This window comes from Octopus sinensis, linkage group LG5 (assembly GCF_006345805.1).
Source record: "Octopus sinensis linkage group LG5, ASM634580v1, whole genome shotgun sequence".
NCBI lineage: Eukaryota > Metazoa > Mollusca > Cephalopoda > Octopoda > Octopodidae > Octopus > Octopus sinensis.
The window spans coordinates 127,775,186-127,847,274 of NC_043001.1; the positions used below are offsets into that span (position 1 = coordinate 127,775,186).

The 72,089-nt window shown below is 38.1% G+C and overlaps 1 protein-coding gene and 2 long non-coding RNA genes across 3 annotated transcripts; all 3 read right to left on the reverse strand.

Annotated features, from left to right (window-relative positions):
• Window positions 1-7,900: 7,900 nt before the first annotated feature.
• Window positions 7,901-10,443, reverse strand: LOC115212307. Its single transcript, XR_003881706.2, has 2 exons — window positions 9,851-10,443; window positions 7,901-9,599 (listed from the first exon to the last, which is right to left on the reverse strand). It is a non-coding gene; the product is annotated as an uncharacterized LOC115212307 (long non-coding RNA).
• A 73-nt stretch (window positions 10,444-10,516) lies between these two features.
• LOC118763436 lies at window positions 10,517-13,261 on the reverse strand. Its single transcript, XR_004999198.1, has 3 exons — window positions 13,227-13,261; window positions 11,637-11,834; window positions 10,517-11,238 (listed from the first exon to the last, which is right to left on the reverse strand). It is a non-coding gene; the product is annotated as an uncharacterized LOC118763436 (long non-coding RNA).
• A 2,851-nt stretch (window positions 13,262-16,112) lies between these two features.
• Window positions 16,113-48,547, reverse strand: LOC115211973 (transmembrane protein 115). Its single transcript, XM_029780746.2, has 3 exons — window positions 47,216-48,547; window positions 21,059-21,232; window positions 16,113-17,454 (listed from the first exon to the last, which is right to left on the reverse strand). Exons 1-3 carry the CDS (start codon window positions 47,917-47,919, stop codon window positions 17,214-17,216), a joined length of 1,119 nt encoding a protein of 372 aa, XP_029636606.1. The 5' UTR covers window positions 47,920-48,547; the 3' UTR covers window positions 16,113-17,213.
• Window positions 48,548-72,089: the final 23,542 nt, after the last annotated feature.

Here is a 72,089-nt window from a genome sequence, read left to right on the forward strand (position 1 = left end):
GACTGCTATCCACTTGAATCAATAAACCGGAGATTACAAATTTTTTCTATGACCTACTCTCCCAGGAAATATTGGATTAATTTTTACTCCCCCTCCAATATTTGAAAATGAAAAGGCCAATTTTCTAACAAAGCCTTTTTTTTTTGCCTAGATTTAACATACAATACTACTTACTTGTACTTGTGGCAACATCCACCCTGGGTGGGTTGATTCGGCTTCTTCTACCACCCTCGAGGCAGACCGAACCATGGCAGTGGAAGAAGTTTCATGGGAATATGAATTTCACAAGCGGTTGCCAAAAATCCTGCATGTAGAGACATCCTGTTTGCCGCAGATTGTCCGCAGACGCAGGGACAGAATGACCGAGGAGCCACCGGTTGCCGAAACAGACACTCCGAGGATTTTCACCAGAGCTCCGTCTGCCGGGTTGTGGCCCTAATACCACTCGGTGTCAGACCAATCCGCCTTGGGTGGCCCTACCAGGAACCAAAGTTCCCGACGGCATAGCTCTGACACTACCCGTTGCCAGCGTCCCCACCATGGTGAGGAGGGGATGCACTTTCGGGACATACAATACTGTGAAATAATACAGTTGTTGGTGTGCTTGATAGAAAATATAATGCAAAAACATTTCTGATTATTGAATAGTCCATCCCATAAAAGACTAGGGAAATTGGGATCTTGGAAATGAATAAGGGTTGGCAATAGGGTCATCAACATAAGAATACTGTGACAAGCTATATCTCAAGTTACTCTTTTACTTGCTTCAGTCATTTGACTGCGGCCATGCTGGAGCACCGCCTTTAATCAAGCAACTCGACCCCGGAACTTATTCTTTTGTAAGCCCAGTACTTATTCTATCGGTCTCTTTTGCCGAACTGCTAAGTGACGGGGACATAAACGCACCAGCATCGGTTATCAAGCAATGCTAGGGGAACAAACACAGACACACACACGCATATACATATACAACGGGCTTCTTTCAGTTTCCATCTACCAAATCCACTCACGAGGCTTTGGTCGGCCTGAGGCTATAGTAGAAGACACTTGCCCAAGGTGCCATGCAGTGGGACTGAACCCGGAACCATGTGGTTGGTAAACAAGCTACTTACCACACAGCCACTCCTGTTAGTTAAGAATTTTATTTTCAAAAGTGATTTTAATAAACTATTTACTTTCCTTTGTTGTCACAACCCTGAAAGGCTATCTTGCACCCTCGGTGCATTAAGCCAATAAGTGAACCTCTATGTAGTCACTAAACCTGCTAGAAATAGCAGTTAAATTTCATCCCAATTGAATCTTACCACCTTATAAAAAATCCATTAGATACTGTACCCCAAAGTACAATATGCCCAATAAGACAGATTAGTCACAGCTAGAAAGTTTTTAATCTTAAGTCAACTAAATCAGAGCTGAGCTAGAAACCACACGCATCACCAACACCACTGTCTGGTTAAAAACAATCATAAAACCATTTATTCATTCACATAATATCCTTTTTTTTTGTATTCTATCACAGATTCAATCAATAAATATTATTGAGGCTTTACAGCTAAATACCATTCCTGTCTTTAACTCTTACCTGTTGTTTTAAGTAAAGAATTTTTTTTATTCTACACATCTTTGCTGTGTATGTCATCAGATAATGGTTTTTTTTTCTAGCTCAACTCTTTGTTTGTTTGTTTGTTTGTTTGTTTGTTTGTTTGTTTGTTTGTATGTATGTATGTATGTATGTATGTATGTATGTATGTATGTATGTATGTATGTATGTATGTCAGGTCACTTTCGAGTGCTACTGGTAACATGTAACCCAGTACAACCTGTTGCATGGTCGGGTCGTTGGCTTGCTTGGTGAGTAGGGTGTTTATTGGACACCCTGTGGGATGAAAAACAAAACCCGTCAAGGGGCGGAGGAACTCTTGAGAGTCAACGGCCATCCAATGAATGCCTTAAGGCTGTATCATGCGCGGGGACACAGAAATAATCGGACTGAATACCCAATTGCGCGGTTAAACCATTGGGAGTGAAGGACTCCTAGCCTTTGTAAGGGAATCCTTCTAGGAGAAGGTAACTCAGATAACTGGGATAAATCCGACATAAAACCTGCGGCTCAGTGGTTACCGATGATGTTGACTTGTTCTTCTTTTCGGATTATGGTTGCTGTTGCTTAGTGAGTGGGATTGACTCAGTGCTCAGCCTTTCCTCACTTTTCAAAAAAAAATCTTGCACAGGCATTGCACGATAACAACATTGATTAAGCTTCGTGTAATGGCCATACTCGATAACGATGGGGCAGCCACCATGCATGCATGTATGTATGTATGTATGTATGTATGTATGTATGTATGTATGTAGTATGTATGTATGTATGTAGTATGTATGTATGTATGTATGTATGTATGTATGTGTATGTATGTATGTATGTATGTATGTATGTATGCATGTATGTATGTATGTATGTATGTATGTATGTATGTATGTATGTATGTATGTATGTATGTATGTATGCATGTGTATGCACACATATATGCACAATAGACTTCCATATGGTTTTTGCCTACCAACCTTACACTCTAGGCACTGGTTAACCTGAGGATGCAGTAGAAGACATTTGCACAAGGTGCCATGCAAAGAAATAGAAATCAAGACCATGCAATAACAAAAGGAACTCCATATACACACAGTCATGTCTATGCCTATAATAATAATGATAATGAAATTATTGTATACAGTGCTCAGGTGCATCGCAACTTGTCAAAAGTGCATATAAAGCATATGTAGTAATGTACAAATGTCTGGAAAGTGAACAATGTATGAGTCAGATACATGCTTGTGTGTGTATGGAGGGGAGGAAATCAGGTGTAGTGTTGGCGAATCTCAGGAAGCATGGAAGTTTTGAAGGATGCAGTGCTCCGACAACTAACAACTGATGCCGGCAGTCTGTTCCATGCTTCAGCAACTCTTAACGTGAAAAAATGTTTCCGAAAGTCATGGGAGCTGTGCTGTTTTCTGACTTTATTATATCTTATTCAAAATGATAAACTCAATTTAACAATTACTACTTTCATTCAAATAATTTCAAACACTAGACAGTAGATTCATATTAATTCTCATATCAAGAGAAATGTTTAGCAACAGCTAGCAACTAAACTAGTCATTGTTGTCTCAGCTAAAGTAATTATAACAATTATGTCATGCTTTGACATACACAGCAAATTAATTATGCCTTTCACCAAGTGTAATATAATCATATGTAATCTGTTGTGTATATGTAAACATAGTCTTCTGTTGGGTGAGTATCAAGGTTAAGGAGATCATATGGTTGATCAAAAGCAAGACCTGAATTTCCTGATTTCATGTTGCATTACATATGTAGACTCCCTGAAAGCATTTTCAAACATATAGGACGAGGTGGTAGTTTAACAACCATTGAAAGAAATTATATTTATTACCACACAACATGTGATGTGATGTTGATTAGACATGGATCAGCTAAGATCTTGAAAACATGATCGAGTATTTTTTTATAGGCATAACAAATCAGAAATTACTTAATCTAATGCATCCCACTTTCTGTTTCTAAACAATAATCAGTGGTAATTGAGATATTTCGCTGCCATTTCTAGGTTGCAGAGTGACAACATAAAGGCTCCCTCCTTTGATTCATATGATATAATGTTTTACATTTTGGACACATACTTAGTCTTGCTGTGAATATCTTTTTGAAGATGGATTTATAACCAGTGTTAATGAGAACAACTAAATCATGAATTAGAACTCCTATTCATTAACTTACTGTAAGTACTCAAAAATGTCAGGGAGCAGGCTAATTACCATAATTAATAAAATTAACATGGTTTCCATTTCTTAAGCTTATCAAATAACATACATGCAAAAGTCTATTGCTTTCTCATTTATAAAGAAGGGAGGGTGGCAAAGAATTTCACAGAAACTTTCTTTTTTGATCTGGAGGAGGATGGACATCTGCCTTAACCCTTTAGCATTTAAACCGGCCACATCTGGCCAAAAGTATTCTGCCTGTTTTATGTTCAAACTGGCCAGATCTGGTCTCTCACACCAACCCTACAATATCATTTTAAAAATTAACAGCTACCTCATCAAAATCTCATAGCTACAAGATAATGCCTGATTAGTTCAAAACAATGTGGACGAAGAAGCATTAATTATGGCAGAATAATGCGAACACTAAAGGGTTAAACTTACAGGCTCAGGAAATTAGAATTCATTCTGGTTTTCAAGTTGTTAAGGCTGACAGAACATAATTCTCCACTTAATCAGACATCACTCTGTAAAAGGGTTTGATCCTGGGTGCCACTAGTACTGATTTTCAGCAGAGTGAACTTGAACAACATGAAATACAGTGCATTCCTTCAGGTCACAATGTGTTGCTCAGTTTGAGAATTGAACCCAAAACCTAATGATTGGGAGTCCAACACCATAAGCAATACACCACACACCTTTACTATTTTTTAGGTGGGGGACTGGTATTTGCCAGTTTGAGAACCATTGCATTAATTTGTATTCTAATTTAAAACTATCTTCACAATAATGATTAAATATTACCATAAATTGTGAACCAATTACCATAAATTGTGAACCTAATTATCACAATGCCCCTACTCCCTCTCTCAGCTGAGGTCTTGGTCTTGCAAGTACCAGAGTCATGTAAAATGCACTTATGCTGGTGCCATGGAAGATGTACTCATGCTGGTGCCATGTAAAATGCTCTCATGCTGGTGCCACTTACAATGCACCCAGCACACTCTGTAAAGTGTTTGTGTTAGGAAGGGCATCCAGCTGCAGAAACCATGACAATTGGAGTCTGAACAGCTCTCTGGCTGGTCAGTTCCTGTCAAATTGTCCAACCCATGCCAGCATGAAAAACAGACATTAAATGATAATGTGCCAGTGACACATAAAAAGCACTGTCCGAACGTGGCCGATACCAGTGCCACCCCGACTGGCTTCTGTGCCGGTGGCACATAAAAAGCACCGTCCGAACGTGGCCGATGCCAGCACCGCCCCGACTGGCTTCTGTGCTGGTGGCACATAAAAAGCACCATCCGAATGTTGCCAGCGCTGCCATGGCTAGCTTCCATGCCGCTGGCACATTAAAAGCTCCAACCGATCATGGCCGATGCCGGACCCCCCTGGCACCTGTTCAGGTGGCACATAAAAAGCACCCACTACACTCGCGGAGTGGTTGGCGTTAGGAAGGGCATCCAGCCGTAGAAACTCTGCCAGATCAGACTGGAGCCTGGAGCAGCCCCTGGCTTCCCAGACCCCGGTCGAACCATCCAACCTGTGCTAGCGCAGAAAACGGACATTAAACGATGATGATATTAACTTTAAATCAGTTGAACTGATCACTTAAACTGCCAGCTGAAAACACACATAATCATTATCATCATTTTTACATCCACATTTTCCATGTCATTAGATAAAATTTGAAGCAATATTCTCTGGCTACATGACCTTCTTGCCACAGTATTCTTATGCTGATGACCTTGTTGCCAACTCTTATTTGTTTCCAAGTAAGATGCCTATTCCCCTAGTCTCTTATGTGATGGACTGTTCAATAGCCAGACATCTTTTTACATGGTATAAACAATGATGCTGCTGAATAAATGGTGACATTGTTTTATATGTTCAAGGGTGGGCTGAAAAGTTTATAGGCTGACCACAATGTAATGGTTGAATTTGACCAAATGCATTTTATTTTTCAACATAGTCTCATTATCTCAATATATAGCAGAAATATTTTCATGTAAGGACCACTATCAACATTTCATGTTAGAGTTATTTATCAATCAATGCCATTCTAATTTTATAAAGTTTATTCTTTCTATTTTTTTAACTTGTTTCAGTCATTAACTGTGGCCATGCTGGAGCACAGCCTTTAGTCGAGCAAATTGACCCCGGGACTTATTCTTTGTAAGCCCAGTACTTATTCTATCGGTCTCTTTTGCCAGACCACTAAGTGACAGGGACGTAAACACACCAGCATCAGTTGTCAAGCGATGTTGGGGGGACAGACACAGACACACACATATATATATACGACAGGCTTCTTTCAGTTTCCGCCTACCAAATCCACTCACAAGGCCTTGGTCAGCCCGAGGCTATAGCAGAAGACACTTGCCGAAGATGCCACGCAGTGGGACTGAACCCGGAACTATGTGAAATAACATCTCAACACAGCTGACATCTCTCACTTGCAATAACTTATACCAGGAAACAGAGCAAAGTAGAGCTCTGCTTTTATACTATGAGGCTTAATTACAGTTAAAAGGCAGCATGAATGAAGAATTAATAGATGTTACTACATTACTGCCAGCAATGTGAATCCCAAAACAAAATCTTTGATGATGATAATTACTTCTAACATAGGAATAAGGCCAGAAACTAGGAGAGAGTAGGTTGCTTAAATCAATCTTTGTACCAGTACTTTATTTTATCAATACCGAAACAATGAAAGGCAAAGTTGACCATAGCAGAATTTGAACTCAGAACACAAAGAGCTGGAATAAATATTATGCTGCCAATCCACTACCCTAGTAATCAGAATAATCTTTCTATAAGATTATTTTATCCTACCAAGACACTGTAGCCTTTCAATTTAACATCTCCAGCACTGCCAAGAAATGCTCCTTCTTCACTTAGCTTTTACTGTTTTACCAATTAAATGAATGATGGCATCACTCACACTCAAACATGAATATTGGATTGACCAATGAGATCTTTTTCATTAGTATACTAGTGGCTCTAGACTTTTCAACTTTTCTGATTGTCCCATCTTCTAGCCTGCTTAGATCAAGATGCATTGCTTTGTGAGACTGTACCAAGTAGATCTTACAGCACAAAGCTCTACCATGATTGGTTATTATTGCAATCTTTTAGAGAGGCTTAGAGAGTTTCTTTGCAGTATTTGCCAGCATGTTAACTGACCAGATATTACCCACCAATCGATTCACTGTAGAAAAGAAATTTAAGAAAATCTTCATTCATTCTGGCAGTATGACCAGATCACTGCAGCTGGACTCCACACAAAAGAGTACAGATACTAAGTAACACTGCGTGATTGAGGACCTCAGTATCTAGGACCTTGCCCTGCAAATGAATACTCAGCATTTTGCACAGATAGACTTGTGAAAAGTCCATGTCACATTGGCATACAGCAAAGTTGGTAGAATAATGAAACTGTAGACCTTCATCTTGGTTTGGAAGCTGGGACTTTTCCTCACTCAGATAATCTTACAAAGGTGATGCTGGCCTTGGAAATTCTGCTGTTAATTTTATCATCAATGCAGAGGACTCTTAAGAGAATGCAACCAAGGAATGTAAATCTGTCAATGGTCTTATCTTTGACTAAGATTGCAGGCACTATGTACTATTTGTGAGGAACAGCCTGGTACATGACTTTGGGGGTTTTCTGTGCTGATGGTTGAAGGACAAAGTCACCACAAACAGAGAAGAAACATTTTTTGTATTTCCAACTTTCAAACACTGAGCTTCCATTGACAGCAGTTGCCTACAAACAACTCACATAGAGTCCTCCTTCATCTTGGTTTCCGCCTTGAGCCTTCTCAGGTTAAAGAGCCATCAGTACAATAGTGTATGGTAAAACAAACTTCCCCGACCAAAATACACCAGTTATTATGGCTGAAAACAAGCTGAAGAGAATGGGTGCCAGTACAGAATATTGCTTAACATCATTTGTAACTTGGAATATCACCATGGCTCTCCATCACCATTTACACTATAAATGCATGCATCTATGCACATTATATACATAAAGACACGCAATAATATATACATAAATGTACAATTTATACATACACACAAACACATACATGCATACAAGAGAGTGAGAAAGAGAGCTATGAACTAGCTTATTTATATACACCAATTTATACATGTTTATGATACAGAATTAAAGATTTAACTTTTTTTTTTTCAATAATAATAATGATTTCATACATTGGCACAAGGCCACAAATTGTAGGAGTACAATAGTCAATTGAATTGAACCCCTGTACAAAGCTGGTACCCATTTTTATTGAGTCCAGAAGGATGAAAAGCGATGTCAAACCCAGCAGGATTTGAATTCAAAACATGAAGGAACATAACTAAATACCACAGGGCATTTGGTCCGGCACTGTACCATCTCTGCCAGCTCAACAATAAATGATGATGATTATTTTCCAAATGTGTGTGAAGCCTCAGAATTATTAGAGGAGAACTGTGATAATGTGCTGTAAATGGTTTTCACAAAAATGCTAGTGAGCAAAGAGAAATGGTCCTATAACAGAATTGAAATCAAGTCGAAGACTTGGATTACTTGGCACTCTGCCACTGACCACAATAATGAGGATGTAATTTGTTTAATTAGCCATTAATGTAAGAATTATTCGAGAGTAGAAATAGTAAATTATTGATCATGTTCACCATCACAAATAGAATTAAGATAATAAAAATTGTTTCTAATTTAGGTACAAGGCCAGCAATTTTGATTATATTAACCCCATTTCTTGACTGGTACTTCACTTTTTGACTTCTAAAAGGATGAAAGGCAAAGTTGACATTGACAGGATTTGAACCCAGAATGCCAGCTAGAAAAAATGCCATGGAGCATTTTCTTAACACTCTAACAAGTTTGCTCAAATAATAATGAATGTTTCTTACATTGGCACAAATTAGTAATTTTCAGAGGAAAGTTGTGGTTGTGTTGTCAATCAACAAAAAGGCAACTGACCTTCGCCTACTATATATCACATAATTTTTTTACTGAACCCTGATAGATGATGGGGCTAAAATGATCTCAATGTATTGAACACAATAATAATAATCCTTTCTACTATATGCACAAGGCCTAAAATTTTGGGGGAAGGGATTAGTCGATTACATCCACCCCCAGTACTTGACTGGTACTTTATTTTATTGACCCTGAAAAAATGAAAGGTAAAGTCAACTTTAGTGGCATTAGAACTCAGAAAATAAAGCTAGAAGAAATGCCACTAAACATTTTGTCTGATGTGCTAATGACTTTGCCAATCCATTACCCTTAATAGATTTCTTTTAGGTACAAAACCAGTTTTTGTAGGATAGAATTAATGGCTACTTGAGTTGATCACAAACTGTTACTGGTATTTATTTTGCTGATTCACAAAACTAAAAGAAAAGAGGGTGTAATCAATTGAATCAATGCCAGTAAATACCTGTTTCTTATTTTATCAACCTTCCACCCTTCTACACATCATTACATTTGGCCCCCTAATTTTAATTGAAAACATTTAGAACTGTAACTAAATACATCAAGGTATTTAGAGTGAGACACAACTGTTTCTGATAATTCACCGGAATCATAACAATCATTTCTAACATAAATACAGAAATTTTGAGGAAGTAGGTTAGTCAATTAAATTGACCCCAAGTAAATGGTTGGTATTTTTATTTCATTGACTTCAGAAAGATGAAAGGCAAAGTTGACTTTGATAGGATTTGAACTCAGAACATAAAGAGCCAAAACAAACACTGCAAGACATTTTGCCCAATATTGTAATGATTTGCCAATCAACCTATTTCTTTACTACCCACAAGGGGCTAAACATAGAGGGGACAAACAAGGACAGACATAAGTATTATGTCGATTACATTGACCCCAGTGCGTAACTGGTACTTAATTTATCGACCCCGAAAGGATGAAAGGCAAAGTCGACCTCGGCGGAATTTGAACTCACAACGTAACGGCAGACGAAGTACCGTAAATCATTTTGCCTGGTGTGCTGACGCTTCTGCTAGCTCGCCGCCTTTTGATTTGCCAATCAACCACTACCCTAATAAAGCCTGCACAAGGCCAGCACTTTTGAGGGTAGGAAGTTGAGATATTGCTGCCAGTACTTGACTGGCACTTTATTTTATCGATCCTGTATGAATGAAAGGCAAAGCTGACCTTGGTAGGATCTGGATTTAAATCATAGAGCCAGAACAAATACTGCAAGGCTTGTTTTTTTTAACTATGCTAGTAATTATGCTATTATCATTGGCACAAAACCAGAAATTGAAGGGGATAGGTCAGTAGTCAGTTTAAATGGCCCCCAGTACTTGGCTGGTATTGCTTTTATCAACTGAGAACAGTGAAAGGCAAAAGTCGGCTCTGGCAGGGGTTGTAATAAAAAAAAAATGTAAAAGAACATAACTATATTCACTCATACACTGGAATTTCACCAACACAATGATAATAATGATGGCTTCAAATTTTGGCACAAGGCCAGCTGTTTTTGAAGGGAGGGAGAAAATGAGTTGATTACACTGACCCTAGTACATGAGTGTTGCTTATTTTATCAGTCACCAAAGAAATGAAAGGTAAAGTTGAGCTTGGCAGAATTTGAGCTCAGAATGTAAAGACGGACAAAATGTTGCTAAACATTTTGCCCGGTGTGCTAATGATTCTGCCAACGCACTGCCTTAATCAGCAACAACAACATAATAATGATGATGATTAATATTATTATTATTATTTCAAATTTTGGCACATGGCCAGCAAGTTTAGGAGAGGAGGCTAGTCGATTACAACAATCCCAGTATTCAACTAATACTTATTTTATCAACTCCAAACGGGTGAAAGGTTAAGTCAGGCCTGGCAACATTTGAACTTCAAAGTCAGAAGAAATTCCACTTAGAGTTTTCTCAGCATGGTAATGATCCTGCCAGCTCACTGCCTTAATAATAATAATAATAATAATAAAGGTGCTAATTTCTAGTTTAGGTACAAGGTCAGCAATTTTGAGGGGAGTGGGTTAGTCAATATCATCAACCCCAGTACTTAACTAGCACTTTATTTCATTGATCCCAGAGGGATAAACATCAAAGAAGATTTCAGCTGCATTTGAACCAGAATGAAAAGAGCTGGAAAAAATAGTGCAAAACATTTTCCCAATGTTCCAATGATTTTGTCAGCTCAAGGATGAAAGACAAAGTTGACCATAGCAGGATTTGAAACAAGAAATGTAAAGAGCCAAAAGAAATATCCAAACGTATTTCTTCTGATATTCTAAGAATTTTGTCAGCTCGCCACCTTGAATCAATCCCATAGTAACAATAGTGTGCATCATACACACAAGTCAACAAATTTTGGGAGAGGACTAATACTCAGTCAAGTAGTTGACTGATATGTATTTACACAACAGAGGCTAGACCATCAAAATACAAAGTCAACTGGAGGCGCAATGGCCCAGTGGTTAGGGCAGCGGACTCGCTGTCGTAGGATCGCGGTTTCGATTCCCAGACCGGGCGTTGTGAGTGTTTATTGAGCAAAAACACCTAAAGCTCCACGAGGCTCCGGCAGGGGATGGTGGTGATCCCTGCTGTACTCTTTCACCACAACTTTCTCTCATTCTTACTTCCTGTTTCTGTTGTACCTGTATTTCAAAGGGCCGGCCTTGTCACTCTCTGTGTCACGCTGAATATCCCCGAGAACTACGTTAAGGGTACACGTGTCTGTGGAGTGCTCAGCCACTTACACGTTAATTTCACGAGCAGGCTGTTCCGTTGATCGGATCAACCGGAACCCTCATCGTCGTAACCGACGGAGTGCTTCCATCCACAAAGTCAACTGCAGCGTGATTTGAACTCAAAATATAACAAGATGTACGAGAACGGCAGACACCATCAGGCATGGACTCCTAACCATTTCCATTACATTATTCTCACAATAATATTCATAGTTTTAATAATTTCCTTTGAATATTATATGAAAAATTTTGTAGTGGAGGAGTATAGACATATCACTCACCTCCAGAATATTACTGATACTTTTAAATTGTTGTAATAACCAAAACAATAATAGTAAGTACTACTGCACTAAATTACCTTGTAGTATTTAGTTAGATCTCTTTTACATTTTGAGTTCATCCAAATCTTGATGGGGGGTTATTTTGCATTTCAACCTTCCAGGGTCAACAAAACAAAAATGAGAAATAAACTGAAAATTTTTATCTGTGTCTAGTTGAACAATAAATCAGTAAAATTGGTTTCAAATTTCAACACAAGGCCAGTAAGTTCCGGGGATGGGATAAGTTGATTACATCAAACCCCAGTGTTCAACTGGTACTCATTTTATCAACCCCAAAAGATGAAAGGCAAAGTCAATCGCAGCAGAATTTGAACTCAGAACATAATGACAGATGAAATGCCACTAAGCATTCTACTAACTCACTGCCTTATAAATCAGTAATATTACTAGTAATAACAATGATAATTTCTACCATAGGAATAAGGCTACTAATATGTGAGATGGGCACAGTCAATAAAACCAACCCTAGTACTTGACTGGTACTTTTTTTATTGATCCCCAAAGGTATCAAAGTCAGAGTCAACTAGGATTTATGTTCAGAACATAAAGGAGTGTTAACTAAATCCTGAGTCACATTCCATCTACTTCACTACAAATTCTGCCATCCACCATAATGATAACAACAACAATGGCTTTTAATTTAGGCTTAGGTACAAGGTTAGCAATTTTGATGGGAAGGTTGTTTGATTACATCAACCCCAGCATTTGACTGGTACTTTATTTTATCAACTCCAAAGAGATGAAAAGCCAAGTTGATCTCAGTGGAATTTGCCCAATGCCCTAACAACTCTGTCAACCCAGCATGTCGATGATAATAATGTTGATGATAATAATAATAATTCTTTCTACTAAAGGTGCATGGTCTGAAATTTTGAGGGAGGGGACTAGTTGATCACATCAACCCCTCAAGGATAAAAGGCAAAGTCAATCTCAGCAGAATTTGAACTTAGACCATAAGGACAGACAAAATGCTGCTGAGCATTTTGCCCAATATGCTAACAATTCTGCCAGCTTGCCCGGCCTTAATAATAACCCTTTCTACTGGAGGCACAAGGCTTCAAATTTGTGAGGAGGGGACTAGTCAATTACAGCAACCCCAGTGTTTCACTGGTACTTAATTTATCAACCCTGAAAGGATGAAAGGCAAAGTCGACCTTGGCAGAATTTGAACTCAGATCAAAAAGATAGATGAAATCCTGCTAAACATTCTGCCAGGCATGCTAACGATTCTGCCATTTTAATTGATAATAAATAATAATAATTATTATTATTATTGTTAATTTAATCATAAGGTTAGTCATTTTGTGGAAAGGTGGTTAGTTGACTACTTTGGTTAGTAATTGACTGATACGTTATTTTATTGACTCCAAAAGGATGAAAAGCAAAGTTAACCTCAGCAGGATTTCAACTCAAAACATAAAGAGCCAAAAGAAATATTGGTTTCAAATTTTGACACAAGGTCAGCAATTTCTGGGGAGGAAGAAAGTCAATTACATCAATCCCAGGTACTTATTTTATTGACTCTGAAAGGATGAAAGGCAAAGTCAACCTTGGTGAAATTTGAACTCAGAACGTAAGGATGCCAACTTACTGCCTTAGAGCCAGAAGAAATATTGCAAAATATTTTTTGAAAGGTCTAATGTTTCTGTCATTCCACTGCCCTTGGATGGTAAACTTATCTTGCACCCATGCAAGATAGATTTAGTCTATCAAATGATTTAATACCACTAGCTTGGCATCCTGGATACAGAGATGGAGTCCATTCTGTTTTGAGGACACTTTTCTCCTCTGCCTCTCTTGCTTAAAAGATAACCACTCCAGCCACCAAAAATGCTTTTAATTTAGACATACAGCCAGCAATTTTCAAGGAAGGAAGTTAGTCAATACTATTAACCCCAGTAAATGACCGATACTTTGTCATTGCACAAAAGGGCCGAAAGACAAATTGATGCTAGCAGGATTTTAACTCAAATCATAAAGAACATTAACTAAATGTTAAAAGGCTGATGCTTTAATAATTCTACCTACCCAGCAAACTTTATATTAATAATAATAATAACGATGATGATTTCAATTTTTGGCACAAGGTCAGCCATTTTGGGGAAGGGGATAAGTTAATCACACCGATCCCAGTGTTCAACTGGTACTTATTTTATCAACCCCAAAAGGATGGAAGGCAAAAATCAACCCCAGCAGAATTTGAACTCAAAGCATAAAGACAGACAAAATGTCACTAAGCATCTTGCTTGGCAAGCTAACGATTCTGACAGCTTACTGCCAAGATAATAATAATAATAATAATAATAATAATAATAATAATAATAATAATAATGGTGATGAGTTTCAATTTTGGCACAAGGCCAGCAATTTCAGGGGAAGGGATAAGTTAATTACATCAACCCTAATGTTCAACTGATACTTATTTTATTGACCCCGAAAGGATGAAAGACAATGTCAACCCCATCAAAATTTGAATTTGAAACATAAAGAGCCAGAACAAAACAAATACTGCAAGGTTTTTTGCCCGACACTTCTACCAACCCAACATGCCCTATGATGTTAATTATAATAACAGCAATAATAATAATAATAATAATAATAATAATAATAATAATAATGGTTTCAAAATTTGCCACAAGGACAGCTATTTTTGGGGAGGGGATGTTTCAATTACATTAACCCCAGTGTTTTACTGGTACTTAATTTATCGACCCCGAAAAAGATGAAAGGCAAAGCTGACCTTTGTGGAATTTAAACTCAGAACAAAGCGACGGGCAAAATATCGCTAAGCATTTAGCACGATATGCTAATGAGTCTGCCAGCTCATTGCTTCAATAATAATAATAATAATAATAATAATAATACCCCACAATCTTCGTGTATTGCAAAATTGGCTTTACTTTGCACTTCACACATACTGCATAAAGTACTGTCCATCTGGGGTCCTTGTTGTGACTTGACGGACAGTACAAATCCCTGGTGCACATATTTTCAATCTACATCACAATGTTGGATACTGTGTCATGTCTTCAATAATAATAATAATAATAATAATAATAATCCTTTCTACTAAAGGCACAAGGCCTGAAATTTTGGCAGAGGGGACTAGTTGATTACATCGACACCAGTGTTTCCCTGGTACTTAATTTATTGACCCTGAAAGGATGAACGGCAAAGTCGGCCTCAGCAGATTTTGAACTCAGATTGTAAAGACAGATGAAATGTTGGTAAGCATTTTGCCTGGCATGTTTAATGATTCTGCCAGCTCACCACCTTAATAATAATCCTTTCTACTATAGGCACAAGGCCTGAAATTTTGTGGGGAGCAAATAAGTTGATTACATCAACCCTAGTGTTTAGTTGGTACTTAATTTATCGACCCCAAAAGGATGAAAGGCAAAGCTGACCCCGGAGGAATTTGAACTCAGAACATAGACAGGCGAAATACTGCTAAGCATTTTGCCTGGTGTGCCAACAGTTCTGCCAGCTTGCCACCTTACAACTACTAATAATAATAACAATAATAATAATGATAATCCTTTCTATTAACAGAAATTTTGTGGGAGTGGACTAGTTGATTATATCAACCTCAGTGCTATACTGGTACTCATTTCACTAACCTGAAAAGGATGAAAAGCAATGTCGACCTCAATGGAATTTGAACTCAAAATGTAAAGAGCCAGGACAAATACCACATGTTATTTTGCCTGACACTCTAACGATTTAAGAACTCTATGATCCCAGCCTGCCCTGTGATGTTAATTATGATAATAACAGCAATAATAACAGCAAGAGTTAAATTTTGGCACAACGCCAGCAAGTTCCAGGGAGAGGGTAAGTTGATTACATCGACCCCAGTGTTCAACTGGTACTTATTTTATCGACCCTGAAAGGATGAAAGGCAGAGTCGACCTCAGTGGAATTTGAACTCAAAACATAAGGACAAACAAAAATGCTGCAAAAACACTTTGCCCAGTGTGCCAACAATTCTGCTCACCACCTTAATAATAATGATTATGAATAATGATGATGATGATGATGATGATGACGACGATGATGATGGTGGTGGTGGTGGTGGTGGTGGTGGTGGTGGTGGTGCTAATGATAAACCAAAGAAAGCATAGAAGGAAGGAAGGAGGGAGTGGGGGATTAAAAAAAATGAAAAACCACTTAAGTAAATAGTTCTTACATAAAAACTAACAAATCACTTTAGTTTATTATCTTTCCAGCTTGTCCACTTCTTTTTTTCTTTTTATCATCTCTTGCAACAATGTCTTTTTTTGCATTTTTGGCTTTTTTTTTTTTTTTTGTTTTGTTTTACACATGCATGTGTACGTGTGCATCTGAGTCTGTGTGTATCTCAATTTCATTTTCAACTGGACTTTATGTCACTGAAGGATTAGTTATTATTATTATTTTTTTTGTATTTTTATTTTCTTTATTATTGTTTATTTTTCATTATATATATATATTTTGGATGGCATTGGGGGGAGAGAAACTTTGCATCTTCTTGTAATAAGATGCCAAAGGAAAAACTTAGGGTTTCCAAAAACAGACAAAAAAAAAAAAACCCATGCGTCCAGTAAGTTATTATTTATAGCTCTGTTCCGGAGGAAAAGATACCTCTTTTTTTTTTTTTGTTTTGTTTTACACATGCATGTGTACGTGTGCATCTGAGTCTGTGTGTATCTCAATTTCATTTTCAACTGGACTTTATGTCACTGAAGGATTAGTTATTATTATTATTTTTTTTGTATTTTTATTTTCTTTATTATTGTTTATTTTTCATTATATATATATATTTTGGATGGCATTGGGGGGAGAGAAACTTTGCATCTTCTTGTAATAAAGATGCCAAAGGAAAAACTTAGGGTTTCCAAAAACAGACAAAAAAAAAAAAACCCATGCGTCCAGTAAGTTATTATTTATAGCTCTGTTCCGGAGGAAAAGATACCTCTTTTTTTTTTTTTGTATGTGTGTTTTTTTTTATTTTCAAAGCAATAAACAAAAAAAAAAAACAAAAAATAAATAATTAGAACAACAGTAATAATAAAAATAATAAAAATAAAGATAATAATAATGATAATAATATATACAAAATGTCAGCGTTATTTTGTTCCTTTGTCTTTTGGCATCTTTCATTTCACATTCTTTTTGTCATTCATTTCATTTCATTAATTATGATTTGTGCAAATGAAAGATTGAAATCGTATTTCACATCATAACAATTAAAATAATAGAGATGATAATAATAATAATAATAATAATAATAATAATAATAATAATAATAATAATAATAATAATAAATTAAAAAAAGAAAGACTGAAAGAAAGAAAAACTATGACAAAGAATCAGTTGAATTCTTCATGTTTTCTTTGAAGTCTGGCACAGGTAGCTTTGTTGGAACGAACTGTGATTTTTCTTTTGCTGCCCCTGCATCTGGTTTTGTTTCTTCTTTTGTTGGTAAGTGACTAGTTAAAGAAGATTTGGGAAGGTCTCCTTCTTCAACAAGGGATGGCCATTTGGGTTGTTGGTCAACTTTACTAAGTCTCTCGTTCAATGCTTTTAGAGCCAATTGTCTGAGGATTGCAAAAGAAGAAAAAGAAAAGAATTAAGACAAAATAAAACAATCAGTATATCAACAACAAAAAAATGTAAGTGTGGCTGTGTGGTAAGAAGCTTGCTTCCCAACCACATGGTTCCGAGTTCAGTTCCACTCTGTGGCACCTTGGGTAAGTGTCTTCTACTATTGCCTCGGGCTAACCAAGGCTTTATGAGTTGATTTAGTAAATGAAAACTGAAAGAAGCCTGTCATATATATTTGTGTCTGTTTGCCCCTGTAACACTAGCAGTTCAGCAAAAGAGACTGACAGAATAAATACTAGACTTAAAGGTCAAGTCCTGGGGTCGATTTGTTCAACTAAAATCCTTCAAGGCAGTGCTCCAACATGGCCACAATAAAATGGCTGAAAAAAGAATAAAAGAATAACAATGGTTTCTAACATAGGTCCATAGCCACAAAATAAGGAGTGGGAGAAAAATAAATTTAATTAAATTCTAACAAAGAAATCTTACTGGAAATACCAAAGATTTTATAATATATTTCTTTACTGCCCACAAGGGGCTAAACATAGAGGGGACAAACAAGGACAGACAAAGGGATTAAGTCGATTACATCGACCCCAGTGCGTAACTGGTACTTAATTTATCGACCCCGAAAGGATGAAAGGCAAAGTCAACCTTGGCGGAATTTGAACTCAGAACGTAACGGCAGACGAAATACGGTTACGCATTTAAAGATTTTATAATAAGAAATGAGCACAGTCTATGTCTGAAAAGCAAGGCACCCCAGAAACTCATTTAGAAAATAAAATAAATTTGTTTCCCACGTTCTTTTGAAGTAAAGAAAGTAACATGATTTTTAACTTGATGATATGGATGAAACCTGTTTTTCATCTCCCAGGAAACTGTGCTGTTGACATCAAAGGAGGAAAAGCTATTCTTGAGAGGACAACAGAACATGAAAGGACACACTTTATTGTGTGTTAAGATTTTTCACTGTTTCTTTTCAAAGACTATTTTTTTTTACCTGTTCTTAATTACCTTTATCTTCTTTTAACTTCTTTTAATGTTATTCAGTTACAGTATTTCATCCTCCTCTACCATCCCATCAATGCTCTGGGCCCCATTCCTTCTGAGTATACACTGGCACCTCACCATCATCTTTCTCCTGCTCTCTCTTGAACTCTTGCTGACTCCCACCATCTCTCTCTCTCTCTCTCACACTCTTTCTCTCTCTCCCTCTCTCTCTCTCTCTCTCTTTGCCTTACTCTTCCCTCTGGCTGTTTCTGCCCTCATTCTTGATCACTCCCTCTCTCCTCCTCTCACTCTTCCCTCTGGCTAGGTAACCAAATCTCTCTTTTATAGCAGCACACCTGTTTCTGTCCTCTTTCTTGTTACCTCTGTCTCCCTCTTCCTCTCTTTCGTTTTCCCTCTGTTTTCCTGTCTCTCTCTTGGCTGGGTAACCATGCACCTCCTCTATAACAGGACACCTGTTTCTGCCTCTGTCTCTCTGTCACACTGTAATATTTCCTCATTTAGCATAAGATCACCTCCTCCAATTCCCCCTTCTCTCTCGAAATTCTTTGTCTTGCAAGTTACTTGGTGACCCTGCCAGCACTAGTGCCCCATAAAAAGCATCCAGTCCAAACAGTGAAGTGGTTGACATTTGGAAGGGCATCCAGCTGTAAACACCATGCCAAAACTGACCTTGCCTATGCTGGTGCCATATAAGAAGCACTCAGTCTACTCTACAGGGTGGTTGGTGTTAGGAAGGGCATCCAGGCATTTGTGTGTATGGCAGATGGAACTAAGCTTAAGTCAATGGTGATATTTAAGAGAAAAGGATAACCAAAGAGAGAGAGAGAGAGAGAGAGAGAGAGAGAGAGAGAGAGAAACTGCCATATAGAATTTTGGTTCACTGTTATCCCAAGGATGTAACGGACAAAAAACGATGATGACATTAAAAATTGTGGCTATACAAGAGTTGGATAAGAAACCATGGGCCCTCCTAGTATGGTATTAGTTCTATGCACATCATCATCAACATTTAACATCTGCTTTCCATGCTGGCATAGGTTGGAGGGTTTGACTGAGGACTGGCAAGCCAGAAGCCTACACCAGGCTCCAATCTGATCTGACAAGGTTTTTACAGATGGATGTCCTTCCTAACACCAACCACTCCAAGAGTGTAGTAGGTGCTTTTTATGTGCCACCAGCATGAGGGCCAGTCAGGCAGCACTGGCATTGACCACGCTCAAATGGCGGTTTTTACATGCCACTAGCACAGGAGCCAGTCAGGTGGCACTGGCAACGACCATGCTTGAATGGTGCTTTTTATGTGCTACAGGCAAGGGACCAGTCAGGTGGCACTGGCATCAACCATGTTCGTATGATGCATTTTAAGGGGGAACCAGCACTGGAGTCAGTCCGGTGGGACTGGCATCAACCACACTCAAATGGTGCTTGTTACATGCCACTGGCACGAGAGCCAATCAGGCGGTACTGGCATCAGCCACGACAATGACTTCACTTGACTTACAGGTCTTCTTAAGCACAGTTTATTGCCCAATGATTGAAGGGTACTCTTAAATGGGCTAGTTATGCAGCACTGGCATAGGCCACAGTTACAGTTTCACTTGGCATGTCGGGATTTCTCAAGCACAGAATATCTCCAAAGGTCTCGGTTACTTGTCATTGCCTCCATGAGGCCTAACATTCGAAGGTTCTGCTTCACCACCTCATACCAGGTTTTCCTGGATCTGCCTCTTTCACAGGTTCCCTCCACTGTTAGGGTGTGACACATTTTCACACAGCTGTCCTCATCCATACGCAACATATGACCATACCATACCACAAGGCAGAAAGAGTAGAACAAGCTGCTGAATACAACTCAAACTGTGATACCATGCGACCACTCACTTCTGCTGCAACATTCCAATGTGGTGCTGAACAAATCAAACTTGTCTCTTGTAAAATCATGGATAAAAAAAGGGGATATTTCAATTGGGATGGGCAATGACAACGTTTTTAAAGACAAGAATATCAAATAACATAAATGGGACTAAAGATCACCATTTGAGGACTGTTGAACAAGATGATGAAGAAGATAGATCAAAGAAAGAACCAACAACATGAGGTGTTAATGGAAATTAGAACAGCAAGACTGGGAGGACTTTGGAGACAATGGTGATTGTGAAGAATCTTTGATGGTTTTCAATTGATTTTTAAGTTTTATTTCTTTTAAGCAGTAATTAATCTTTTGTTATCAATTGATAATTTCATAATTGTGCTTAACTTTAGATGTGCTTTGATGAATTTCTTTTATTTAATACTTTAGCATTTCAACCAGTTATATCCAGCCCAAATATTCTATTTGTTATTTTGGTCAGTATTAATTTAAAATCTAGATTATGAGTAGTAGAAAACATGATGAATTAATGAGAATCCTAAAGGAAAATACCCAATATATTATTTACTAAGGAAGATATTTTATTTCAAAAAGTATTTTCCTTAAAGAATGAATATTGAAAATTAAAGTAAGTATAAATGATTTAAAATACATTAAGAAAAAAAAATGAAGTAAAAAATAAAAAATTAAATTAAAAAGCAATTAAAACTTACCGTCTGCGTTCTGCATCCTGAGGGTCTGTGCCAGGTAATGTGACTGTGATGGTTGTTGGTGAACTGACATCATACTTCCGTTGGGGTTTCTTACAAATCCTCATCTTTACCAACGTGCTGAATATAGTATTTGCCAATATGCCCACAACTGGTTGTAACCGGCTTGGGAAAAAGCTACGGAATAAATAAATGAATAAAAAAAAGAACAATGTATAAAATACAAAGATCTCACACAGATTTTTATTGCAAAATACTGTAACAATGATGCCTTTCCCAAGGACACTTAATGAAGACACTTAATGAAGTGGAGTGAAATGGCCGTAACTGGGAATTAAAATCAGGTCATCAAAAATAACAAGGAACCTCGAATTCATTATTGTACTTGTCATAATAATAATAGTAATAATAATAATAACAATACTGTAAGCACAAGGTCTGAAATATTGATGGAACTGGAAGGTTGATTACATCAAACCTAATGCTCAATTTGTACTTATTTCACTGACCTCCAAAAGGATGAAAAGAAAAACTGACCATGGCAGAATTTGAACTCTTGTCCAGCATGCTAACTCACATAATAATAATAATAATAATAATAATAATAATAATAATAACAATCTCTCGTGGCTTCTGGGCATAACTGATTGGAAGTGTTATGCACGTTTTGTCTTGGTATAAAAGATGGGCTCTAGCAAACATTTTGTACAGTATCACAGATTTGCTTGTCAGTTACTTGTACTTTACTAGGTGATCATGTCTCTTAGTGGCTGACGATATGTGCATCTCTGAACACGAGCAGGAGTAGTTGGGGAGCATCATAGCCATGTGTTGAGAGGATTTCCTTGGGGCTTGAAGTATTCACCTCTGGAAACATGGGTGTTTCATTCATCATCCTTAAACAAACCTTATTCAGAGACCTTTTGAGTGGAATGAGCTACTTGCCTTGAAGAAAATTCTAACTGGGCCTCACCTGCAAGATCATGTACTATTTATCTTGATATGAGATCAGCATGTTGTGCACATATGGTTGTGATGCATGTGCCTGGTGTATCTTTATCAGATGGGTAGTCATGCTGGGAATATTGGGTTTTGTATATTTGTACCCCAGTGTCACTTTGATGACATGCATTGCTTTCTTACTCAATAATAATAATAATAATTGTTTCTTTATTGGCCACAAGGACTAAACACAAATCAGAAAGGGACAATACAAAACTGGAGACATGTGGGGTTTAACACAAAAATCGAGTAAACAAAATAGCAATGACAATTAACAATTAAGCAATAAAATCCCCAAAAAGTGGGGAATTCCTCACAGGGACAACTGAGGAACCCCACACATTCTGGTTATCCCAACCGCCAGATGCACCTTCTCAACTCCTCCAGTTTACAAATGAAAGCTCAGAGTAGGCCCACTCACATGGGCCACCCTTACCACATGCACCCACCTTTCAACAAATTAACTGGAGGGCAGAACTTCCCTCTCTACACTCACTTTATTTTTCAAGTGGAACCTGAAAAAGTCGATGAGGGTTTGGCCGAAGAGGAAAGTATCTGTCTTCAGTCCTTTCAATCTCATCTACCACACTACTTCCTTCACCATAACCACCAGACAGAGGAAAACTGCATTTCCTTCCCTGCCAAAGGACTTGGCTGATAACTGGATCCGTCTTACATGTGATAACAGCTGTTCGACAATGCTCCACAAGCCAGTAATGCATGAACACTAGACAGGTGTATGCAGGACGGTTTCATTACCCTGCGCACACCTTGGACATATCTGTCTGAGAGCACTTCTGTGTCTGTAGAGCTTGTCTCAAACTGGTAGCGCTCTCTGGTAGCACTGCCAGGCCAAGGATTTCTGAGAGTTATCCATAAGCCCCGGCCTGAAAGTCCTCCAGAAAAGACTAGTTAATTGATCTCTCCTGACACTCAGAGTTTCCCCACACTAATCTCCTACAGAACTCCATGGTGGAACTTCCAGTGACCATATTACCAGACAGCTGTGAGCACTTGCCAACACTGCAGATGCCAAGTGCCCTTTCTTGGTCAATGCTTGATTCAGGACTGTAGCTCTGTTAATGAGACAAGCTGCAGAAAATCCTGCTTGACAAACAGCAACCACTAATCTCTGGCATTTCTAGCTTAAGGGTGCAGATTTTTAGGGAAAGGGTATGATTTATGGAACTGACCTCAATCTATTACTGACACTCGTTTTATTGACCCTAGAAGAATGAAAAGCAAGTCCAACTCAAACAGGATTTGAACTTAGAATGGGGGCTTGAAATGCCATGTAGCATTTATTCCAGAAGCTACTGTTTCTATTAATACATTGCTTTCAAAAAAAAAAAAAATACTCATTTCTAACATAGGATACACGAGGCCATACATTTTGGGGAAGAGTATAGTTGATAATATCATCAAACCCAGTCCTTGGTAGGAGTTGAGCTAAACAAGAAAATGATTCCTTAGAAAGGTACAAGACTTCAAACATTTGAGGAGAGCAGAGTCAATTAAATTGACCTCAGTACTCAATGAATGATTGCATAAGCCAGATGGAATTCATTGAGGCAGATTTCCTACAATCAGATGCCCTTCCTCTCATCAAACCTTACCTATTTGCAAGCAAAGCATTATTTCCTTATGGCCTGACATGTTTCAGGCCTCATTTATATCTATTTCACAATATCAAGACAAGGAGACACATACATGCATACATACAATATATATTTCTTTACTACCCACAAGGGGCTAAACACAGAGGGGACAAACAAGGACAGACAAACAAGGACAGACAAAGGGATTAAGTCGATTACATTGACCCCAGTGCGTAACTGGTACTTAATTTATCGACCCCGAAAGGATGAAAGGCAAAGTCGACCCCGGCGGAATTTGAACTCAGAAGGTAACGACAGATGAAATACGGCTACGCATTTCGCCCGGCGTGCGAAAAAGCTTCTTTTAGTTTCCATCCACCATATTTAGGGGAAAGGGATAGTCGATTACATCAACCCCAGTGCTTGACTGGTATTTATTTTATCAACACCTGAAAGGTTGAAAGGCAAAGTCAACCTTGGTGGCATTTGAGCTCAGAATGTTAAGTCAGAAGAAATGCTGCTAAGCATTTTGTCTGGTGAGGTAACGATTCTACCAGCTCACCACCTTAATAATAATAATGGTTTCAGATTTTGCCAAAAGGGCAGCAATTTGGGGGAGGAAATGAGTTGATTACATAGACCCCAGTGTTCAACTGGTACTAATTTTATATACCCCGAAAGGCTGAAAGGTAAAGTCAACCTCGGCAGAATTTGAACTCAGAATGTAGCAACAGGGGAAATACCACTAAGCATATTCTCCAGCACACTAATAATAAGCCTTTTTACTATAAGTACAAGGCCTGAAATTTTGGGAATGGGGATAAGTCAATTACATTGAGCCCAAACAATAATAATAATAGTAATAATAATAACAATAACAATACAGACATAAAGTCAGGAGTTTGTAAGAAGGGAACACCTGATTAAGCCACCCCCAATACTTGACTTTATTCTGTCAACCACAGAAGAATGAAAGGTAGAGTTGACCTCTGTGGAATTTGAACTCAGGATGTACAATGCTTTAACTAAATATCATAATGCATTTTTGCCCATTAGCCTAACAATTCTGCTATACAACCACCAGATACAAGACCTACAATTCTGAAATGATTGAACACTTGACCATACAAACCCCAGTATTTGACTAGCAGTTATTTTATTGACCTTTAGAATGATGAAAGGCAAAGAAGGTCTTACACACAAATACTCTAATACATACATGTAACATCAACATTTTTATCATTTTAACATTTACTTTTTCATGCTTCCATAGGTCAGATAAGAGTATGCAAGGGCAGTTTCCTATGGCCAGATGCCCTTCTTGACACCAACCCCCACTTGCTTCCTTGTGAGGTAATTCCAGACTGTCAAGCAACAAACATTCTAGACATGTAAACGTGGAAAACCAGAAAAAAATTATACTGGAATGAGTATTTAGTTTACAAACACTAGGTGACTTGTCAAGAAGTCTAGACACATATTTCATTTGAGAAATACAAACTCACTCACACAAACACACACAATTATTATTACTAGAATTTTGTCTGCCACTACATTCTGAGTTCAAATTCCACTGAGGTTGACTTTGTCTTTCCTCCTTTCAGGGTTGATAAATTAAATACCAGTGAAACACTGGGGTTAATGTAATCAACTAGTCCCCTCCCCCAAAATTTCAGGCCTTGTGCCTATAGTAGAAAGGATTATTATTATTATTATTTATTTCTTTACTACCCACAAGGGGCTAAACACAGAGGGGACAAACAAGGGCAGACAAAGGGATTAAGTCAATTACATTGACTCCAGTGCGTAACTGGTACTTAATTTATCGACCCCGAAAGTATGAAAGGCAAAGTTGACCTCGGCGGAATTTGAACCCAGAAATACGGCTCCGCATTTCGCCCAGCATGCTAACGTTTCTGCCAGCTCGCCTCCTTGTTATTATTATTATTATTATTATCATCATCATTAAGGTGGTGAGTTGGCAGAATCATTACCATGCTGGGTAAAGTGCTTAGTGGCATTTCATCCGTCTTCACATTCTGGGTTCAAATTCTGCCGAGGTTGATTTTGCCTTTCATCCTTTCGGGGTCGATAAATTAAGTACCAGTTAAGTACTGGAGTCATTGTGATGAAACTATCCCCCTCCTCCAAATTTCAGGCCTTGTGCCTTTAGTAGACAGGATTATTATAATTATTATTATTAACATCGTTTTAGCATCCACTTTCCCACACTTGCATGGGTTGTAAGACATTTGCTGAAGTAGATTTTCTCTGGTCAGACACCCTACCTTTCAACAAACCTCACCTGTTTCCAAGTAAGGTAATATTTCCATGAACAGCATACTTGTACAGTCTCAGCAGTAAGTTTGAAATATCAAGGACTTGACTAGGCTAAAACTTTCTTGATTCAGTTTGCCCTGACTTAAGTAATATTAATATCCTTAATCTTTTAACATTCAGATTACTGTCAAATGTAATGCTTTTTTAATTCGGATTGTTTTGAATTAATCAGGCATTACCTTGTAGCTTCAAGGTTTCAATGATGTGATAGTTTATTTTTAGAATGACATTGTAGGGTAGGTGTGAGAGGCCTGTCTTGGCTGGTTTGAACATAAAACAGTATAATATTTGGGCTGGATGTGGCCAGTTTAAATGCTAAAGGGTTAAGATGTCTGTCACATATGTTGGAGCAAAATGGTCAAGTGGAAAATATTGAAACCCCAACTCATGAGTCATGAGTTCAAATCCACCTTTGGCATTTTCCTGTGCTTGTGAGCAGCAGGACACCTTTTACTGCATGGTGGTTTCCCTAAAATGTTAAACATGGGTAACAGGCTTTAGGAGGTGGGGAAGTCACTTGTGATAAACTAGCACTTTATGCAAGATGGGTCAGAGAGATTTACCTCTCATCCACTCAAGGTCACAAAAACTGGAATTAAGTACCAAGCAAGTTTGCCCTTATTAATTACAACTGTTTACACTTTATTGTTTGCTATTTAGACAAGTTTCAACAGGTGTTTTGTCAATGACTGCTAACAGAGACTCCTAGTAACCTACAAGGCTTCTGTAATTTATCAGTTAAGAAGACTGTTACGTCTGATTGTCAAATATTCCAGGAATTTCTCTAGTTTATTTTGATACATTACTTATCTTTTGTTGGGGTAGAAATAATTTCATATATATATATATATATATATATATATATATATTTTTTTTTTGTGAGAGAAACAAGTTCAGATGCATGATAAAGCCAGTAGTTCACATATACAGGGTGCAATGGGTAAATTGTTGCTATTTTATATTTTTAATTTCGCACATGTGCATTGTTTGTTTTTGATTTTGTTGACTACACAGTATAGTAGGGTCAGTTGGGCACCGTCAGTGAGAAAAACAGCACCATGATGCAATTCATTCTGCCAGAAATTTGGAAACAACATGCTGTACTGCTTGGCATTTGCACCAAAAGCTCCAATATGAACATTTCAGAGTGTATGGGTGACAATCTGAGGATAGTGTTGAGGATTCGGAAAGAGTTGGATGAGTCTAGTGGTGATTGCGAAGGTACAGCAGCTCGGAAAATGCCCTCTGATCATTCTGATATAAAAAGAACTCCTGAATTTGTTGGTGAGATCCAAGTCATGCTTGACAACGAGCCCTCCAAGTCAATCAGGTCTATTGCCAGGGACATGAGAGTGTCTGAGTTTCTTACCAGGCAGGTAGTGCATGAGGACGTTCAGTATTCCTCATACAAGATGTGAAAGGGCTAATTTTTATCCCAAGCCATCAACAACAAGAGGAAAGACAGCACTATGAAGTTTTTGAAGAAACTCAAGCATCCTCTCCAACCAAACATACTTTGGTTTTTCTCAGTTGAAAAAAATTTCTGCCAGGATCAGATGGTGAACATATAGAACAACCGTTGGCTTGCTGTGTCCCCAAAATATGTACCGAGAGTGATAAAAATTAAACATCCAGTCAACATCATGACGCTTGGAGTGATCACTAGTGGGGACGACGTTATGCCTCCATTCATCTCCCTACATCAAGTGTCTGGAGGAGGCAGTGCTGCCCTGGGTCAAGAGGGTGGCTGCTGGAAGACCCTATGTCTTGCAAGAAGACTTTGTACCATGCCACACAAGCAAGAGAATCTAGTCATGGCTGTCACACAACCACCCCAAGAGTGTAGTGGGTAGTGGGTGCTTGTTATGTGTCACTGGCATGGGTGGCTTTTATGTGAAACTGAGATAAACTCCATCTTAAATGGCCTGTACGCTTGATACAAACTTTAACTAACTTGAGAGAGAGAACGAACAGAAAAGGATCCAATGGAAAGCCAGTCTGGACAGAATTCTGAAGGTGACATCCTGAAGATCACACGCTACCTCTATTTCTACTATATATATATATATAATATATATATATATATATATATATATATATACACATGTGTGTGTGTGTATGTGTATAGATCACCGTGATCACCGTGACTGACCAGGCTATCAGATGTTGTTACACATCGCTGGTCACAATGCGCTTTGCATTGTTTTAGCCTTCAAATGACGCCATCCCGCTGGCTAAGCAAGCAGGCCAACAGAAACAGAAAAAGTGAGAGAAAGTTGTGGCGAAAGAGTACAGCAGGGATCGCCACCCTCCCCTACCAGAGCCTCGTGGAGTTTTAGGTGTTTACGCTCAATAAACACTCACAACACCCAGTCTAGGAATCGAAACCGCGATCCTACGACTGCGAGTCCGCTGCCCTAACCACTGGGCCATTGCACCTCCTCATGTGTGTGTATATATTATATATATATATACAAGATAAGAAAATGGAGAAATACATCTAAATCAAATATCAATGTATTGGATATATATTATCCCATGGAGGGTTGCATTTACAACCCCTATCTCAATTTGTATATTATATATATATATATATAAATATATATATATATATATATTATATATATATATATATATATATATATATATGTCTGTCTGTCTGTTTATCTATCTATCTATCTATATTATGCTGAGTCTGTTCATAACAAAACAACACGAGCCTCCTCAAGCTGGTTCCCTAAAACAAAATGATCAACAACTGGCAACCTACTTGGTGCAGAAAGGGAAAGTCATTTATTTCTCATCCTCCATTCTCCACATAATGACATGCCACTGCAGCTAGGAAATAGTCCCAATATGGGTCTCTTTGGGGGTAAAGAATTAAAACTTACGCTCTGAACAGTTTTAGTCAGCAGCCCCCGTTCTGATTTGAGGTTGCAGCTTTGTCACTTCACTTACATCACAGTGCATTATGAGAAAAGAAAACATGTTCCTGAATGTCATTAACTCCCATATCCTCCACCTACTCTAAATATCTTATGCTGCATGTCTGCTTGGAGATAGCAACATCTGATTCCAGTACTCTCTCTCTTTGAAATGCTTTAACAACAGAATTCTATCAAAGTAGGTTTCAGAAATAAATATGCTTTACAAAGAAACCCAAGTAATTTAATAAAATATTAACAAAGAGTGGGGGAACTATATCTTAACTATATCTTAAAAGCTTACTGAAGTTAGTGGAGTGGCAGAAATGAAAGTATTCGGCTAATTGTCCTTTAATATTTAGTTTCATCCTTCAGCATTTTAGTTTCAGAGTCAATAAAACAAAAACCACGCATGTACAGGGATTTGTTCAATCAAGTATATCAGCTACATTCTGCTCCTCCAAATTCAAGGCCTTGTGAAAAATTATAATAGTATAGTTTTTTTTACCAAAGACATGATGAAAATGTGCTGAGGTGAACTAAAATTTATCTCTCTATTCCAGTGCTTTTCAATCTTTTTGCTGGAGCGGAACCCCAAGGAAACATTCCACTGGCTCGAGGAACCCCTGTGCAATAATTTAATAGTCTTATGCACACGTATCTGCACAGGAGAATTAAAAATTACTGCCGATTTTAGCAGTTTTGTAACTTCTTGTGGAACCCCTAGACTGTACTGGCAGAACCCTAAGGTTCCACGGAACCCTGGTTGAAAACCACTGCTCTATTCATATCAAGTGGCTAAGGATGCCATAGAAATCTGATCCCAATACAACAAGCCTATCAAACACAAATCCTGTTTCTTCATTACAAGATTTCTTTTTTGAATCATTTAGTCAAAGGAGGAAAGCAGTGTCTATGATTCTCTATAGAGCCTTTTGACACTGAAGAAAGAGAGGGAAGAAGGTATCTTCAAACTGGCCTGAATGTTTGCAACTGGGTGGACTCTGTTAAAGGCACCCAAGGTGGTGTGTTAAACTGAATAATGGTTTAAGTCAAGCACCCATGTAGGACACAGCAGGATTTGAACTCAGAAGAGTAAATACAAATATCACAAGGCATCTCCTCCAACATTCTAATATTTCCACCAGTCCACCACTTTACAGTATTTCTTTTTTGTACAGTAGGTATGGTCTACCTGGAGCACTGGCTCAAATCTATTAAATCAACTGGCTAAATATGAACCAAGAGAGCTTCGATGTGGTCATGTTACATGTTTCCTTCTTGAGTCATGCCGATTCATAAGGGCTGGTTTCCCAGTTTCTATGGCGTATATATTCCCCACCTGGATGGGACACCAGTCCATCACAGGAATTACTCATTCTTGCCAGTTGGATGGACTAGAGCAAGATGAAATGAAGTGTTTTGCTCAAAAACACAACACGTCACCTGGTCCAGGAATCGAAACCACTGCCTTAAGATCAAAAACTCAACATCCTAACCACTAAGCCACGTGCCTCCACTCATGTTGCATGCTAGAAACAGGACCCAAATCTCCCTCAAACAATATCCTTTAACCCTTTAGCATTCAGATTACTCTGTCGAATATAATGCTTATTCATTTATATTCTTTTGAATTCATCATGCATTATCTTGCAGCTTTAAAATTACGATGTGATAATATGTTTTTAGAATGATATCATAGGGTAGATGTAAGAAGCTGGATCTGGATAGTTTGAACATAAAGTAGAATAGTTGGGTGGATGTGACCAGTTTAAATAGTAAAGGGTTAGAAAGGAAAGAAAAGGCAGAAACGTTAGCACGCCAGGCGAAATGCTTAGCCGTATTTCGTCTGCCGCTACGTTGTGAGTTCAAATTCCGCCGAGGTCGACTTTGCCTTTCATCCTTTCAGGGTCGATAAATTAAGTACCAGTTACGCACTGGGGTCGATGTAATCGACTTAATACCTATGTCTGTCCTTGTTTGTCCCCCCTCTGTGTTTAGCCCCTTGTGGGTAGTAAAGAAATAGGTTAGAAAGGAAAGAAAAGGCAGACTAAAATTGAATACACTTTATGAAGACACTTCATGAATAGATGGAGTGTCCATGGTTGGAGTGCTTTTAATCAATAGTTTGTGTAATCAGGACTGAGCTGGATCTAATAACATTGAAGACATATTTTGGTTGAGTTTGTCATATGGACAAAAGAACACAGGCTAAAGAAAGATTCAAAATATATCCTAAGCTCTCATGAATATTTAAAGAATAGTGCTTGACAATGGTTTCATGACATTAAGTGAATGAGAGTTATATTTCTCCCTGGACAGGATGCTAGTCAACTATAGGTAACTTTTTGAGCACCAACAGCCTGAGAAGTTCTGCTAAAGATTCTGATTACTGTGTTTCCTCTTTAACTAAATAATGCAATTTCAAATAAATTGGTGTGTAATCCCAACAGCCAGGTGATTTGAGGAGTGCAGTTTTTAATGTGTTCTAAGTACAAAAGAAATGTGTAGTGAAACTGATCTCAAGACTTTAATGCTATAGTGTCCACTTAGCTATTCTATATACAGAATGAGTGAGGAGAGGTTATTTGAGATATCATAGCAGATCAGCTTAATGGTCTGGCTGGTGAGATTAGAACACTAAAAAGCCAGGGATTCTCAAAGTAAGTTGTGAGGAAAAAAAATCTGGGACTCAGCGAGATGATGTTTCTTTTAATAACAGTTAATAAATATTTATTTTTTAAAACAGTCTGTATAAGAAAAAAAACATTTTTTGAAACAAATACTATTTGTTATTTTCAACGTAAGTTATTGTATGTTGTTTTTGCTCTTTTACATGGATAAATTCTCTCTCAAAAAACAACTTTTGTTTCATTTAATCTTTATATATAAAATTCAAGTTGTGTGTGTGTGAGACTCTGTCTCCTCCGATTTAGATTCCTAACTACTCCCACATTTTGCGGTGCAGTTTAACTAAAAGCGGGTATCTTATAGTCGTCATTCATATCGAGCCCTTCTGGGTATTAGTGTGAGTCTACGATTTAAAAAAAAATTTATTATCATTTTTCTGCATTTTTTATGATTTTTGCTCGGGTTATATAAGGGAAGTAACTCTCTAAAAATGCTTATATAGTTATTTCCCTAACAAACCCGAGCAACACCAGGCGATACTGCTAGTATCTTATAAAAATGAGGGTGGTGAGATTTTGAATACTGTGAACAGACACGTACATGCATGCGTGCATGTGTGTTTGTTTCTTTGCGTTGACATCATGCAATAGTTGTAAACAAGCAGCACTGTCATACAAGTGTTTTTGTTCATTTTCAATCTTTTATGGAAATGTCCAGCTACAGGGAAAATACCTTGTCTGAAAATGGACACAGGTTGGTGACAGGAAGGACATTTGGCCATACAAAATCTGCCTCAACAAATTCCATCTGATCCATGCAAGCATGGAAAAGTGGACGTGTAAAAGGGTAATGGTGAAAATGATGATATCTAATGTGTTTTGCATCAAAATAAATTTGGAAATATCTTTTTTCCAAGAACACAATGCAACAACATGGATCTTTTAGCTTTTATCCTATCATTTCTGATTCAAAAGTTCTTAATATAGATTATAAATTCAGTCTTTTGTAGCCCTTAGTGTAAATTTTATTTTTTTTTAAAGATTAACAGCATTCTTAACTTCCAGTGTCACCTCCCAGTAATATTACAAGCATACATAAAATCTATAACCTCATATTTATGGCAGGGAGGGGAAAATGGTAATTTTGTTACATTTCATGCCTTTTCCAAGGGATATTGGTAATATAAATGAAATGTAGTTACCACACCTGGAATCAGAAACCAGGACTTGACCTCAGCCGACTCACTTAAAAGTTTACTTTCACTTTAATGAAACTACTTGACAGCTGCCTTATCATATTGCCCAACTTGTCTTCAACACCAGCTGCTCACATGAGATTGTCTTCACATAAAGAAAGATATATATATATATATATAATAATAAATATTAGGGAATAAATCCAAATTTACAAGGAAAAAATCAGATTTAGGATTAAATCCAATTTTATAGTAAAATATTATAAAATATTATTAGAGACAAAACCACTATTTTGCAAAACAAACAAGGAAAGACTTAATCAATACATAAAATTTTAATAAATAGTCAAAAAAACCGCCACTACAATTGTTTCTTGTCTTGATCGACAATCTTCAGGTGGACTTCCAATAAGTCAGTTTCATAATTTGAAACTGACTTATTGGAAGTCCACCTGAAGATTGTCGATCAAGACAAGAAACAATTGTAGTGGCGGTTTTTTTTGACTATTTATTAAAATTTTATGTATTGATTAAGTCTTTCCTTGTTTGTTTTGAAAAATAGTGGTTTTGTCTCTAATAATATTTTATATATATATATATATATATACATGGTGGCTGCCCCCTCGTTATCGAGTATGGCCATTGCACGAAGCTTAATCAATGTTGTTATCGTGCAATGCCTGTGCAAGAAGATTTTTTTTTAAAGTGAGGAAAGGCTGTGCACTGAGTCAATCCCACTCACTAAACAGCAACAGCCATAATCCGAAAAGAAGAACAAGTCAACATCATCGGTAACCACTGAGCCACAGGTTTTACGTCAGAGTTATCCCAGTTATCTGAGTTACCTTCTCCTAGAAGGATGCCCTAACAAAGGCTAGGAGTTCTTCACTCCCAATGGTTTAACCACGCAATCGGGTATTCAGTCCGATTATTTCTATGTCCCCGCACATGATACAGCCTTAAGACATTTATTGAATGGACATTGACTCTCAAGAGTTCCTCCACCCTTTGACGGGTTTTGTTTTTCATCCCGCAGGGTGTCCAATAAACACCCTCCTCACCAAGCAAGCTTGGTGGGGTTGCCAGTTTAGTCATCGACGACCCGACCATGCATCAGGTTGTACTGGGTTACATACATACGTACATACATACAAACATACATACATACATAATAATAATAATAATATAATGGAAGTCTGTCGGGGTTCAACAATGATGTCAGTGACGCCGGAGGTGGGAGCAGAACCCAAAGGCGGACGTGCAGATGTGGCCATATGTTGGGCACATAACAGCAGAATTAGGGTTGGGGACCCTCACTTTTTGGGCTTGTCGCTTCTGGTCTAGGCTCTTGAGGCACTTTTCCTCGAACAGCCTAACACCCTTTTGGACAGCTGGATGCCAGGCGCCATGGTCAGAGGTAAGCGATTCTCAGCCATGGGCTCAAATGCCGCAGGCCTCAAGGGAAGTTTACAGGCTGTCCGTGTATCGCCTCAGTGGCCTTCCAGGGTTTCTTGCTCCAGAAGCTAGCTCAGCGAAGATCATCTTTGGTAGGCGCATATCGTCCCTTCGGACAACATGTCCAACCCACCAGAGCTGGGCCTTCATGATGAGGGTTTCGATCCTGGGCATTTTGGCTCTACGAAGCACCTCAGTGTTGGAGAATCTGTCCTCCCAGGAAATTCCCATGATTCGTCGCAAGCAGCGGAGGTGGAACTGGTCAAGTGCTCGCATTTGCCTCCTATACAGCGTCCACGTCCCACAGCCGTAGAGCATGCATACATAAATACATACATATAAGGGGTGCTGAAAAGTTCCTAGCTTTAAGGGGATTGTGAAAGGCCTGGTTGGAGCCCAACCTTCTAGGTTCTTCTACAGGGCTGAGAAAAATTGAAGGGGTACTGCAATAGATACGTGAATCTGAGAGAGAAATATGGTGAATAATATCATAATCAACTGATCCCCTGTATTTTCTTTTAGCCATAACCAGGAACTTTTCAACACCCTTTCATGTGTGTGTGAGTGTGTATGTATATATATATATTTTTATATATCATGTACGTGTCTTTAGATATATATGTATATTATGTGTGTGTGTATATCTGTAGATGGATAGGTAGGCATATATATACATATATACACACACACGCACATGTATACATACACAATATATGCATATGCATGTATCAGTACTCATATTTTCTATTCTTTCACTCCTTTGTCCTGATTCTCTCACTACCATCATCTTCTATTCTATTCACATTATTAGTAATGTTTGCCTTAAACAGAGACAAAAAAGCCTCTTTCATTTTGCAAAGGGACATGCTACTTTTCTGGTGCAGATTCCACAATAATATGCATCCAGTAAAGTGGTTGAAGAATGAAGCAATGAAGTAGGTTGGATAAGACACCACAGTATTGTTCAGGGTTACGACAACATTTTTCAGTGCTGGTACCATGTTGAAATGCATCCAGTATAATTTGTACAGTGTAAAGGGCATCCAGATATAGGAACCATGCCAAAATGGAGTACGTCTGGTCCTCCAACCTCTCTAGGAGGTAATTACAAACAACAAGAGTGTACTTGGGTTATGACAACCTACCCAAACTATGCCAGTGTGGAATGTAGACAGCCGGTGATAATGATGCATGTGTATATTATATAATGTACATACACACATGAAACCTCCTCATATATATATATATATATATATATATGTATATAACTAAAGAATTACACAGTCATGTGTGTGCATGTCTAAAGAGGAAATAGCTAAATGAAATGACACTGTCCCCCCACTTAGTTATACATTGCACTGTTCTATCTGTATTGTTCAATTTCGCTTCCTACAAAACAAAACAAATTTATATATATATATATATGTATGTACGTACACACACACACACATATATATATATATACATACATACACACGCACAATATCATCATTTAACATCCATTTTCAATGCTGGCAGGAGTTGGATGGTTTGATAGGTGCTGGGAAGCCAGGGGACTACACCAAGCTCCACTGTCTGTTTTGGCAAGATTTTTACACCTAGATGCTTGTCCTAATGTCAAACCACATTACAGAGTGGACCGAGTGCTTTTTATGTGGGACCAGAACCAGCAAGGTCTGTTAGGCATAACTTTTACAGTTGGATGCCCTTCCTAACGCCAATCACTTTACAGAGTGGACTGGGTGCTTTACACGTGGCACCAGGTCCACCGATGTCTCTTTTGGCATGGTTTTTACAGCTTGATGCCTTCCTAATGCCAACCATTTTACAGAGTGGACTGGGTGTTTTTTACATGGAACAAGCACCTGTGATGTTTACATACATACATATATATATTATACATATATTCATATAGGTACAAGCATGGCTGTGTGAAAAGAAGGTTCTTCCCCAACCACATGGTTCCTGGTTCAGTCGCTTTGTGTGGCACTTTGGGCCAGTGTCTTCTACTATAACCTCAGGCTGATCAAAGCCACATGAGTGAATATATATATAGACATGAGTATCTTTGTCCCTCATTCAGCTTGACAACAAGTGCATATGTGTTTATGTCCCTGTAATTTAGCAGTTCAACAGCAAAGGCGATAGAGTGAGTACCAAGCTTAAAAAAAAGTCTAAGTACTGAGATTGATATCTTTGACTAAAATTCTTCAAGGCAGTGCCCAGCATGACCACAGTCCATATATATATATATATATATATATATATATATATGTAGGTTCAGATATAGCTGAGTGATGAAGACGCTTGCTTCCTAACCATGTGGTTTAGCCCTTGGCCAACCAAAGCCTTGTGAATTTTGTAAACAGGAACTGATAGAAGCACATCATATATACACATCGCGAAAGACTAGAAACAAGCAACAATGCTTGTATGACAGTAATTCTCTTGTGCAACCATCATGTGATGTCAAAACAAGAGTACATACACACACATGTACAACAGGCTTCTTCCAGTTTCCATCTACCAAATCTACTCTCAAGGCTTTGCTCAACCTGAGGCTAGAGAGGACAATTTGATATTTTAATACACCTTACCTAAACAAGCGCAAAGTAATTAAGTACATATCAGGGTTGCTAAATGTTTCTCAATGATCTTAATGATAATTCTCTCAAACCTGTAAAATCAACATTTATGATGTTGGCAAGACTTGTCTGGATCTATGACGGCATATTTCCACATGGTCAAGCAATGCATTATCTTGCCTCAGATGCAACCTCACCATTTGTCTTCATCTTTGTTAATGGTTGATGGTCATTATTGATGTTTAGCCCCAGGTCAGTCATGATCAAACAAGACCTATAATCAAATGTATTCAAGTATTGACTTTCCTCCCTTTATATTGTAACACAAATATATAACTATTTCGGAGAACCCCTTCAGTCACGAATGACCATGGGATTGCACCTAGAAAGTTAACCTCCAAGGCACAAGTCCGGGCAAGGTTGATTATGGAAGACCAGTAGTCACCCATGCATACCAGCCTCCCCTCTCCACGCCACTGATGTTATCCAAGGGAAAGGCAAGGGCCGATACAGCTTGGCACCTGTGATGTCGCAACTCATTTCTACAGCTGAGTAAACTGGAGCAATATAAAATAAAGTGTCTTGCTCAAGAACACAACACGCAGCCCGGTCTGGGATTTGAACTCACAACCTCACGGTTGTAAATTCAACGCTCTAACCACTGAGCCATGTGCCTTCACTATCTATAACTATACTGACTACATTAATGTATTCTTCCATTTTTAAGTCAATGAGGTATAATTTAAGGGAGATTCAGCTGCTATTTTTAGCTGGGTTTTTTTATTGGTTCCTAACGATGATAGTTGATGACAGTTGGAAGGGTGCTTGAACCAAACCTTCCCTACTGTACATAATATGAAAAATATATCTGTCAATCATTCAGTGAAAAAAATTTAGCTCTCTTGTGTGTTTAATCTTACAGACTATTATATGATCATAAATATCAGTTACAGCTGGGAGAACAGATTGTGTACCAAAAATGTTTACATAATTATGTGAGAAAATTCACTTGTTGGAAAGATGTGTTTCATGTTTCACTTTAGGGTTTCAGCACAGAAACAAGTGTGTATAGCAATGTTCCTACCTCTCAGATATATGGTTTAACCCTTTAGCATTTAAACCAGCCATATCCAGCCCAAATATTCTACCTGCTTTGTGCTCATACTGGCTAGAAATGGCCTCTCACAATCATCATCATCATCATCATCGTTTAACATCCGTTCTCCATGCTAGCATGGGTTGGACGGTTCGACCGGGGATCTGGGAAGCCAGAAGGCTGCACCAGGCTCTGGTCTTATCTGGCAATGTTTCTACAGCTGGATGCCCTTCCTAACGCCAACCACTCCGTGAGTGTAGTGGGTGCTTTTTACGTGCCACCTGCACTGGTGCCAGGCGAGGCTGGCATCGGCCACGGTCGAATTGGTGCATTTTACGTGCCACCTGCACGGAAGCCAGTCGAGGCGGCACTGGCTTCGGCCACGATTCGGATGGTGCTTTTTACGTGCCACCGACACGGAAGCCAGTCGAGGCGGCGCTGGCATCGGCCACGATTCGGATAGTGCTTTCAAAATGTCATTCCAAAAATAGATAATCACAAAATGTCATTCCAAAAATAGATAATCACATTATTGAAGTCTCAAAGCTACAAGACAATGCAAGATTAATTCAATATGATGTGAATAAATAAGCATTAGATTTGATAAGGTAATATGAATGTTAAAGGATTGACCTTCAACAAAATACCGAAAGAGATGTCAAACTCAGAGGGAATACATAAAGGTAATGAGTATCCAACCAAGCACTGTTAGCTCTATATCACATTGTTACTTTATCACACAACCTTTTGACAATTGCTAGAGCCAATGACAGAACCTCTATGTGGTCACTAGACTTGTTCGAAATAGCACCCTAATCTACCTCCAATCACATCTTGCAAAAAGGACACATTGAATAACACTATTTCATCACAGTTATGCTTAATCAGAGCTAACTTGGAATTGCATAACAGTAATAACACTACATTGCAATTTTTTTTTTTTTTTTATAGAATGAGAGGAGATACTTCTAGCCTTCTCAATCCTTTCTAGATTGGGATGTAAAGATAAATGGGTGCGTGCCAGAGGCACGTAAAAAGCACCATCCGATTGTGGCCGTTTGCCATCCTCGTCTGGCACGTAAAAAACACCCACTACACTCATGGAGTGGTTGGCGTTAGGAAGGGCATCCAGCTGTAGAAACATTGCCAGATCAGACTGGGCCTGGTGCAGCCTCCTGGCTTCCCAGACCCCAGTTGAACCGTCCAACCCATGCTAGCATGGAAAGCGGACGTTAAACGATGATGATGATGATGAATTCTCAAATTAGCATTTTGACAGTCAGTGTTTAAGGAAGGAAAACCTAGACAGAAAAGAAGTTTATGAGAAATGCATTTCAGAAGAGGATATAAAAATGAATATATAGTTATAGACTATATATATATAGTTATATATAGTCAGTAAGCTAAGAAGCTATATGAAAATTCACCTATCAGGCAGATGATGGTTTTTCTTTAGATGCATGTCTATTGTGTTCGCATGTATAGTACAAAGACAATTCTATTTGGGTCAGCAGTATTCCACTATAGAGTAATCATGTGCCTTTTTTTACCATTAGCTGTTTTGGAATGAAACAACTGCAATATTTATATTTGTGATGTCACTTTTGGCTATTACCACTCCAATGTGGTCATAATGCAAGATCGTAAGACATAATAAAACCTAGTAAGTGTAGAAAGTACACTAGCTTCAAACTACATACTATTTGTGGGTAGCAAAGAAACAGCGTTTATCATCATCATTTAGCACCCATTTTCCATGCAGGCATGGGTTAGATGGTTAGACTGGAATGGTTGAGCCAGAGAGCTGCACCAGACTCCAGTCTGTTTTGGCTTGGTTTCTACAGCTGGATACCCTTCCTAATGCCAACCACTTCATAGAGTGTAATAGGTGTCTTTTACATGTCACTGGCACAGGTGCCTTTTACGTGTCACTGGCACAGGTGCCTCTTATGTGTCACCAGCAGCGGTGCCTTTTATGAGTCACCAGCATGAGTGCCTTTCATGTGTCACCAGCACAGGTGCCTTTCAAATGTCACCAGCATGAGTGTCTTTCATATGTCATTGGCATGGGTGCCATTCACGTGTCATGGGCATAGGTGTCTCTTACAAGTCACTGGCACAGGTGCCTTTTATATGTTACCAGCACAGGTGCCTTTCACATATCACCAGCACAGGTGCCTTTCACATATCACCAGCATGGGTGCCTTTCATGTGTCATCAGAATGGGTGCCTCTTATATGTCACCAGGATAGGTGCCTTTTACCTGTTACCAGCATAAGTGCCTTTCACATGTCACTAGCACTGGCCATGACTATGGAAGGTACATATTCTTGAGAAGCATAGATTTTAAGTATTGGGGGTATCAATTAAAACTAGTTGGTATGTTCCTATTGAAGGATGTTTCTCTTTGTGTGAAGTGTGTGCATCTATTAAGAGGTGTTGAAATTTAGACTAGATTTCTTAATGAAGAAGGAAATGAGGTGTTAGTGTGGGGTCATCTGCAGTATGGTGAAGAAAGCAGAATGTACTTGTATACTAGGATACCTATTTCTTTATTACCCTCAAGGGGCTAAACACAGAGGGGACAAACAAGGACAGACATAGGTATCAAGTCGATTACATCGACCCCAGTGCGAAACTGGTACTTAATTTATCAACCCTGAAAGGATGAAAGGCAAAGTTGAACTCAGTGGAATTTGAACTCACAACGTAACGGCAGACGAAATACAGCTACGCATTTCGCCCGGCGTGCTAACGTTTCTGCCAGCTCGCCGCCTTATACTAGGATACCTGTAGGAAAGGGCTTTGTCAATACAGCAACCTGACTAAACACTTCCACTCCAGGTTATTTAGAGACATATTAAGCCAGTTGGTTGCAATTTGGTGAAAAGATTCTCAGAACAGATATAATTGAGGGTAAAATCTTCACTTTCAGTAATTTTTTTTTAAAATTTTAATAGAAATTGGGTTTGAAATTGAGAAAAAGATAAAAGTTTAGAGTCTGAAGGCTAATCAAAGGCAGGGGTCAGCAAACTTTTTGAAAAGCTGGAAGGTTTTTTTGTCTTGTGGGCTAAAGCAAATGAAACTGGAAACCATAATCATACAAAGTTGTAGAAACAACATTTTTTTTATTCATCATCATCATCATCATCATTTAGCGTCCGCTTTCCATGCTAGCATGGGTTGGACGGTTCAACTGGGGTCTGTGAAGCCAGAAGGCTGCATCAGGCCCAGTCTGATCTGGCAGTGTTTCTACGGCTGGATGCCCTTCCTAACGCCAACCACTCCGTGAGTGTAGTGGGTGCTTTTTACGTGCCAGCCGCACAGGTGCCAGACGGAGCTGGCAAACGGCCACGGACGGATGGTGCTTTTTATTGTTTTTCTTAAATGTCACCCATCATAAAAAAGTAATCAATCATTATACATTTGTCACAAAAATCATTATAGGTGCAGGCATGGTTGTTGTATGGTAAGAAGCTTGTTTCCCAACCACGTGGTTTCGGGTTCAGTCCCACTGCATGGCACCTTGTTCTAGTTCCTTCTACAATTGCCTGTGGATTAGGTAAACAAAAACTGGAAGAAGCTCATTGTGTGAGTGTATTTGACCCCCATCACAGTTTGACAAGCAGTGTTGGTGTGTTTACCTCTCTGTAACTTACTGGTTTGGCAAAATAGACCGATAGAATGAGTACCCGGTTTAAAACAACAAATATGTACTGTAGTTGATTCATTTGACTAACAATTCTTCAAGGCAGTCCCACAGCATGACTGCAGTCGAATGACTGAAACAAGCAAAAGATAATGCCTTATGAGACAGTATGCAGTTAAGAGATAAAACATCTCTAGTTTCAATAAATAGGTGGCAATGTGATACCAGTCAGTTAACCTGCTTTCTTCAATAGACAAATATTTTTTGCTTCTTCTCTTAGAGACAATTATACAAACTACGTTATGACTGTATATGAGACAGTACGTTATGACTGTATATGAGACAGTTTCCATGTTTCAGTTATCTAGGAAGGTGAAAACATTTACTGCTTAAAATATCACACCTGGGGAAACTTTCATTTGTAACCAAGTGAAAGAAACTAAGTTGTTTTTTTGTTGTTGTTGTTTTTATCTATCTATCTATCTATAAAATACTAAAACTCAAAGTTTGTTTTCCTGCCATTTGATTAAGATGATAAACATTACAAATAAAATAGTCATTTCCCCTTTAAGAAAAAAGAATCAAGTTGAAAATGTCAACACTTCAAAGAGTTGTCGGAACTACCACCGTCTGTCCTTTTTTTTAAATTTTTTTAATCATAGGTACTCGATTTTTTATTTTTCTCCTTACAGAAGAAAATTACTATTTTATTTAAAAGGCCTAGCAGTTGGGGGTATTTGTCTCCCCTTCATAAATATATAAGGACACAGGAAATGTGTCGAGGCCGACAGGAAGCGTCGATGCTTCCTAGGGCTAAACAGCGGTGGTGTAATTCCCTTACTGTCACGTTAAGTTGACAGTATACAACCAAAATATTAATCTTTATCATCATAATCAAAAGGCAGAAAAAACGCAGAGAGATTATCTCTTTATAGACAAAGATCAGTTGCAACGGGAGGAGTTGGATCTCATAAGAATGGAAAAACAAACGACAATAAATGGGTTGTACCTTATAATGAAACCCTTTTGAGAGCATTCAAATGCCACTGCAATCTTGAAATCATTGCTTCATCATCATCATCATCATCATCATCGTTTAACGTCTGTTCTCCATGCTAGCATGGGTTGGACGGTTCGACCGGGGATCTGGGAAGCCAGAAGGCTGCACCAGGCTCCGGTCTTATCTGGCAATGTTTCTACAGCTGGATGCCCTTCCTAACGCCAACCACTCCGTGAGTGTAGTGGGTGCTTTTTACGTGCCACCTGCACTGATGCCAGGCGAGGCTGGCATCGGCCACGGTCGGATTGGTGCATTTTACGTGCCACATGCACGGAAGTCAGTCGAGGCGGCACTGGCTTCGGCCACGATTCGGATGGTGCCTTTTACGTGCCACCGATACAGAAGCCAGTCGAGGCGGCGCTGGTAATTAATATATCATCAAGTACATGCTGAAAGGAAATGATCAAGTTGCTATTCAAATAAACGATGATGAAATTAGTCAATATCTAATGGGTAAGTATAATGGACTATCCGAAGCAGTTGCATCGAGTTTAGGGTTTTCAGTTCATGAAAGAGCACCCGCATAGTGAGACTGCAAGTTCATCTGCCAGATAGATGAACAAAGAATATTGCTTAGAAATAATGAAGGTATATATGGCTGTCAATGAACGACATATGAGAACAACATAGGCAAAATTCTTTTCATGGTGTATCAATGATGACTTCAAAAACTACTTTATGTTGAAGTATCCATGAATTTCACTTGGAACAGTAATCAGAAAGAATGGCAAAGAAAGCGAGGAAAAAGAGTTGAAGGCCATTTGAACATTTTTCAAGAAGAAACACTTGGTTGTGTTTATGTTGTCACACCAAAGGCAAGAGAATTGTGTTTCAAAATAGGGATCTTTTCGGTTTGAACGGCAGTTTTTTAACATAATTTCTAGGTAACTAAAAAAACTCCAAACTTCGTATACTGGTAGAATGTGTTTATAAAACATCTTTTTCTCTTGGCTTTATTGAGAAAATTCTATTGTTTGTGAGATATTTGTTGTTTTTTTTTTCTCCTTCAATTTCTGCAATTTCAACCAATCAATGACGTCCATTGAGATAATAAACATTCTGTGCCGTATGAATATGTCCCTCGTTTAAGAAACAGATTGGGTTTATTTACATTTGTGAAGAAAAAAGATACCCTTCCCCCCACCCCAACCCTAACTCTAAAACAGATTGAAATGCAATAGATCGATACTAGGGTCAAAATTATGGGTGACAATTTCATATGACACCGCTAGAAAAACTGTCGTTGAAACCGAAAAGATCCCAAAATAGCATTTTTTTCTTTTCCTGCCGCGCGTGGACATTTTCAACATGGAGTGGTCACGGCTGGTACATCTAGTACATACATAAAACATTAATTTGTCTGACCTCCCAGCGAAAGTAAAACTTTTGTTCTACTTTTCTATACTGAGTTTTATTGTTCGCTAACGAAGGACAGATAAAGCAAAGAATTTTAGTATGCAATGTCATATATTCCGTGAAGTTGGGAGGGCAAGATGAAATAGAGCCACGGGTCATAGCTAGTAGACAATTTTTGTGAAATGTGTGATTGTGTTATAGCTAATAATAAATTGCTTAAAATGAGGAAGGATTCAGGATTTAAGTCATCAGGAAGTTGAAAACTGAGAAATAAGTAAGTCAGGAAGCAAGCAGTTGAGAACATCGAACCCGCCAATGTCACAGCTTATTCCGTGTCACATTTCTTCTCTGATCAACACGAAACTGTTTTTCAAACATCAACAATCCTTATAACAGAATGCAAACACAGATCTAAATCGAGAAACAAGAAGAATTCTCATTCGCTCAGCAGATCTAAACTGATCGTGATGAAGATTATTAAATCGATATTACCATATGTTGCTTCGTAGCGGGCGGAGGAAACGTGGACGCCTGTTGAATTGAATACACACATACACAATACATGATAGTGGGGGATAAAGGCGATGAATTTAAAAGTTTTAGTAACCATATTTTGTACTGCAACCATAGCTACAACTTACAGTCCTTATTATTATTATTATTATTAAGTTCTGGGCCATCTAGGTCGACAAAGTAAGTTGAACGACTATACCTCCCCACCAAAATTCCAGTAGAAAAAATTATTAAGTCCCGGGTCAGCTCTGAAATCGTTCCAACCGAGACCATCCTATCTTTATATCCATTCTAGGATTATATTATCTACTGTACGCTTAAAAAAAAGAAGAAGACAACTAAGTGGTTATATAAAAGGCATTGGGCTGATCTTCAAAGCAGATCGAGCGGCCGCGTAGAGGACCACTTGTTTGGCTGGTGCATATTGTTACCTGTTTGCTTACATATAGAGTAAATATGGTGTGTATATATATATATATATATATATATATATATATATGTGTGTGTGTGTGTGTGTGCATGTATATATATATGTGTGTGTGTGTATGGTGTGTTGTATGCGTATAAAGTATAAGTGTGTCTATGAAAATATATTTTATCCCAGCAAGTCAAATTTTTTAGAAGAAAGACTGTGACGAATCTCTCTCTCTCTCTCTCTCTCTATGTATATGTATATATATATATATATATATATATATACACACACACAAACACTCCTATACATACATAAACAAATAAATAAAAATAAATTTCACTGACTTCTAAATGCACAATACAAATATAGTTTACGTATCAAAGTACTGAACAGTTTATTTACTCCCATTACATTTTATCAGACAGATTATCATTTTGTGTAAATAAAACGAACGAAATACAGAAAAAAAAAGGCCAAACAACGAAACAAGAACACACAAAAAAAAGGTATAAAGTCGACAGAACAAGTTTTAAACAATATCTTGACAAGAACTGATGAAAGAATGAGAAATTAACTTTGCATATGAATTAAATGAAACTATATTTTTTAATGCAACGTGTTAAGACTAGCAAGACGACTAAATAACCTCTATTAGAAGTCATGTTAGGTAATGACTATTTCTTTACTATTAATAAATAAGGATTTACTCAACGTGGTATGATAGTTATTACCTGTAGGCCACCAAAGTTTTATTTGTATTATCATATTTAAGAAATCGATCAGCATTGGATTTTAGCCACATATAGAAAACACACCTAATATGCACGTTCTTGTTAAGAAAATATATTTGAATTACTCTAAAATTATCTAATATACATTTTTGAATGAGGTCGAACACGATGTTTGGTTGTAAACAAAGCAAAAAATTATTTTCAATATTGTTTTAATAAAGGAAAATTTTAACTTCAGCAATGCTTTTTTTTTGTTTGTTTGTTTGCCACCAAATTCTCTATTTCTGTTAATAACAATTATTGTGACCAAATGCATAATTTGTTAATATTTATACGTTAATCAGATAGTGGATCTATATATTTTTATTGAATGTTGATCAGTAATTGTTTATATCTCGATCAGATAACACACGCACGCATCTTCGGGGCTGCAGCCCTACTTGATCATATAAACAACGCAACGTTGTTTGTAAACATTGGAATTATCTTAAAAAGAAAAAATTCAGAATGTTTAATAAAACTGACAAAATATCAACGGTAGACCACCGAACTCCGCAACCACTCCCAAAAATGCAGGGTTGAGCTATTTAGTTTCATCCCTCTCTGTGTTTTGAGCTGGAGACCATCAGTATAAATGATATTTCCACTGAAATTTCACTAGTGAATCCACAACTTTCGATTTACTGGTTGGAACCCAGCACATCTTGGGTGTACGCCAAACATACAAAGATCGACATTATCAGTCATTCCGAGGAATAGATTCGAATCCATTTTATCAACCACAACCCTCGTCTATGTAAAATTGACTTTGAACGAAGCCCAAGAAACAAATATTCGAGCAAAGATAGGTAAATGATATAGCAGAAACGACAAAACACTGGACTAAATTTACAGTACTTAGTTCCTGAGATTGAATCCTACAATGATCGACTGCTTTTTATTGCACTCCAAAAGATAAATAGACCAGATACTAGTGACATAGGAGCTCGATCCAACTGAATATATATTCCATTTCCTTTCAAAATTGTTCCGCTGTCTAAGGAAAGAACCACCGTCTAACAAAAAGATTATGCCACGATAAAGGACTCCAAAGTGGTAGCTTCTGCCCTGCAGATGTCTTTTCGTATTTAGTATCTACATACAATAATTACATTGTTATGTTACCGTTTTCCAAATCCATAACATGTTTGGAAAACTGTTGCTCACGGTCCCGATACAATGCAAGCATGAAATCACTATATTCAAATTGTATTTACTATAATGTTGCATGTATATTGTGTATTATTAGTGTATACAAGCGTTCAAAGCGCATGTCCAGTCAGTGTTGACTTTTGCTTCGGGGCCTGATAAAATGAGCTCTGATCAAGTGCTGGGATCGATGTGAAATCGACAGTTCCTTCTCCAACGTTAGTGGCCTTGTGTCATGTTTGAAATCATTGTGCATTAATACTTATAAATACAACATGGACTATAATATACTTTCTGTTGTATTTGTATACAATGACAATAAACTGAATTGTAAAGCTAAGATGAATTTGATTATAAAAACAAAGAACATTCACATGCAAAACATAAACAGTGACACGAATATGCTTTTAGTATCAACTTACCTGGCGAAACTAAAGTTATCTGCCATATCTCCACGGTTCCCATTGCTGTGTTTCTGGTAAAATCTCAGGTATACCCAGCTGACAACAATCCCCCATCCAAACATGAATGGATACGGCCCGTCCAATGCTCCGATCAGACGTAACGCGACTGACAGCAAAAGCAGTAAGAGTGGGATGTGCGTGTTACGAAGTTTTCCAAGAGGCGATGTCACTAGAATGTGGTCAGGCATCACTTGTTTAACGGCAACAGAAAATCCGGCAATATAGCCAGGAAGACCGTGAATGTGTGTGTGAAACAAGTACATCTCTTTCCGACTCACAAAGTAGATAACAATGTAGAGGAAAGATGTAAGTAATGCCACGCCCACATTGACGACCACAAAAAAGACAAGCATGTCTAGTGTTCCCCATAAGGGTTCCAAAAGTTTACCACACAATATAAGTACGGCTACATCAATAAGAACATCCCAGAAGTGTACTTCGACAAAACAATGCGTCGCGTAGGTCCAGATCCAGAAGTTTGGAGGCATAACATATCCAGGAGTAACAGTTAAATAAGGAATAGCAGCATTAATGAACGATAACAGATAGCCTAATGTCACAGCAACGGCAACAAATTTCACAACAATACTACTCTTTCCGAAAGCGACTGAAATTTGCTCGCGTATCAAAGGTAAATTTCTCTCCACCACGGGCGTCGCCATTTTGTCGTTATTTGCAACCCAAACAACTACTTCCGGTGACTTCCGGTACAATGGCCACTGCCAGGAATGTTTTGATTAAATTCACATCGCGAAAGACGAATGAAAAACAAATGCGATCGCACCACTGTCACACCGAATATGTACCGTCTTGTGTCTATTTACTTAAACCGCTTTCTTGTTATTGCTTTAAGCGAATATAATATACTGATTAAACCTCTGTTTATCTTTGTTTTGCCGGTGGACGACGTTGTCTTTCATTTCTCCGTCGTCGATAAAAATCATTCGAAGAATAAATCAATCGGGTGTCTGTTAACAGAACTGTCGCGTCGCGTCATGTCACATAAATATAATAATATCTTAGCTATTTATACGATAGTTATGCTTTCATTTGGAAAAGAATGTATGGCATCCGTTAGCTCTACATAATCCATAATGAATCAGGAAGAAACTGAAAAGTTGTAAGCATCAGCTGTCGTACATTAATCAAGAAAGGGAAAAATATTTTTTGATTTGTCACGATGATGATTAAATCGATACGACCACAGATGTCACTTCACAAACGGCCAGAGGAGAAGAAGCGGGTGCTTGTTGACTACACAGAAAGGTAGTCCCACAATGACGGAGTAAGGGTCAGGGTAAGGGAGGTAAATCCAAATGTTTTCGTTTCTTACGACGTACATGATTGTGTGTGGTGGGAAGGGGGGAGGGTGAATTTAGCTGGCTTCCAAACTCCCTGTTGATTCACTGTGGAATAACAGAGAGGTAACAGGAGCCGTAAATTCTATTGGAAGGATCATAAATAAAAAAAAATCCAGAACGAAAGCATACTAATACGTAGGAGTGGGGCTGTGTGGTAAGTAGCTAGCTTGCTTACGAACCGCATGGTTCCGGGTTCAGTCCCACTGCGTGGCACCTTGGGCAAGTGTCTTCTACTATAGCCTCGGGCCGACCAAAGCCTTGTGAGTGGATTTGGTAGACGGAAACTGAAAGAAGCCTGTCGTATATATGTATATATATATATATATATATATATATATATATATATGTGTGTGTGTGTGTGTGTGTGTGTATATGTTTGTGTGTCTGTGTTTGTCCCCCTAGCATTGCTTGACAACCGATGCTCGTGTGTTTACGTCCCCGTCACTTAGCGGTTCGGCAAAAGAGACCGATAGAATAAGTACTGGGCTTACAAAAAAGAATAAGTCCCGGGGTCGAGTTGCTCGATTAAAGGCGGTGCTCCAGCATGGCCGCAGTCAAATGACTGAAACAAGTAAAAGAGTAAAAAGAGTTAAGAGTAATAAATAATACAATAAGGGTTTCACGATAAAATAAGTTTGAAAACCTCTGGTGCAGAAACACCTTAAGGCAACGTGTTGTCTTCGGATGGGCGAAACAAAATAAACACCAAAACATATAGGGTAAGTCTCCATGTGGTCGCTCACCTTGCTAGAAATAGCAGCCACATCTTTTAATCGTAATACATCGCCTTTAAATCAAAAACTATATTGGGTAACGTAGACTGATATAGAATAATCACTGATTATATTTAGCTCAGAATTGATCGGGGGTTAAATAACAACAGACTGTATCTCCTCCAAAACGATTTATTCATAGTCTATTATTATACTTGCAATATTTTATTAAGGTTCAGGCACAGTGTTGACAATTTCTTATTAATTGAATATGTGTAGGGTAAAATCTAGCGTATGTTTTGGAGGAGATACAGTCTGTTGTTATTTAATCCCTGATCAATTCTGAGCTAAATATAATCAGTGATTATTCTATATCAGTCTACGTTACCCAATATAGTTTTTGATTTAAAGGCGATGTATTACGATTAAAAGATGTGGCTGCTATTTCTAGCAAGGTGAGCGACCACATGGAGACTTACCCTATATGTTTTGGTGTTTATATTGTTTCGCCCATCCGAAGACAACACGTTGCCTTAAGGTGTTTCTGCACCAGAGGTTTTCAAACTTATTTTATCGTGAAACCCTTATTCAATTTTCCAAAAATTGTGGAATTTTGTAAGTTTTACAACCTTCACCGTCCTAACTAAATAAAATAAGAATTGGTTCAGAAAGAATATTCATTTGTAGAAAAAAAATTCTTTTGAAAATAGTGAATACAATTTCTATTTTCTTATGAAATAAAATCTTTATTAAAAGACACCTCATGTTAGGGAATTCCAGATTTTTTTCCGCAGCAGAATCCTGGGGTTTCCGGGGTCTGCTTTGGGAGAAATTTTTGTCCATTCCTTCTCTGATCAGTGGACCTTCGGAATAGTCATCAATTCCTGATGGAGAAGGGAAAGGGTAAGGAATTGGGTTGTTGTTTCCCAAATTTTTTTACATTTTTGCACCCATTTTTTTCGGTAAATTTTTACTATTACACCCATTTCATAGGGCGGGGGCAATAGTAATTTTCTTTCAACAAACAGTAACTTACCGAAGTTCAAACTGATCATCGACCTTACCAATCTGGGAGTATTTATAAAGGCAGACTAGGGCCTTCGATTTTTTTATGTGTATGGAGTGGGATGAATTAATCAATTATATCGAACCAACCATTTCACTGGTACCGTATCTTGTCGACCCTTAAGGGAGAAAAGGCCAGGTTATCTTCAGCATGTTTTGAACTTCAAACATAAAGATCTTAAACCAATGCCGCGATGCATTTTGACCAACGCTCTTGTAACGCGCAAAAGTGAGTGTACATCGGGGTTACTAAACGTAGTGCTAAGATGTGAAGGGCCACCATATGTAGATGGTCAATAGCGGGATGAAACAGAGTAATAGCAACATCGAAAAGGAAAGGAATAATATTCACAATTTTATTTGCCGGCAGTGGTTAATAAAATATACATAATAGTAATTGACAATAGTAACGATGTGTCAGTGGCTCGCTGGTAGTTGGTAGTGTGTAAACTGCATTTTGCTGACGGGAAGAAAGAGTAAGGATTACGTTGTCCCTTTCCATCCGGTCGATGTTACTGCTCCCAATTTCAGTTAGGCAGAGAGCTAAGGAAGCTCCACACTCTTACGATTTCTCCTTATTCAGACATAAGGCCAGATATTTTGAGGGATTTCGTTGCTATGTCTAGCAGTTCGAGTGCCCATGTAGAGGCTCCATTCTTGTCTCACGGTAGTTATTCCAAGTCACCTCTTATCAAGTAGACGTATTTAAGGCAATCCAGTCAACACTATATCGTCTGTTTTCAAACAATGTTTCTGTGACTAAAACGGGTCCTTATCTAATGTATGTCCTTTATTCTTACGATCGTCTTGTAGATACCAGCGGGAGGCGCAATGGCCCAGTGGTTAGGGCAGCGGACTCGCGGTCATAGGATCGCGATTTCGATTCCCAGACCGGGCCTTGTGAGTGTTTATTGAGCGAAAACACCTAAAGTTCCACGAGGCTCCGGCAGGGATGGTGGTGATCCCTGCTGTACTCTTTCACCACAACTTTCTCTCATTCTTACTTCCTGTTTCTGTTGTACCTGTATTTCAAAGGGCCGGTCTTGTCACTCTCTGTGTCACGCTGAATATCCCCGAGAACTACGTTAAAGGTACACGTGTCTGTGGAGTGCTCAGCCACTTACACGTTAATTTCACGAGCAGGCTGTTCTGTTGATTCGGATCAACCGGAACCCTCGTTGTCATAACCGACGGAGTGCTTCCAAGATACCAGAGACTCCAGTATTTGATTGGTATTTCATTTTATCGATTCCGAAACCAATCCACCACCTTTAATTGATAAATAATCAAAAGGTAGGTTGTGTTTGTGCGATATTTTTTCCTTCCATGTTAACGTTCAACACTGCCTGTGTAAAAACATACAGTGAATGAAAATACGAAGGGAAACCCTCAAACACGACTGTGCACATGCTCAGGTGATGTACATTTTTCTTCTGGAATATTAAGTTATATTGCGGGAGATCTCAACTGATCATTAATGTAAATACAATTTGGGATCTTACCGTCTTAAGAATAAAGGACATACATTATGTTGTTGTTATATATATATAATGTATTGAGTATTAAAGGAAGTAGTGAGTACTTAGTATGAAAGATTAAGAAAATGAGAGAGACTGAAAAAACGTGTTAACGATACGAGATACTTTATTAGACTGCCGTTGTTGTACAAGGTATTTGTTGTGGCGGGAAACTTACTGAATGTCCTTGTATCAAGGGAGACAATGGGCAACGTTGATTGTTCATGTTTGTTGTGATGATTACATAACACATTAGATAAGGACCCGTTTTAGTCACAGAAACATTGTTTGAAAACAGACGATATAGTGTTGACTGGATTGCCTTAAATACGTCTACTTGATAAGAGGTGACTTGGAATAACTACCACGAGACAAGAATGGAGCCTCTACATGGGCACTCGAACTGCTAGATATAGCAACGAAATCTCTCTCAAACCACACCCCACTATCTTTAAACGGGAAGAACATAATGAATGTAGTCCTAGATGTGTCGTCAGAAAACGTAACTGGAATAATCCGATTGTGACAGGAACGCTTCAATCACATGTCTGCTCGATTAGAGCTGATTTAGGGCAAAAAAGCTACTTGTTACTAGGTGTTTGTCTTTTTACTTTGGAAAGTTTTAAAAACTTCATTCGTCCAATAAAATCAATGCCATCTGTTACTTTTACCTATTCCATACTACTCTAACTATCTACTTAAAGCTATTTCTCTTCTAACATTGGCTTACTCTGTGTATTTGAGTGTAAAATAAAACTATATATACAAAAGCCAGTATCGATCAACATAACAGATTATGAGATTGAGAAGAACCCATCTGGACTTCAAAAGTTTTTTAAATACTTAACGGTAATGAACAGTACATCGTTATGTCTTTTTAAAATTACTTTGGGCTAAATGCCTTGCACCATTTGTTCCAGCTCTTTATGTTTAGCGTTCAAATCCCACTGGGGTCAACTTTTCATTTCATTCCTTTGAGGGCCAGTGAAACAAAACACCAGTCAAATGCTGGAGGAGAGTGAGATAGTTGCTTCGTTCTTTCTCACCAAAATTGCTCGTCTTGTACCCAAATCAGAAATCATTGATCTTACAAACAATTACACTGGTCAACAAAATGAAACTTTTTTTTATCATCAGAGTTGCTGATTGACTTTTCTGGGTTACTTTTTGATGCTGATTACGAATCTGGAGTCCGATTTCCTCTATCAGGTCACATTTTCATGTTAATGATACCCGCTGTTTTCACTTATAGGATACGTAAAGCATGTCTATATAAATTATATTGAATACGATATACGATAATTTCATGGCATTTTATTGTACAAAATTAAAATTATTGTGTACAAATAAGTTAGAATACACTAAAATGCATAACAACTTAAAATCTTTGGGATTTGAACTTTCTATGGTGTTTTGTATCAGGTTCATCCCTGTATAACATCCAACAGTAGTCAGCTAACATTCCTGCATTCCAAAACATTTGATATCGTTATTCCATCGATGCAATATCTTGAGGAAAGCATTCCCCTTGCTCATCAGACACTGCTCAAAGGTTCTCTGCAAAAAAGTCCAGAAGTGAATCAAGGAGATGGACTTTTAGTGACATCCAACAGTTCATTGCAGCGTAGGAGTCTAGAAGACATTTCACTCCATTTTTGAATTCTTGAGATCTCTTGTTGCCTGAGAAATTTTCACAGAGCCATTTGAAGGATTCCCAGGCTTTAAGCTCAATCTCATCCAGTGCTGTGAGGAAGTGGTTGTCCTTCAGAAGTTCTTTTACCTGCATACCTATGAATATGCCCTCCTTCAGTTTTGCCTCGGTGATTTTTGGAAATTTGGCCTTCACATATTCAAAACTTTTGAGCTTTTCCTGGCAAGTGTCTTCACGAATTGTTTCATGAGGCCAAGCTTTATGTGAAGAGAGGGAAGAAGAACATTTTCTGGGTTTTAAAGTGGCTTACTCTGGACGCTAGAAACTGCTGGCTCATGTGATTTTCTCAAAGGCCACTCTGATTGCACATAGTGCTTGTTAGTTGCACAACTGTCCTATAGGCATAAAATGCAACAATATTTGGTGAACCCAGATTGCATTCTCATCAACATTCCAATCACCTTCAAGTCTCCACATATTTTCCAGCTGTAGTTTGTATACTTTATAGCATTGAGGAGTACTTGCATGTTTTCATAACACTCTTTCACGTACACTGAATTTCCTATGGGAATGGATGGTTTCTTATTGCCGTTGTGTAGTAGTACTGCCTTGAGGCTTCTCTTAGATGAATCAATGAATAAGCACCATTCGGCTGGAACATGCTCTTGGAACAAACAGCGAAATAACTCATCAGTGTTATTACTGAAACAAAATGGTCCATTAACAGAGAAGCATGAAGTCAGACCCCTATTTCTCTTCCTGAAATGAGTAATACAAACATCTTTCTTAAGCAGACACTTTTCTTGTAGTCTAATAGTTCAGCTTTATCCTTCGACAATGGCAAGTCTCTCCCTAAATCATTTAACCCTCCTTGAGAAAATTTCTGTGGTACCCCTTCATTTTCAATCATGAAATCTGCACCCACTTCAGTGTCTTCGACAGCAGTAATATTTTCTTCAGGAAATACATCTTCGTCAGACATCTGAAGGCCATTTTCTGGTGATATTGGAATAGGAAGATCATCATTGTGTGGTACTGGTCTTCTTGCTGATTCCAAGTTGGGATGCACAATCTTATGCTTGGTTTTTACAGTAAATCCACATACATTAATGTTGCAGAAATAACAGTCAAAGAAATGATCCTTTGGCTCTCTCCATATCATAGGTATTGCAAACAGCATTGCTCTCTTCCTCTTATTTAGCCAATCCCTTAGTCCATTGGAACAAACTGAGCAGATGATGTGCAGGGCCCAACTCTTATCTTGTTCCCCGAGAGAGCATCCAAAGTATAAATTTTAGATCTTCTTGATTGCACTTGTGATGGCACATTGCTGAGCTTTGGTGGTAAATGAACCTCAGACATGACAAAATATATCAGGACTGTTCTTGCAATGCCTTGACATAGTCAGAATTTACCTGTATAAGATATTTACGTGTAGCGATACTGCTGATGGGAGTTATATACCTCTCTTATCTCATCAGAAAAACTGTGCCTCATAGAAGGAAACCATTTACATTTTTGAAATCTGCGGACAAAACTACATATATCCCTGATGAAAATTGGCTGTTGACCAGTATTATTAACCCTTTCATTACTGTATTTATTTTGAGATGCTCTGTGTTTCTTTCAATTATTTTAAATATAACAAAGAATTTAGTAAAATAACTTAGTTATCATCAAGCTAGTGTTAGGAACATAAATTGTGACTAAGGTTTGGTGGAAGGTTTTAACTCAAAACTTATGAAAACAAGACATTTTACGACAGAGCCAGAGCCAGTTTTGGCCGGGCTAGTAACAAAAGGGTTAATCTATTTTTCAATAGCTTACTCAGTGGAGGAAAGCTGTCTGCATGACTCTTTTATGAAGTCTCTTACAACAGAACACACTCTTAAAAACACCCAAAGGCTAGATGGTGGTGTTAAAGTGGGAGATATGTTGACCTAAGAACAGAAATGGGCTTCCATACAGTTTTCATCTAACTTTGACTGACCTAAAGTTATAACAGAATCCAGTGAGCAAAACCTTTCCTGAATCCCTACACAAGGGATTAGACCTGAAACTATATTGCTGTGGAGCAAACTAAGTAACACAGCCCAGCCATGTTTGTACTATTCTAAACAAAACACAGTTAAAATCACAAAACCATTTCACAAAGCACTCTTAGTTACCTAAGAAAACATTTTTCTTGTGTTGTATTTCATTTTCCTGCTTAAAAACTGATGCAGAACTGAATTAATCTCTGCTGTCTTCCATGTTGAGTTTCCTGTTATTTAACTGAACAATCTACTCATTGAATTAGTGACTGAATTACATAAAGACACACATATCCTTAATGCAATTCTCAGACAGAATTAATGTGATACAGTATGACAAGCCTTTTAATTGCAAATGCAATTAACAAGTTACCCTATATTTTGTCTGCCAATTTCAGTCACAAGGTTTGGGTCAACCCAACTCTGGTACATAACTTTTGCCCTATATGTCACACAGTTGCATCAAACCTGACACTTTATGCTTTTGAAGCAAACAACTTTACCATTTGGCTTTTGCTGCATCTACAATATGTAATTAAATTTTGCATTGAAAAAGACAAAAACAGGTGTAAATGAATAGATGACTAAAAATAGACTGAAAAGTGTAACAGAAAATAGAGGGAGAAATGAAATAAATCGACAATGAAAATGGCTGTAGTTCACATTAGAGTAATAGAAAAGAAAAACAGATGTGTTTGACTTATTTCTTATACATACACAAACAAGCATACATATGTGATATATACACTTATACGCACAACCAGGGCCAGATTAAGACCCAGAGAGATCCTAAGCACTTAAAAGATTTTGGTACTCCCGTATATTTGCAATTCAAAATATGTAAAAAATAAACCATGAAATAGATTTTTTCCATTCGTATAAACCACTTCAAATATTATTTTAGCAAGTTCTAAGTGATTTCTTTTGTGCTGTAAACCATCTACCATTTCTCTGGTGCCTCCATTTCCCTTGATGCCCTAAGAACATGCTTATTTTTCTTCATAGTTAATCTAGCACAGTGCACAACATTCATACACACAAGCAGCATTGGGAAAAAGTAAAATATTGAAGAGATTAGCGCAGGAGTGGCTCTGTGGTAAGTAGCTTGCCTACCAACCACATGGTACCGGGTTCAGTTCCACTGCGTGGCACCTTGGGCAAGTGTATTCTACTATAGCCCCAGGCCGACCAATGCCTTGTGAGTGGATTTGGTAGACGGAAACTGAAAGAAGCCTGTCGTATATATGTATATATATATGTATGTGTATGTGTATTTGTGTGTCTGTGTTTGTCCCCCTAGCATTGCTTGACAACCGATGCTGGTGTGTTTATATTCCCGTAACTTAGCGGTTCGGCAAAAGAGACCGATAAAATAAGTACTGGGCTTACAAAGAATAAGTCCCGGGGTGGATTTGCTCGACTAAAGGCGGTGCTCCAGCATGGCCGCAGTCAAATGACTGAAACAAGTAAAAGAGTAAAGAGATTAACATATAAAAAAGTAGTATATGTACACAAAAGCATTACAACATTTGCAGGTTAACATATAATGGCTGTCAGATTAAGATGCTATGGTTGCTTTGAAATTGCATGGTTTCAGATTCAGTCCCACTTTACAAGTCTTCTTCAACAAAGCGTCTTATTCAAGAACCTCAGGTTGATTAGAACCTTGTGAGTGAAATTTGCTTGATAGAAATTGAGTGGAAATCTATTGAAAAGGATTTTTCAAGTTCTCAGTTGGTAGATTTAATCTATCACCTAGTTGAAAACCACCATTTGACACTTAGGTACTTTTAATGAAGGTCACTCTGTTGAAAACATTCAAGCCTGGTTACCAGTTTGACGATTCTTTTTTCTCATCATCCACCCAAACTGATATATCTTTGTCATTCAATGATGAGGATTCTGTTGTTTGATCAACTAAATTACCTGCTCCTGAATTAATGTGCTAACGTCTGAACATTTTACAGGCACATATATTCTTCATGTAATACTCAGGCATAATCAGCATGACACAATGTATGACAAGATTGTACCTTTTGAATTTACGTATATATGGCTCAGTGGTTAGAGCATCAGGCTCACAATCATGAGGTACTGAGTTCGATTTCCAGACTGGCATTTGTGTTGTGTTCTTGAACAGGACACTTTATTTCATGTTACTCCAGTTAACACAGCTATAGAAATGAGTTGCGATGTCACTGGTGATAAGCTGTATAGGCCTTTGCCTTTCCCTTGGATAACATCAGTCACATGGAGAAGAGAGGCTGGTATGCATGGGAAATAGCTAGTCTTCCATAAACAACCTTGCTTGGACTTGTGCCTTGGAGGGTAACTTTTTAAGTGCAATCCTATGGTCATTCATGACTGAAGGGGGTCTTTTATAATCTATAATACAGTTTTTATCAAGCTTCTTTCTCTCACAAAGTAAGGTTAATCTAAGCCTATAGAAACTGAGATTTGCCTCAGATGCCATGCAATGGGATTCACACGCACATCTTCAAGGTTACCAAGTGAACTTTTTTAACATTCTATACTTACCACCTTAACCACACTATGCCTACCACCCCAATTATGACATTTATAACTTATACATATGCACACCTACCAAAGCAGTTATTCTTTCGTTGGTTAGGGGCAATGCACATGACCTTTGTAGATTATCCAAGACTAATGGTGTGGATGCTGTTGACACTCCTCTTGAACACTTGCTAGTCAATGGCTGCAGGAAAGTTATAAATAGAGAGAAAAATCCAGAGGGAAGACATTCTTCGAGAAGTCTCAATATACCAGAATAATGTATTGAGGAACATCATCATCATCATCATCATCATTCAAAAGTCCGCTTTTCATACTAGCATGGGTTGGACGATTTGACCGAGGACTAGTAAACCAGCTGGCTGCACCAGGCTCCAATCTTGATCTGGCAGAGTTTCTACAGCTGGATGCCCTTCCTAACACCAACCACTCCGAGAGTGTAGTGGGTGCTTTTACATGCCACTGGCATGAGAGCCAGTCAGGCGGTACTGGCAATGGCCACTCTCAAATGGTGTTTTTTTACGTGCCACCTGCACAGGAGCCAGTCCAGCGGCACTGGCAACGACCTCACTCGAATGTTTTTTCACGTGCCAGTAAAGCAACGCTGGTAATGATCACACTTGAATAGTGCTTTTTATGTGCCACTGGCACGGAAGCCAGTTAGCCGCTCTGGCAACGATCGCACTCGGATGGTGCTCTTAGCGCTCCACTAGCACGGATGCCAGTCATCGAATTTGATTTTGATTTCAATTTCACTTGCCTCAACAGGTCTTTGCAAGCAGAGTTTAATGTCTAATGAAGGAAAGGTATTCACAAGTGGGATGGTTATACCCCTGGCATAGGCCACAAGGTTATGGTATCATTTGACTTACCGGGTCTTCTCAAGCACAGCATATTTCCAAAAGTCTCGGTCACTAGTCATTGCCTCGGTGAGGCCCAATGTTTGAAGGTCGTGCTTCACCACTTCATCCCAGGTCTTCCTGGGTGTACCTCTTCCACAGGTTCCCTCAACCGCTAGGGTGTGGCACTTTTTCACACAGCTATCCTCATCCATTCTCACCACATGACCACACCAGCGCAGTTGTCACTTTTGCACACTACATCTGATGCTTCTTGGGTCCAACTTTTCTCTCGAGGTACTTACACTCTGTCGAGTATGCACACTGACATTATACATCCATCAGATCATACTGGCTTCATTGCTTGTGAGCTTACGCATGTCCTCAGCAGTCACAGCCCATGTTTCACTGCCATGTAGCATGGCTGTTTGTACACATGCATCATACAGTCTACTTTTTACTCTGACCAAGAGACCCTTTGTCACTAGCAGAGGTAAGAGCTCTCTGGACTTTGCCCAGGTTATTCTTATTCTAGCAGCTACACTTTCAGAGCACCTTCCCCCCGCTACTGACTTGGTCACCTACGTAACGGAAGCTATCAACTACTTCTAGTTTTTCTCCCTGGAATGTGGCGGAAGTTGTTCTCTGCATATTTTCGGTGTTTATTGCTCCTGAGCATCTGCCACAAACAAAACCTATCTTCCCAGTTAGCCTTTCTTTGATATTGCTGCACTTCTTATGTGTCCATAGCTTATACTGGGTACATCTTATAGAGTTTCTACCTACACCTTTTCTACAGATCAAGCAGGGCCATCTACCTGAAGGGATTTGTGGTTTGCCTGCCTTCCTACTTATTAGGACTTTGGTTTTAGCTAGGTTAGGGTTAGAGTTAGCTGTTTCTGCTAAGAGGTCACAGTACCCCATATGTTATTTCCATCTTTTCAGTGTACTGTAGTGATCGGTAGATATAACCAACACTTGTGTATTAATAATTGGGTATTCTACCAGCAGTATATTGGATAGATATTATCCATTAGTTCCTTGGATTCACAACCTCTAACTCTCTTTGAATTATATATATATATTTATAAATATAATGTGTGTGTGTATATATATATATATATATATTTATGAGAGAGATAAGTAAACTTTTTTATTTAAGAAATATTATTGTACTCTATATAATTATTGATTGTTAAATATGAATTTATAATTTTAATTTGTTAATGATAATTTAGACATATACATTTATTTAATTATTATTAGTTTATAATTATTAAATTTTAAGATATTAGTTAATCGCTTTGCGATCTAGATCATAAAAATGCTTTAAATTTAACTATAAGTTTCTTATTGTATTTCTAGTCATTATATATTTCTAGTACTATTAAATTTAATAATAATAGTAATAATAAATATTTTATAAAGATGGGTTATACGTTTTTAATCAGGAATTTTTCAATTCTTAATTTGTATTTCATAAATATTTTCTAAAGATATCTATAATATTTATGTAAGTAATAATGGACTAATTTATTTACTGGTTTATACTTATATGTTTACTGGTAGAAAAAATATAGATTTTTAATTACTATATTTGTTGGTTATAATTTAGATAATTGTTTTTATGTATTTATTATTTTATAATTATTATATGTGGACTAAAACAGACAGATAGATAGATAGATAAGATAGATAGATAGATTGATTGATAGATATAGAAAGATAGACACAGATAAACAGATAGATAGATAGATAGATAGATAGATAGATATGTAGCTACTTCAATCGATAGATAGATAGATAGATAGATAGATAGATAGATAGACAAACAAGCAGATAGATAGATAGATAGATAGATAGATAGACAGATATATAAGGGTCTGATTATATGTGTACTTATTTATACCTATAGATATAAACAGATTTAAATATAGATGTGTGTGTGATTGTCATCATTCTAAAATTAGTTTTTAGTCTGCCATGGGGTGAATTTATCTTTTAGCTTCTCAAAGCACATGCACAATCTTTGCCATTTGATGTGTATGTATGTCATGTTATTGTATTTTCGCATGCTATTTGTGGCTACATGTCCTTCCTGTCCGAGTACTGGAGATGTTATCTCTGACAAGACTAAAAAGTCCTATGTCCTACATTGTCTCTTTTCTTTCTTTCCTATTTATAGAACATACACTATAATATCTCAACTCATCTCTCTTGCCCTTTCTCTAACTTTCTCCCTCTCTTTCTTTCTTTCTCTCTCTCTCTCGTTCTCGCTTTCTCTTTCATGACCTAGCATGAGGGTTTGTTTTCAGTTGTGTGAAGTTAATTAGTCATTAATCACTGTATTTATCAGTAACATATACATTAGTATAATATTAGTCAGTAACTACTTGTGAAGTTGAAATGAGCAGCCTAGTGATTAGCGGGTTGGACTTATGATCACAAGATTGTGGTTTCAATTCCTGAACCAGGCAAGATGTTGTGTTCTTGAGCAAAACACTTCATTTCACATTGCTCCAGTCCACTCAGTGGGCAAAAATGAGTAATCCTGGGACAGACCGGCATTACATCGAGTGGGTAAATATATGAATATGCCACAGGAACTAGAAAACTGGCCCTATGAGTCCATAGGGATCAAGAAGGATACCTTATCCATATCTGTTCTCTACTGAGCCACATTTGACAAATGCATCTGATCAGTTGTGTGGATCCCTATTACGACAAATATGACCATTTACCCCACCTTTCTTCCTCTATAATATAATGATAATAATAATAATAATAATAAACATTGTGTACAGTGCTCAGGTGCACTACAACTCATCGAAAGTGTATATATAATCAGGTGTAGTTTCGACGGATTTCGGAAAGCATGAGGGCCTTAAAGGATGCAGTGTCATGGCAGTCAACAACTGACGCAGGCAGTTTATTCCATGCTTCAGCAACTCTGAGTGTGAAGAAATGTTTCCGAAAGTCATGGGAGCTGTGTTGTTTTCTGACTTTGTAGGCATGTCCACGTGTGTTAGACACATGGAGATCAAAAAGGTGTTCAGTGTTGTTATTGGTGAGGTGGTTGACAACTTTGTGGGTGTTTACCAAGTCCGTCGCCAGACGCCGGAGCTTCAGTGAATCCATGCCCAGGGAAACAAGGCGCTCAGAATATGGTAGGTGTCTGATGGAGGGTATGCGTTTGGTTGCACGTCTCTGAACAGATTCCAGGAGGTCAATGTAATGAATAATAATAATAATAATAATAATAATAATAATAATAATACTTATGCTAAGTATGGCCTTGATTACTCCAATTATCCCAACTAAATTGACAATGTCTGACAGAAATGGAGCCACATGTACTTGACATATACTTAATTTTATCAATCCTGGAGGAATGAAGTAAGGTGTCTGGTTCAGTAGTTAGAGCATTGGGCTCACAAGATTGAAATAGTGAGCACCTTCTTGAAAAATTTCTAGTCAAATGAATCAACTCCAGTACTTATATTTTGTTAAGCTTGGTATTTATTCTACCAGTCACTTTTTGCCAAACCACCAAGTTGGGGACATAAGCACACCAACACCAGTTGTCAAGTGGTGGTGGTGGGGGGGGGCACACAAATACAGACACAAAGACACACACACACATAGGTTTAAAACTATTGAAAAGGTTGCAAGATGCAAAGAAAATTTTAGAAAAATAAAAAAGAAATAAGTGGAAATTTTACCGGTGAGTGTGTTAAATTATAAAGCACAAAAAGAAAATGACTCTCTCCAGACAACAGAATATGTATGTGTGTATATATATATATATATATACACTTATATACAACAGTCTTCTTTCAGTTTCTGTTTACCAAATCCACTCGCAAGGCTTTAGTTGGTCTGAGGCTATTGTACAAGACACTTGCCCAAAGTGTTATGCAGTGGAACTGAACCCGGAACCATGTGGTTGGGAAGCAAGTTTCTTACCACACAGCCACAGCCACACACATACGGGTGTGTCTATGTGTGTGTGTATATATATATATATATGTGGAGGTGCAATGGCCCAGTGGTTAGGGCAGTGGACTCGCAGTCTTAGGATAGCAGTTTCGATTCCCAGACCGGGCGTTGTGAGTTTTTATTGAGCGAAAACACCTAAAGCTCCACGAGGTTCCTGTAGGGGGGAGGGGGCGATCCCTGTTGTACTCTTTAGCCACAAATTTCTCCCACTCTTTCTTCTGTTGGCCTGCTCGCTTAGCCAGCGGGGTGGCGTCATTTGAAGGCTAAAGCAATGTGAAGCGCATTGTGACCAGCGATGTGTAGCAACATCTGATAGCCTGGTCTGTCATGGTGATATATATATATACATATAAATGATACGAAATGATATGATCTTGAAACATTGAGCTTCATAATGAGTTACATAGAACTGAGATGCATAAAAAGATGCTGTATTGCAAAATTGCTCGTGCTATGTTGACAGATTAAAAGCGATATTAAAAAGGCCCATTTCCCACTCTCCCTTTACACTCTTGTGAACGTACCTACCCACTCACCCTGTCCAATCCTCTGTACCTCTCCACTTCACTTAACATTCATCTTCTACTGCAAGACATTTGTTTCTGTCCTTCTATCATACTTTAACCTCTCATACCTGCGAAAAGGTAAAATTTAAGACGATGTATTTAAAAAGTCTTTGAAATTCTGTTGCCAAACTTTTGCTGAATAATTCTTCATAATGAATAAATCAGCAGCTTTGGATTTAGTTCGTCCATCCATATAACATTCTTTTTTTTTTTTTTTTTTTTTTGCATCTCCAATGTAAGAACAAATTATGGTATGCATTTCATCAGCAGCAGAAGTAATTATCGGTGGCAGTGGTCGTGGCTGGGGTGGAGTGTTGGGAACAGAGATTCAGCAGGTTGTTTCTGTGGTTTATTTAAACAACCTGGTGAATCTTTGCTCCCAACACCCCACCCCAGCCACGACCACTGCCACCGATAATTACTTCTGCTGCTGATGAAATGCGTACCACAATTCCATTTGTTCTTACATAGGAGATGCAAAAAAAAAAAAAAAAAAAAGAATGTTATATGGATGGACGAAAGCCATTTGTTAATAACGGACCCTCCCATTGAAGACGACGTATGAGTGTTCAGCTTTAGCTAAACAACCTGCACAAAGGATTTGTTTGTAGTGATCAAATGCATGTGCAGTACATTATCTCAGTCTTTCTATCAAATTGACATTGCCTAAACAGGTGCATGGTGTATCATGTGTCAGGTGTCAAAGTGATCGCAGAGCAACTTGAGATGAAGTGTCTTGCTCAAGAACACAATGTACCTTGTGATCAAGAGTGCAACACCCTAAGCAGCAGGCCATGCACCCTCACAATAATAATAATAATAATAATAATAATAATAATAATAATAATAATGATAATAATAATCCTTTCTACTAAAGGTACAAGGCCTGAAATTTAGAGGGTGGGGGGCAGTTCTCGGGGATATTCAGCGTGACACAGAGAGTGACAAGGCCGGCCCTTTGAAATACAGGTACAACAGAAACAGGAAGTAAGAGTGAGAGAAAGTTGTGGTGAAAGAGTACAGCAGGGATCACCACCATCCCCTGCCGGAGCCTCGTGGAGCTTTTAGGTGTTTTCGCTCAATAAACACTCACAACGCCAGTCTGGGAATCGAAACCGCGATCCTACGACCGCGAGTCTGCTGCCCTAACCACTGGGCCATTGCGCCTCCACATATGAATATGTAGAGAGTTGGGCAATACACATATGGGTTTCAGTCAGTAGTTGGGTTTCCTTCTCAGAAAACAGCCAAAAATGGCTACATTCCTTTGTGCTGTCTATCATTTTTATAGGCCAATATATACAGGTGTGTGTTTGTGTTCATATTTATATAATGACCAATGAGTAGTATCTATTCAGTACAAAAAGATATCTGGAGGTTCTGCGGTGACCATAATGGGTGTAGCGTATGTATTGTTAAGTAATACCTGGCAAAAAGCCACTTTCCTCAATACTACTCATCCTCTCAGTTGAGGGATTTTGTCTTGCAAGTTACTTGATGACCTTGATGTTGGTACCATGTAAAAAGCAATCCAGAACTCTGTAAAGTGGTTGATGTTAGGAAGGGTATCACTCCATGGAAATCATACCAAAGCAAGTAGTAGTGCTTGGTACAGCCCTCTGGCTCACCAGCTCCTGTCAAACCCATGCCAGCATGGAAAACAGACATTAAATGTTGACGATGATGATGATTATAAGTTGGGAAGTGGGTAGAGGATGATGATAGTGGTGGTGGCAATGGTAATTTTTATGTTGCTGCTGCTACTGCTGTTGCTGTTGAGCAAATGGTCTTCGTCCCAGAACTCGCAAGATGGGAGAAGTCCAAAACGTGTTCCTTTGCTATTCGTAAGACCTGCAGAAGAGAAAGCAGATCAACCCCCGACACCGAGAGCATCGACAGATAGTTGAATGCGCATCCAGGCTCAGCGGTTGCGTAGGAAGTCGGAGACAAGAAACAGGAAGAAAGAGTGAGAGAAAGTTGGGGCGAAAGAGTACAACAGGGGTCACCACCACCCCCTGCTGGAGCCTCATGGAGCTTTAGGTGTTTTTGCTCAATAAACACACACAACGCTTGGTCTGGGAATCGAAACCGTGATCCTCCAACCACGAGTCCGCTGCCCTAACCACTGGGCCATTGCGCCTCCACTGCTGCTGCTACTGATCTGCATGGTAGTTTGATTATGAAGATATGATAATAGTTCTAACAATGATATTTGTGATATATGATAATAAAAATAGATATTGTGCTCTAATTACTCCACAATTTCATCTAGCTTTTTCCACCGTATTAACATGGGTTTAATAATTACACAAATCATGAAAGGTTTTCATTAATTTTTTCTTTTCTTCTTTTTTTTTCTCTCTCTCACTTATGAAAGATTTTATAGTTCTGCAGATAATAAAATGTTGTTTATGATAATTTTCAAAAATATTTTTATTTTATAATATATGTATTTTCTTTTACTGAATGTTTATTTAAAAACTAACCATTTTCAAATTCAAATATAAATTGAGAGTGGAAACTATTTATTCAAGTTGATTAAAAGGAGTGGAGAAAAAATCCCAGAGAAAAAATACAATGCTGGTGGCAAGTTTTGTTATGAGATTATAATTTCACTCTTATTAATTAATCAATTAAGTAATTAACATTACATTAAAAAACTATGTATAGGCACAGGAGTGGCTGTGTGGTAAGTAGCTTGCTAACCAACCACATGGTTCTGGGTTCAGTCCCACTGTGTGGCATCTTGGGCAAGTGTCTTCTGCTATAGCCCCGGGCCGACCAATGCCTTGTGAGTGGATTTGGTAGACGGAAACTGAAAGAAGCCTGTCGTATATATGTATATATATATATAAGTGTGTGTGTATGTGTTTGTGTGTATGTGTTTGTGTGTCTGTGTTTGTCCCCCTAGCATTGCTTGACAACCGATGCTGGTGTGTTTACGTCCCCGTCACTTAGTGGTTCGGCAAAAGAGACCGATAGAATAAGTACTGGGCTTACAAAGAATAAGTCCCGGGGTTGATTTGCTCGACTAAAGGCGGTGCTCCAGCATGGCCACAGTCAAATGACTGAAACAAGTAAAAGAGTAAAAGAGAGAGAGAAAGTCTTGTTGATTTAAAAACCCTAAAATTCTAAATTTTTTCAAAGAAAGGGCTAAAATATTTCCTTTTTATTAATTAGTTGGTTACTTTGGTTATTAGTTGCCAGCTTACTAGCTAGTTGGTTTGCTAGCTAGTGAGCTGGTTATGTAGTTTGCTAGTTAGCTAGTTAGTTAGTGAGTCAGTTGGTTTGGTCCAGTTCAATCTGTTGGTTGAGCTGATGAGGTCAGATCTGCCCACCCATCCATCCACCTATCCAAACTGTCTATCTGACTCATTTGTCTATCCATCATGTCTATATGTTAATCTGTCTATCACATGCCTGTGCATTATACAACAGTTCTCCTTCAGTGAACCTGATCAATTTTTCAGTATTTGCTAAGGTACAGGCTCTACAGTATACTATGTATACACCAGCTTTTACAAATTATAACAGCCACATGAATAATTCAGAATATTGACTTATGTGCATGTGCAAGAGGTAGGAGTTGCAGTGTGCCCATGCATGCATGTTTACAAAAATGATTCAGTGAAATTGATACAGCTAATGTCTTTGAACAATTGCAAATTGAGACCTGCTGAAATAACCTGGGCAGGGAGAGAATGCCCTTGGGTTAGTGTTAGCTGGAGAAGGAACATAGGCGGTGAGCTGGCAGAATCATTAGCACGCCGGGCGAAATGTGTAGCCATATTTCATCTGCCATTACATTCTGAGTTCAAATTCCGCTGAGGTCAACTTTGCCTTTCATCCTTTCAGGGTCGATAAATTAAGTACCAGTTACGCACTGGGGTCGATGTAATCGACTTAATCTGTTTGTCTGTCCTTGTTTGTCCCCTCTGTATTTAGCCCCTTGTGGGTAGTAAAGAAATAGAAAGAACTAGGAATGGTAGTTTGTGCATGCTTCAGAGGGATACAGTATGAGTGATGAGAATAGAAGTGGGTGAGTTGTGTAGATCTAAGGAGAGGTTACATGAGAGCAACCAGTTAAGACAAGCAAAGCCACTTAGTAGTTGAAGAGAACACAGACTGAGTAGGCAGCATGTCTATGGGTCAGTGGGTGGTGTGTTGGTGGGCAACTTTAGGCTGGTTATTTGGAGGGCTTTTTTTGTGGATGATGTATAGGATGTCAGAAGGCGGCGAACTGGCAGAATCATTAGCACGCCAGGCGAAATGCTTAGCGGTATTTCGTCTGCCGCTATGTTCTGAGTTCAAATTCTGCCGAGGTCGACTTTGCCTTTCATCCTTTCGGGGTCGATTAAATTAGTACCAGTTACGCACTGGGGTCAATATAATCAACTTAATCCGTTTGTCTGTCCTTGTTTGTCTTCTCTGTGTTTAGCCCTTTGTGGGTAGTAAAAAAATAGCTATATAGGATGTCAGTATGTGTAATAGTAATACCATCTCAGATGGCTTGCATTGTTATGTTTACTTCTCATGAAGTAAAAGCTATCTGCAGCAATCCATTATTATAGTCCATAAGGTACATGAATCTCATGTTCCCAATGCTGGAGAAACCAGATCTAGATGCTGGCCCTAAGGCATGTTTGTGATTCCAAAAAGAATTAGATAGCTGGAAAACTTTTCCAGGAGATATGAAGCCACAGGATTTTAAAGGAAAGAAGAAATGGGCGTTGTGATGTTCATGCTTCTCCCAGTATAATTAATACATAGAACATTAATTAGCAATATAGGGAAAATAATTTTAATTTTAAATCTACAAGATAGGTAACTGGTTTGGGAAATATTGGCTAAGGGGACGTAACTTTTACTTAGCGGTCAAATGTTATTTATTAAATATATTCAGTCATTTGGTTAATGACTTTTTTATTATGAAAGGTAAAATTTTAATTAATTAAAATTTCTTAGCTCACTTCATCAAGTGCATTAGCTTCAACTTTAGCAACATTTTGAATTCATTTTATTTTCTATATATTTTTCACTGTAGAATAGTTGTAAGCTCCCCTTCCAGGAGGAAGTGATATTGCTTTAAGGTCCTAGTTTAGCTATTGTTCTTATTTTATTTCATGTACATTACTTTGAGCAAACCAATGATCAAAGGTGTTCCAGACGTGACTATTTAATCTTTCAATCTTTCATACAGACATAATGTATCTAGAATACATTATCCAGTGTAGTTTTCCTTTTTGAAGATTGGGAGGTATGGTTTGAGGGGCGATTTGGCTTCTTTTTTTTTTTTTTCTCACAGATCAAGTAACCACGTTGCACCACTTCCTACCCTCATTTTTTCTTTTGTAATGTAAGTCAATCAAAAGAAGATCTTTGTGGGTCCTACCAGTATTGTGAGAATTATGTCATTGATGCATAATCTGAACATTTGAAGCTCAATACCTGCAGTAAAACACAGGATAGAGTAAACCCGGGTCCACTCCAAATACTTGCTAAAGAGTGAACTTTGCTAAAGGTGCCCCAAAACTAAGGAATGGGGGTTGTAATTGCTTAAACCCAAGTCAATTATGATCGACTTATGATCCCATGATCAAAGATATTCCAATCACAATATTTTATCTTTTTGTCATTTTTGACTACACTGCACAATGTAACCTTCCTTTTTTATGATGGTGGGTAATGATTTGAAGGAGATTTAACTATTCATTCTTGCAGATTGAGCTACCATGTAGAGACCCTCTTGGTGGCAAAGACCTCTCACATCTTCCCATTTTTATGAATATGGTTCAAGTAAAACCAAAGTCACTGTTCTTGGTTTTACTCTTTGGAGCTAATTTGTTGTCCATTGATGCTGCCAATAGATGGCAAGTTGGCGAAGTCACTGGAGTGTCAAAATGCTTTGCAGTATTTGTTCAAGCCCTCTGTGCTCTGAGTTCAATTCTCGCTGAAGTCATCCTTATTCTTTCATCCTTCCAAGATCAATAAAATAAATTACCAATCAGAGCAATGGATTGGTAGAATTGTCAGAGCATTGGATAAAACGCCTTGCAATATTTCTAGTGACTCTTACATTCTAAGTCTTTGGATGGTAGACATAATTCATTTAGCAAATTTAATGCAGCAGTAACTATATGAGAATAAGTACTAGTTATATGGAGTACCAAATAAATTTTTTAAAAATGAGCATTTTCAACATTTGCTTCTCCTTGTGTTCAGTGAAGGTTCCAAAGCTGCCAAAACTGCTCAAGACATTTGTGCTATGTATGGAGAAGGCACTATTATTAAAAGCACTACACAAAAATAGTTTTCATGCTTCAAGGAGAGGGAATTCAACCTCCCAAACTCTCCACATTCTGGCTGACCTGTTCAGTTCACTGAAGGTTGATCAAACGAGCTCATTATCAAGAATGTGCACCAATCCAATTGGAAATTGATCCAGCAAATAGGATGCTCTCATGATACAATTGCCCATTACTTTCACTTAATGGATAATCCATCTGAAATAATCTGAATGGTGACATGGTATGCTTCTTCAACATGACAACTCTCATTCTCACATTGCTAATTTGACCAAAAAATTCAATTTAAAAGGTTCTACTGCACCTACCATATTCTCTTGATATAATACCTTCAGATTATCACCTTTTCCAGTTGCTCTCCAGCAGTCTGTGAAGCATTTCATTCAGTGATGATATGTTGCTAAAAAAAAGTGGCTCGATGAATTCTTTGAGTCAAGACCCTGTGATTTCTACTGCCAAGGCATTGACAAGCTAGTGGAACACTTACAAGAATTTTTGAACAATAAAGAAGAATATATTATTGACTGATTTAAAAAAATTTTTGATGAAAAATAAAGATTCAAATCAATGAACAAAATACAAATGAATTGACTAAACAATATGTAAATAATGGGGTATTAAAAAACTAATTAGAAATAGAGATGTTATGAGGAAAAATAATGTTAATCAATGACAAATATTGTTTTATTTTTGCAAGACAATACTGGACAAGTTTCAATTTTATTATGCAAAGAACAGATTTCAGAAGTAGTGAGGAGAAAAGTACTAAGTAAATGTAAAAGATTAATATGTACCAACCACTGATAAGTACACTTTTCTTACTCAAATTCATTTTATTTGCTTACTAATTTCAGTCATTGGTACAGGTGTATGGCTTAGTGGTTAGAGCATTGGACTCACAATCATGAGGTAGTGAGTTCAATTCCTGGACTGGACTGCGTCTTGTATTCTTGAGCAAGACACTTTATTTCATGTTGCTCCCGTTCAGTCAGCTGTAGAAATGAGTTGCAACATCACTGGTGCCAAGCTGTATCGGTCCCTTTGCCTTTCCCTTGGATAACATCAGTGGTGTAGAGAGGGGAGGCTGGTATGCATGGGTGACTGTTGGTCTTCGACAAAGAATCCTGCTTGGACTTGTGCTTCAGAGGGGAACTTTCTAGATGCAATCTCATGGTCATTCATGACCGAAGGTGGTCTTACCTTTTACCCTAATTTCAGTCATTAGTCATTAGACTGTAACCATTTTAAGGCAGCACTTACATGAGTTCTTAGAATTAATTATATCAACCTTAATGTTGCTATAGTACAGAGAGACCATAGCTATGTTGTCTAAGATACACCAGCACATAGTGTTTGGTACTCTAACAGCAATTTTTAATTTTGAGTTAAATTACATATGCACGACTTAGTGATCTCATATCAAGATAAACTGCGCATGATAAACAGTGAGGTTGACTTTGCCTTTCATCCTTTTGGAGTTGATGAATTAAGTATCAGTCAAGTACTGAGGTCAATGTGATCAACTTATCCTCTCCCCCAAAATTACAGACCTTGTGCCTACAGTAGAAAAGATTATTATTATTAAGGTGGTGAGCTGGAAGAACCATTAGCACACTGAACAAAATGCTGAGCAGAATCTCATCCAGCTTTACATTCTGACTTCATATCTCTCCATGTCAACTTTGCTTTTCATCCTTTTGGAGTTGATAAAATAAGTATCAATCAAGCACTGGATAATTGACTTCCTTCCGCCTCAAAAACTGTTTTTGAGGGTAAGGTTTTAATCTAGGTCACTTTAAGACAGGAAATTTATATAATAGAATCAGGATCAGTCTTAGGCAGGTTGGTATCAAAAGGGTTAACACTACCACCTGGTCTTTGGATACTTTTAGTTGAGTTCACTGTGTTGCAAGCACTTAGACCAGGCTTCTGGTCTGAGGATAACTTTCTTCCTTCTTCCAACCAGTCATGGAGATACTGCATAAAAAAAAAAAAAATTTGGGTGGGAATATAGACACTTCCCTTTGCCTTCCTGGTACCTACTTGCATATTCTTTGATTTTCCCAATCACTTGGTCCAAATATTTTTCTGAATTCTAAGCAATATTTAAACTCAGTTTATTTTCTAATTTACAACTTCTGTAGATTCTCAAATTTATTTTACTCTTTTACTTGTTTCAGTCATGTGACTGTGGCCATGCTGGAGCACCGCCTTTAGTCGAGCAAATCGACCCCACGACTTATTCTTT

Bases quoted from the DNA above. Each gene is read 5' to 3' on its own strand.
- LOC115211973 (XM_029780746.2), bottom strand. From the start codon at position 47,919: ATGGCGACGCCCGTGGTGGAGAGAAATTTACCTTTGATACGCGAGCAA. The intron at 21,233-47,215 runs GTAAGTTGATAC...TTTATTCCGTAG, and splicing joins GATAACTTTAGTTTCGCCAG to CTTTTTCCCAAGCCGGTTAC. The intron at 17,455-21,058 runs GTAAGTTTTAAT...TGCAATCCTCAG, and splicing joins CAGGATGCAGAACGCAGACG to ACAATTGGCTCTAAAAGCAT.